General features: G+C 34.0%; 6 protein-coding genes and 4 pseudogenes across 12 annotated transcripts; 6 read left to right on the top strand and 4 right to left on the bottom strand.

Annotated features, from left to right (window-relative positions):
- Positions 1 to 508: 508 nt before the first annotated feature.
- Positions 509 to 1,510, bottom strand: LOC145606936 (cytosolic sulfotransferase 13 pseudogene; annotated as a pseudogene).
- A 5,444-nt stretch (positions 1,511 to 6,954) lies between these two features.
- On the top strand, positions 6,955 to 10,119 carry LOC145606935 (spermidine hydroxycinnamoyl transferase pseudogene; annotated as a pseudogene).
- A 3,192-nt stretch (positions 10,120 to 13,311) lies between these two features.
- LOC145608968 (18 kDa seed maturation protein pseudogene) lies at positions 13,312 to 13,909 on the top strand (annotated as a pseudogene).
- A 1,452-nt stretch (positions 13,910 to 15,361) lies between these two features.
- On the bottom strand, positions 15,362 to 19,678 carry LOC145607715 (zinc finger CCCH domain-containing protein 31-like). Its single transcript, XM_081663309.1, has 3 exons — positions 19,315 to 19,678; positions 18,106 to 18,154; positions 15,362 to 16,363 (listed from the first exon to the last, which is right to left on the bottom strand). Exons 1-3 carry the CDS (start codon positions 19,391 to 19,393, stop codon positions 15,607 to 15,609), a joined length of 885 nt encoding a protein of 294 aa, XP_081519435.1. The 5' UTR covers positions 19,394 to 19,678; the 3' UTR covers positions 15,362 to 15,606.
- A 1,260-nt stretch (positions 19,679 to 20,938) lies between these two features.
- LOC145608956 (non-structural maintenance of chromosomes element 4 homolog A-like) lies at positions 20,939 to 24,789 on the bottom strand. Its single transcript, XM_081664536.1, has 7 exons — positions 24,258 to 24,789; positions 24,084 to 24,164; positions 22,732 to 22,987; positions 22,548 to 22,638; positions 22,183 to 22,393; positions 21,988 to 22,079; positions 20,939 to 21,366 (listed from the first exon to the last, which is right to left on the bottom strand). The coding sequence occupies exons 1-7, from the start codon at positions 24,499 to 24,501 to the stop codon at positions 21,109 to 21,111; spliced, it is 1,233 nt and encodes a 410-aa protein (XP_081520662.1). The 5' UTR covers positions 24,502 to 24,789; the 3' UTR covers positions 20,939 to 21,108.
- Positions 24,790 to 27,265: 2,476 nt separating this feature from the next.
- On the top strand, positions 27,266 to 28,264 carry LOC145606934 (uncharacterized). The gene has a single exon (XM_081662755.1). It carries the CDS (start codon positions 27,266 to 27,268, stop codon positions 28,262 to 28,264), a length of 999 nt encoding a protein of 332 aa, XP_081518881.1.
- A 3,056-nt stretch (positions 28,265 to 31,320) lies between these two features.
- LOC145606933 (uncharacterized) lies at positions 31,321 to 32,262 on the top strand. The gene has a single exon (XM_081662754.1). It carries the CDS (start codon positions 31,321 to 31,323, stop codon positions 32,260 to 32,262), a length of 942 nt encoding a protein of 313 aa, XP_081518880.1.
- An 886-nt stretch (positions 32,263 to 33,148) lies between these two features.
- LOC145609754 (uncharacterized) lies at positions 33,149 to 36,588 on the top strand. Of its 2 annotated transcripts, none has more exons than XM_081665222.1 (3): positions 33,149 to 33,540; positions 33,652 to 34,270; positions 35,440 to 36,588. In XM_081665222.1, the coding sequence occupies exons 1-3, from the start codon at positions 33,176 to 33,178 to the stop codon at positions 36,397 to 36,399; spliced, it is 1,944 nt and encodes a 647-aa protein (XP_081521348.1). In that variant the 5' UTR covers positions 33,149 to 33,175; the 3' UTR covers positions 36,400 to 36,588. The 2 variants fall into 2 exon arrangements, with proteins under 2 accessions (XP_081521348.1, XP_081521347.1); XM_081665221.1 differs by having other exon boundaries at positions 35,407 to 36,588.
- Positions 36,589 to 36,642: 54 nt separating this feature from the next.
- Positions 36,643 to 43,073, bottom strand: LOC145609755 (protein EMSY-LIKE 3-like). 6 transcript variants are annotated; one of them, XM_081665223.1, is made up of 11 exons: positions 42,751 to 43,073; positions 41,761 to 41,960; positions 41,566 to 41,675; positions 40,901 to 41,084; positions 40,636 to 40,773; positions 40,487 to 40,555; positions 38,479 to 38,679; positions 38,317 to 38,385; positions 38,174 to 38,237; positions 37,161 to 37,237; positions 36,643 to 36,914 (listed from the first exon to the last, which is right to left on the bottom strand). In XM_081665223.1, the coding sequence occupies exons 1-10, from the start codon at positions 42,782 to 42,784 to the stop codon at positions 37,206 to 37,208; spliced, it is 1,101 nt and encodes a 366-aa protein (XP_081521349.1). In that variant the 5' UTR covers positions 42,785 to 43,073; the 3' UTR covers positions 36,643 to 36,914; positions 37,161 to 37,205. The 6 variants fall into 6 exon arrangements, with proteins under 6 accessions (XP_081521349.1, XP_081521352.1, XP_081521353.1 ...); XM_081665229.1 differs by having other exon boundaries at positions 36,647 to 36,914; positions 41,761 to 41,926; positions 42,751 to 43,071; XM_081665228.1 differs by having other exon boundaries at positions 36,647 to 36,914; positions 41,761 to 41,970; positions 42,751 to 43,070.
- Positions 43,074 to 50,687: 7,614 nt separating this feature from the next.
- Positions 50,688 to 53,662, top strand: LOC145606932 (cytochrome P450 81C13 pseudogene; annotated as a pseudogene).
- The last annotated feature ends 7,286 nt before the right edge of the window (positions 53,663 to 60,948 follow it).

The raw sequence follows: 60,948 nt of genomic DNA, 5'->3' as shown, positions 1-60,948 counted from the left end.
ATTTTTTTCTTTCTCGTGCTTTTATTAAATATTTCGTCTGTATTCCAAGAGCCTGTTCACATTTATTGAACTGAGCTGAACTGAAATTAAATCGAAGTGAATCGGCCCTAAGTTTCACAACTCCTAATACTCATGGCTGGTGATTCTAGAATGATAGCGAGCGTCGGTTAATTTTTTTATTTTTTCCTAATTTCTTATATGCTACACATGTAGCGCGTGCCTCTTAGCTTGTATAATGAAAATAAAAAGAAGCTTAGATAAATTACTTAACCGTGGTTGAGAGGATATACATCTTTTCTACTCGTTCTCGTTGAACCTTGTGGGATGCTACACCTATCATGGCTTGCTATCAAACCCTTACAACTTTAAAACCACTAAAAAAAGCCTATATATATTAAACCAAACTGGAAATTAAATTGGTTACATGTATAACCTTTATTAGAAAACATTAATAGGGTGTATAACATAGCATCAAGGTCTATGTTGTAGGAAAACAATTAAGACTTAATCACATCACATTAGCTTGATAGTATGAAGATGAAAAACCAGCCTTCTTAAGTTTTTCTTGAATTTCATCAATACGCTTAGCCATTAAAGGAGTCAAGCAATTGGTCCAATCTCCAACCTCCCCTTTTCTAAAGAAAGCCTTGTACTCAAACCAAGGATAAAACATTGTACTCTTATTGACATCCATATCTTTCAAGCTCTTAAGGCTACAAAGCTCTATTATCTCATCTATAACATTATCTTTCTCCTCCTCTTCCGAAAACAGGTAACCTACAAACTCAGCCAACCTTTTCAAATGTTGTTTTGGTTCTTTCTTTAACCCTTCATATTCCAAAAACAACACATTTTGTGGGTTTTTCTTGCTTTCTTTCCAATAACTCAATATGTGATCTTCATAGGGTCCCCATGGGATGACACCTGAACAAAACTTGTGAACATATTGTTCCATCAATTCCATGTTTGGTGTTATTCCCTTACATGCTTCAAATTGTAGGTAAAAATGCCATAGTGAAACAAAGGTGTCAAAAGGGTTTCGACAAATATAAACAATTCGACATTTTGAAGTCTTGATTGAGTCTGGAAGTGACAAACATGGCATGTGGGTGGATAAAATTCGAGGTGCGGGTATTTCACCTAAGGTTGGTAGCTTTTCAATGATCTCCATCTCTAAGTTGATTATGAGGTCATGAGGATTTTTTGTGTTGAAAGGGTGTTGAGAAAGATTAGACAATGTTTGTCTATTTACAATGGTAAATAGGAGAGATTTAAGCCATGTTGTACCGGTTTTTGGTAGGCTAGCTAAAATGATATCAGTGTCACGACCTTGAAAGTGGGTTTTAAATGCGATTACACCCTCAAAAATATGACTTAGGATCCATAAACCTTGATAGAGGTACATAGGCCATACAAACCAAGTTTCTTTTGGGAGGGAGAGTTGTAACTCTTTGATTTGGTCTTCCAATTTTTCTTGGGTATTGGTGTTTGTGGTCTCTGAGGCTGCCATCTAAAGAGATAAAATGGGTATATGATGTTGATAATGGTGAAAGAGTTTCGTTGCATTATATAACCATGATTCCTTTCTCCTAAGGCTAAACAAATTTACAAAGGAAGCTGCAAAATGAGCTTAATTTGTACACAAGTTGAAGCTTTGTATCTAAGTTAAAAAAATGTGCAGATCCTCATCAATATCTAAGTCAACTATTCTACTTTGAAACTTTCGCGTTCTCTTTTAATAGTTTGACTTTTGCATTATTTATACACATCTTTTTCTATCTTTCTTGATTTAGACATAAGAAATTATAGTAACTGAGATTTTGTTTAATTATCACAAAAATGCTATCCAAATGTCTGAGAAAATACAAGTTTATTACCTTAATAAATGAATTTGGCAATATTGTAAGAACCTGTTCCGATTTATTGACAACAATTAAATTGAGCTGAACTAAACTGATTGGGCTGAACTGAACTGAACTGAACAGTATGGAGCTGAAATGAATTGTTTATGAGAGAAGAAAATTAGAAACTGAACTGATTGGAGCTGAATTAAACTGAATTGAAATTAAGGCTATTATGCTGAACAAAGCAGGCCCTAAATATATCAATAACTTTATTATAAGGGTTCATGATTGTTGATAAAATTATGAAAATACCATGTTAATTTATTTACGATTTTGCCACTTAATAAACAATATGATAAAGTGGGGCTCGTTCTAGATTTATGCATTGACAAGTGCGTGATAAATAAAAATTTAGAACAGAGAAAGCAAGATAGAAATAATTTAAAATCTCACATCTTAATATTGATTGTGTCCTGTCAAAAAAAATTGATTGTGTGCCTGTGCCATGTTGTCTTTCATTATGCTTTCAAAATGGTATTATTTTTTTGAGCCACAAAATGGTATTATTATTGTTCATAACATGCAGATGCATGTATTGTGTGAGACAGAGGAAGACCTCCTGGAGTCCTGATGCAGTGGCTTAGGGGTCGCTCGCATCTTAAGGTACACCGGTTCGAGCCTCACTGTGAATAAATTCCCTTCCCTTACTCCCCAATCTCCCAGGCATCGTCAGCTAGGTGTCCTGTGGCCACTTAACTTTACCGTATAAAAAAAATATATTGTGTGTGACGTGTCGCACGACACTAATTTAATTTGATAGGGTGATACACCATACACGTTACCGGTGGCGGATCTGGGGTACACAAAGCCACAAAGGTACAGTTGTACCCCCTTCTAAAAAAATATGTTGCTCAAAGAGACCTATTTTTTGTAATAGAGGGTCTCTTAAGTCTTATCACACCAATTGTAGAAACACAATAATTTGAGAGTTCCAGGTAGAAAAACCCAAAAAAAAAGTATAAATTATGATGAGGATTCAACACCATCTTTTGAAGAGCAATAGCAGATCCTACAACGTCCCTAATGGAACCTTTTTTTTTCTGGAGTAGTTGTTAACATAGACTGTATGCTTACTGCTTATTAGTGAGTTAGTCATTTTTTTGTTTTTTTAACGGGTTCGTTGGTCTAGCTTACGAGTTTGTAATTGTGTGTAAGTAGATGTTTAATTAAAGTCATTGATTGATTTTGATAGAGTATAAAACATATTCCTGGGCCTCAACCATCAGCTTAAGCTTTTGGTTGAGTTGGTCCTCTAACATGGTATCAAGAGAACGTGATACAAAGGTCACGGGTTCGAATCTCATCCACCCCTCCTTCAAAGTGGAATTAATTCGCACCATGTATGAGTAGGTGTGTGTTGCATCCACAACAGATTTATATACTCTATGTCTCAGCTCTATCATATATCAAAGTCAAAAGGAGATATAATAGATCGGATAAGTTAATGGAAGTTACGGAATATGATAAGAATATAAGATAGCACTAAAAAGCTAAAACTAATAGGACGTGGAAAATTATAAACATAGTTTTTTTTTTTTTTTTTTTTTTTTTGACAACAGGGCTACAAAAACACAACAAACAAACCTAGTAAAAAAAAAAAAACTAAAACACAAAATACAGTATAAGTGTTTGATTGCACATAGTTGATTGCACGTATAAGTGTTTGTTAGAAGTCAAAGTCTTTTTTAATTTATCACTTTAAATTTACTTATTGTAAATCTCAAATAATACTAATTATGGATAGTTTTGCAATGCCTACAATAAAATTGTGGTCATTATAACAATGAAATCTATACCGTTGATTGTAATTATATAAATTAATACCGTTGATTAAGTTGACAAAAAAACAACCATAAAAAATAAATTAAAAAATAAAAAACTTTTAACTGTTTTTTCCCAAAAGTAAACTACTCTCTCGTACCGAAACTTCAATTGCTAATTCTCTGCAAATTATGAACAGCCAATCAACCCATTTACACGAAATTCATATTCTGATCATTATCAAATGAAAAAATACATAGACAATGGTAATTTAATATGACCAACAAAGCAACAAGAGTATTCATGTAATGTATAAATAAAAAGTAGGAAAAATAATTATATTTTTTTAACAAACATAGAATGGAATGAAGTTTTCCATTGATTTTCCGTGGATAGTACTACGTATAAATTTTGATCTTGAAGCATAAAAAGGGAAATGCATGGTTTTTATACAATTAAATGTTTAATTATTGGGGAAAAGAAGTCTCTTACTGGTTTAGATTTTAAAAACTAATTTTTATATAAAGTTTTTTTTTTTTTTTTTTTTTTTTTTTTTTAGTGATAATGAATGGATAAGATCGTTTCTTAAAAATAAAGGGCTGAGATTTAATGTCATTATAATGGCCACAATTTTATTGTAGTCATTGAATAGTCTTCCATAATTATTAAAGATGATAATTTGTTGTCATTTGTCAAACACAACCTTCATGTTATTAAACATATAGTTATGTGTCTTTTCTCTTTTAACAAAGAATTTGATCTTCGTCCTAAAAAAGTCAATATATTGGTTATTGTGAAACAAAAATATTAACTAATACAATGTTCTTAATAACTTTCTCCACAATGTAATTATGATCACATGGAGGAAAATGGACAATAATTGAGCGGCCATATTTTTTTATCTACAAACACAACTCCATAAGCAACATTTAAATATTACTTGCACATAAAAAATAAAAAAAATAAAAAAATAAAAACTCATACTTGTATTAAAATTGTCAAAGTGTACTTTCTTTGTCTTTAAAAGTTCTTATTTTGACTTTTTTGTTCAACAAAGATAAACTTTGAAAGAGGGATAACAAGCTAATAAGTATACTTTGAATTAAATAATAAATAAATAAAAACAATAAACGTTAAATTAATACACAAAGTATACTTTGAAAAATAAGGTTTTTTCGATCTCTTTAGAAAAACAAGGTTTTTCAAACTCCTTCGAAAGACAAGTTGTTCTCTGAGCTTAAAATAGTATCATGTTATACAGGCCACGATTGATATTGATTACTCTGATTCAAGATACAAAATTGTCACAAGAATTTTCTTTTATAAAAAATTACGAAGCAACAACGGATCCACTCAAAAAGTTGTATGAGACAGCGAATCAAGAATATGTCGAATTGTGTAATAATACCTATGTTTGGATTCTTAGTCCTTCCCTATTTATTTCTTGCTTGATTTTCTTAAATCTATTACTCTACTATTAATCATTCATTGTAGATGTCATATGGCTTTAATCAATGAAAAATTAGTGTTCTTTAAGACTTCTTTGAAAAAAACATAAATATATGATCAAAAGCATTAGTGGCCAGGCCAAGTTTGCCACTTTTAAGGACACCAGAAAGAAATTAGTTATTTAGAATTGAAATTAATTACTCCTTCCAACTCTGGATATCTTACCCATTTTTTGGCACTACACTTGTCAGTAATAGAAACACTTAACTTTTAGTTTGTTTGTATTGAAGGAAATGGATGAAAAGGAAGGAATTGAATGGAAGGGATAAACTATCTTTAATTTATATGAGTGAAAGTTCGGTTTGCTGTTTGGATTATAGCCAAAACTATATTCAAACCGAATTAATTCGGTTTCGGATTTCTCAAACTAAGTACAAACCGAATTACGATTCGGTCCAATCCAAACCGAATTATTTCAATTTTTCTAATTACATCCAATCCAAATAAAAAATTATTTCCTTTTTTCGCAACATCATTCAAACACTAAACCAAACTTCGCCCAAAAAATTCGTGCAATCATTCAACTTTTTCTTGTTAAATACATTCACTTCTAGTATCCACTGACAACATGTAAGAAATTCAGAAGGAATGGAGAACTAGAGAAGAGTTGGTAGATGTGGGCGTTGGTAAGCAGATCGAAGTGTAAAATGAAGGAGAAAGTGAGAAGATGTGATTTGAGTGATGAGCCGTGACTTTTTGAGAGAGTGAAACTAAAAAAGGAGAATGGAGAATTAGGGTTTTATACTTTGGTTTATATATGAAAGGGGAAAATGGGTTGGGATACTTTGTTAAAGAAAATGATGGGTTTAACGTAATGGGTCGAAATTTTGGTTTGTAATTTGCCTTTTGGTTTTTTAAAACCCCAATTTAAATCCAAACCGCAATTTATTTTTTTTAATTTTTACAAACCGATCAAATCCTAATTACTAATTCGGTTTGGTTTTTCGGTTGGTTTAATTTGGTTTTAATCCGAAACACTTTCACCCCTATTCATTTGTATAGTAAAAGAGGAAAAAAGGGATTTGTAGGGCAAAGAAATGGAGGGATTAAATTTTAAGAAAGTGATCTCTCCAATAATGGAGAGTTTTGAAAGAAATTAAAAACTCATCTTTTAATTTTTTTTCCCTTCCCATCCTTTCTCTCTTATCTTCTCCCTCCCCTTCTTTTCTTTCCCGTTTCTTTTACCAAACACACCATATATTTTTATCATTGAAGCTAGCTTAGGTAGTAAAGAAATTTACATTGTGTTATAATAGCTACAAAAAGGGGGAGAGAGTGGGGGGTACGGTGAGGTAGTTAGTGCCTTAGTGGTAGGCTTATATATGGAAGATAATTATTTGAGGACAGAAAGTAACATTTCTTACATTTAACACACCGTAAATTACAAAACGCCATAAATTTCTACCTAAGCTAGCTACAATAATAAAAATTAAAAGATTATAACAATTGAATATTAATAAAATATTTATTGAGACTGTTCCAACAAGTACTCAAAAGACTATATTTATTATTATGTATAAATCAAATCTCAAACATTAGTCAAATTGAATAAGATAAATAGTGCAAAAAGTCAAAACATTTCCCTTAATTAAGTACAGATTCAATGGAGGGAGTGCTCACAAACCTAAAAAGAAATACAGCATGATATATTGAAAGGTAGTAGCAATTCAAAGAATGGAGCCTTTTATAAATAAGAAATAAACTATGAAACCAATCATGCTAAAAGAAGAGTCAAAAATAAAGATACAACCTTTCCCCTAAAAAACAAAGTCCAATAGCCAAAATGGAACTAAAAATCATCTCTAAACACATAGTTAAACCAGCTGAACCAACGTTCAATGGCCATTTCCCCTTAGCAGAACTTGATCATGTCTCGGTCGTTACACACGCTTACCATATATACTTCTATGATAGACCAATTCAACAACATTGGTGTGATCCATCAACCAACAAAGTCATCAATACTCTTAAAAACTCGTTGAGTCGGGCCTTGGTTGCATTTTATCCTCTAGCTGGCCGATTTAGTTGGATAGGAGGAGGACGAGTAAAGCTCGTGTGTAATGCCATGGGTGCGGAGCTCATTGAAGTAGAGTCTACCATGAAAATCGCCGATTTTGGTGATTTCTACCCATCAAGTGAAAAGTTTTATTATCTATTGCCTGAAATAGATTATTGTGGGAAACCAATTCAAGACCTTCCTTTATTAGTTGTGCAAGTCACTAGATTTGCATGTGGTGGACTTAGTGTTGGGTTCGCTATATCTCATGTAATGGCGGATGGGAGGAGTGCATACCATTTTACTAGGGAATGGGCTAGGCTTGCTCGAGGCGAGCTCCTAGAGGTTGCACCTTTCCTAGATCGACGTATCCTACTAGCCGAAGATGATGTAGATGGATCCATAACAAGGGAAGTTGATGATGGTGGAAGCATGAAATATTTTAGGCAAGTTGGTATAGGCAAAAAGGGTGATAATGTGACTCCAATTTTCAAACTTGTTACAAATGATGAAATTGAACGTCTCAAAAAAGCTGCTAATAATAACAACAACGGAAAATTAAGTCGTCCATATAGTCGATTTGAAGTTATTACGGCTTATGTATGGAGATGTATTTGCAAGGCACGAGAGCTCAAGGATGAGGACACTACCACCTTATTAATTGTTGTTGATGCACGACGTCGTATGGATCCACCATTGCCATTAAGGTACTATATACTTTGTATCATCGTTGACTTTTGAGAGATAGAAACTTCATTATAGTAACATAGGTAGCACGTACATAATATTTTATTGACTTGTATATTATTTTATACTCCCTTGTGCTTTAATAAGTGTTACATTTTGACTGGCTCGTAGTTTTTGAGAATTTATTCGACTTAAATCAAATAAGAGGTGATGAGGTATAGTTGGAGTATTAGAAAAATTGTAAAAGAAAGATAGTGGGGATAATAGCTTATTGAAAAGTAATGAATTTTAGGGAAAAAAATAGTAAAAAAAATAGTAGTGAATTCGGATAGAGACCATGAAAAGAGAAAGATACAAGTCTAATATTAAAATATAGGCATTTTGCCACAAAAAAAAAATAAATAAAAAAAAATTAAAAATAAAAAATAAAAAAAAATAAAAAAAAATTGTAACACTTATTAAAATATGGTCGCATTTGGTAAGTGTAACACTTATATTTAAACACAGAAAGAATGTTATTTTATTGATGTATAAGGGTTTTTTTTTTTTTTTTTGAATGAATATTGATGTATAAGGTAGATGTGATAAAATATAGTGCTCGTAGGATAATTAAATTTAATTTATGTCCATACACACAATTCATGGCCTAAATACAAACTAACTAGCATTGTTTTTCGATAGAGCGAGAGAAATGGAAATAGTGGAGGGATATCTTAAGTGGTTAGAGCTTCTCTTTCGATTTCAAATAATTTTGGGATTGATTCTCATTTTTCGCCCTTTTGGCTTTCTAAAAACAAATACACACACAAAAAGGAGCGGTGAATCATCCTTTTTTGGATATCTAATGCAAGGAGAGAATTAAAATGATCAATCTTACTTCTCCCTTTAATAAATTAGATCCCTCCATTGTTGATGAGAGTGAAGGAATTAAAATGCATAGAAGTTAACCTTTTCCCTCCCCACCTCCTTTTCCTTTTCCTCATTTTTCTTCCTTGTCGTTCCCTTCACTATTGCTATTCAAGCATAGTGTAAATCTTTTTCCTGCAGTTTGGTGCAAATTGCATTATCAACAAGATCGATGTGATCATCAATAATATGGTATGGCCTGATCTAGAAAAGGTGTGGGTTTGAACAAGTCTAATTTTTTTTTTTTTTTTTTTTTTTTTTGGTTCAAAATTTGAGCCCATCCAAAAAAGCTCAAAAGGCCCACTTAAGCCCGATAAACCCAAAATTATTTTGCAAGTTAAGGCCCGCCTGATCTTAATTTATCATTTTGTAGTCGTGACAATCTAAGGATCCCCTTGTTGTTGTAAGGATGATTTCTATCGGATTCGTATTTGAAAAATAGATAACCTTTGTGACCCCTCATAATTTTTCACCAACGTAACATACAATTACATGGCAATTCATCATATCTCCCGGACTTAAAGCTTGTCTTTCGAAGGAGATCAGAAAATCTTGTCTTTCAATGGAGATCGAAAAAACCGTGTCTTTCAAATGAGATAGAAAACCCTTTTTTTCTAATTAAGGAGACCAAAAACTCTTTCTTTCGAGTGAGACAAAGATTGGGACTTTTTACTAGTAAAACTGAATAATAAAACCCCCTTTAAAATTAACAATAGACGCTATGGTGTTTTTAGAGATAGAGGAGAGAGGTTGTTACTAAGGTAAGGAGAACATGATTCAAGGTTTGAATACCTATAGACATTGATTTCTAGAAGAAAAAAAATAGAATAATCCTAGATATTTTATACTACATACTCCATTAATATAGACATTCTTTTGTTTCTAAAATCATACAGCTTTTTTGGCAATGCCACTATCGACGTTTATACATCAAGTTGTGTGGGGAAGCTCATGTCAAAACCTCTAAGCTATGCTTGTAGTAAGATAAGGGAAGCAACAAGCAAGGTGAATAACAAGAGTGTGTTTGAATCAATCGACTACTTAAAAAGCCAAAAAAATTTAATAAACCATCAATATTTTGAAGATCGAGGAAAACAATATGGCCCTCCTAGTGGCAACCAACATAGTGATGTACAAGTTATAAGTTGGTTGCACCTCGGATGTTCCGGAGTTGATTTTGGATGGGGTGTGGAAACCTACATGGGTCCTCCGATGGTCCATGGCAGTGATGGTGTTTTTATGATTACTCCCTATAAGAACGATGGATCTTGGGTGATCGGACTATTCTTGAAGCTTAAATCACGAATACAAAATAAGTCCAATGTGACATTTCAAAAGTGTTATGCTAGACTTTAGGTTTGCATAGCCAAATTTAATGCTCGGAAAATTTTTAGATACTCCCTCTATCCCAAAATGATATTTCCTTATGGCCTATTTTTAGTTCCAAATTGATAGTCTCATTTGCTTTTTTTCAAGTACTATTAATATCAATATTTTATCAAAATTCCCTCCAATTGCAACAGTATTTGTGCTAATTTAACTTTTCTATGTAAATTTTGTTTTTCAATGTAGTTTTATTACTTTCTCTCTCTACTATTTTACATACCCAAAGTAAACTTATTTTTTCGATGTAATTTTACTACTTTTATTTAAGTTGCTTAATTCTCCTGATTTTTGCCCATAAAGGACTATCATTTGGAGACGGAGGGAGTATTATTGTAAGTTTGGTGCATTTTCTTTTCAAGATTTGAACTTTTTTCCAATTAAACCTGATTTGCCTAAATTTAACTTATTTTTTTAAGTGAGCAAAACACACCAATGTCTAAGAATAACTTCTTTTTTTTTTTTTTTTTTTGGTGCAATCTAAGAATAACATTTATGGATTGTTATGTATTGTAGTAAAAACTTGTCACAAATTAAATGATCTTATAAAGATGGAAGGAATGCCTCCAACCACTAAGTTAGATCACAATGCATGGTTTCTGACTTCCTACAAGCGAATGCACGATCCTCATGATACATCCCTTCTATATATATATATATATATATATATATATATATATATATATATATATAAACAGAAAGAACATTGTATAGAATTGTAATGAACATTTAGTTAAAGTAAAAAGAACATGTCATAGAATTGTTAAGAACAGAACATACTGTTAAATAATGTTCTTTATCTCTATGTTTTTTTATCGTCATTATAATGTACTTTTATTTGTGACATAATGTTAATTATTTATTTTAAAATGCTCTTTGAATTTTGCCTTTAGATTATGGTGATTGAATAAAATTAATGTTCATTACATTTTATTATCAGGTTTTTTATTAATATTATGGATGTTGTTTAGTTATATATAAAGAACATAAAACTGAATTTTTTTTACAAAATAGTTATATGTTCTTTACAAAATAATTATATATTAATTACAAAATAATTATATGTGATGTTCTTTATAAAATAGATATATGTTCTTTACAAATTTACTATATATTCTTTTTAGAACAACTATATATTCATTCCGCCTTTTAAAATAAAAAAGAAAAATAAAATCGGATGTACGGGTATCCTGCATCCGCTTGCAGAAATAATTTCATGCATTTGAAGAGATTATAGACCCAAGGATCAACAACTTAAAATATTCATCGATTTGGCACATAAATCGTGTAAAATCCCAATTGGGCCAGCCATGCAATTGAAGGGAAAAATGCCATAAATAGATAGATATGTACGGCTGCAAATTCCAAGATACAAACCTGACATACTTAGCCTGTTAGCCATGATACGGAGTAATATTTTCTGATACAAAAGTAAAGGATCGGTTAATCAGCTGCGTGCGCCACGTCTTGATTAGAATTCTACACGTAATGACAAATGCTTTAAAACTTTAACAACGTATTTTGGCTAAGATTTAAGCAATTTGCTAGAACTTTTACAATTGTGCGATTGTTAAAATTTAAAATTAATAATCTATTTATTGATACATTTTAATAAATACTTACACTAATATATTGAATAAATCATTGTTAAATACTGGTTTGGGCCGCACTCGCAAATTAAGAGATAGAGTCCTCTTCACAAGTCCAAGAAGATTCCATCCCAAAATCATATGACAATAGGAGGAGTAGCCCCTTAGCCTATAAAGTAATTAACTCTCTCTTCTTCAATTAATGTGGGACACTTACATGTAGAGATACTTAGGAGGTCTATTCTTCTATAGGGTCTGGGCCGCACCCGCAAACTAAGAAAAAGAGTTCACTTCACAAGTCCAAGGAGATTCCATCCCAAAACCATATGACAATAGGAGGAGTATCCCCTTAGCCTTATAAAGTGATTAACTCTCTCTTTTTCAATTAATGTGGGACACTTACATGTGGTGATACTTGGGAGGTCTATTCTTCAACACTCCCCCTCACATGTAAGGTCTCTTTTATATATCTTTTTGTCTCATGTGATTTTTTCGGGCTGGAGTGTTTCTTCACTTCCCCTCACATGGACCAACTCTTGACCATGTGAACTTTAGCCATTTAAGGTCCCATATCGTGGGTCTAGCTCTGATACCATGTTAAATATGGGTCTGAGCCGCATCTGCAAACCAAGAGAGAGTCCACTTCACAAGTACAAGAAAGTTCCATCCTAAAATCATATGGTAATAGGAGGAGTAGCCCCTTAGTCTTATAAAGTGATAAACTCTCTCTTCTTCAATTAATGTGGGACACTTAATTACATGTGGTGATACTTTTTTTTTCAAGGTCGATTATTCAACAACCATTAATATTAGTTAAAGTAAATTAAATAAATAATACGGAGTATAAATGGAGCAAATAATAAAATAATAAGGGAGTAATGGCTCGAAACACTAAGTTACCATTATGGGTACTTCATAACATCAAACTATATAAACTAGGTCTATTCTCTTCAAATTATTTTCACTTCAGTTCAGTTTAGTTCTTAATTTTCTTCTCTAACAAAATATTTAGTTTAGCTCAGTTCAATTAATTAGAACAGGCCCTAAGCTACTTTCTTCTATTCTATCAATATAGTTATACTTTTATATATGGCTAACTTTACAGTAATAACATGTCTATTACAAAGACTATTTTATTAATTGGTTGTTAATGTAGTAGTGATTAAAAGGCCAAAACTAATCCCGAATCAGAATCGAAATTGAAATCCGAGCCATGAACGGTAAAAGACAATAAAATCCCAAAATCCTAAGCCAAGTTGCCCACGAAATATACATACGTAGTACATATCCATTAAAGCCCTAAACGAGGAATAGTACTCTAACAAGTGCAAAACAACTTCCTTATCTCAACACGTACTTTAACACGTGGAGCTCTCTAATTCTAGCCTTCATGTAACCCAACACGTGTCCCTTTCACACTTCCTAATAACCCCATTATATAAGGACAACCATTTTCCTTATTTAGTCATAACAATACCAATATCACAACCATAAAAAGAAAGAAAGCTCATAACATAAAACATCTTATAACCCCGCAAACAAAGAGATCAAAGAGTGCAATAATACTCGATTAGTTTGATCCAAATCAAAGATGCAGACAGGAAAGAAAGCAGTGGAGTCCGTGAAAGAGACGACCGCGAACATCGCGGCGTCGGCTAAATCAGGGATGGACAAAACAAAGGCGACGATGCAGGAGAAGGTTGACAAAATGAAGGCCAATGATGAGTACGACAAGGCCTTGGCCACCGAGAGGAAGCAGGAGCGCTTGACCGAGGCCGAGCTTCATAAGCAGCAGGCTATGAGCCATAATGCTGCGGAGAAGAATGCCAAGACGGCTGCTGCTGCAGGAAATACTGGAATTGGAACTGGAACCGGAACCGGTTTGTTTGGTAGTAGTGGTGGTACTAATACTACTACCACCACTACTACTGGGTCTCATACTCACTCCGCCACTGGAACCACTGGTTTACCCACCGGGACTCACCAGATGTCCGCTATGCCCGGACATGGCACTGGTGAGCCTGCCGGTGGGTTTGTTGAGCCAAGGACTCATGCTGTTGGGGCTCACCCTATTGGTAGGGGGGCTAGGACCGCGGCTACGAACCGTCATACTGGTGGAGGGGCTAACACCGGAACCGGATATAATGTTTAATTAATTAGCTATGTAGTTTTTTTTTCCATAGATTGATGTGGTGTGGTGTGACAGTGTGAGTGACATTTTCTTGTATTTTTAAGAAGAGGTGTGTCACGTTTTCATGCTTTTTAACAAATGTTTGTATTTAAGGTATGTATTTTGATGTTTATCTAGCATAATACTTGAGTATTGTGCTTTGTATTGTTGCTTTTTTGTTGAAATAAAATAGAGAAAAGGAAAAAAAAAAAAAAGTTTTCTTTGGCTTGTAATTTAATTGTTCATCACCACATATGTTAGTTTTGTAATTTTGAGGCTTAGATCACTCCACTTTTCTTTTTTTTTTTTTTGGAAACTAGATCACTCCACTTGATCATTATGAATGCTTTAATATGCTACTTTGATTTGCAATTAATAATGTTGCATTGGCTTCATTCTTCATAATTAATTAGCACTTGGCAAGACTCAAGAGTCAAGTTTGTAAAGTACCATACATGTTAATTTTACGAAGTATTTTCTGTTCTAACTTCTTAATCTTTAAGTTTTGACCATTTGGGCTTGGACCTCATTTGGCATGATGAGTGGACTGGTTCGAACCTAAGTGAACTAGGACAAGCCAAACGGCTCATATTGGGCAAAGTATGCCCAAATAATAGGGAACTATGTCGGTACACCCAAACATAAGATGTTCACCTTCAATCTTGTGGCCTAGATGATTTGTAATATTGTTCTATTAGCAACTTGTTTTGATTCACTTCTAAGCAACTTGTTTTGATTCGCATTGTTTTGTTTTGTTACATCTTTAATTGTTTGGTTGTAAAATGTTCTTCCTACACCTACGCTCTTCCATTGTATATCGTATCAATGTAATTCAAGTCGGGTTAGTTTGGATGGAGTAAATAAATAATCAGGTTTGAGTAGAGTATTTTGAATGCAATTTAACCACTGAACAATTGAGTCATGTCTATATCAGGGTTATTTTTCAAACAGCAAGCATATCAGCATAATATTTCAAACGGCATATCAGAAGCAAACGCGCTCTCACTACATTTTGTTAACAAAAACCAGAGCGGTTAAGTGCAGCAAAAACAACACATTGATTAGTCCTAAAAACACAAGCTTATCCAAATCTTCACAACTGCAAAACCTGCTCACATACAAGCCATGAACATGGATTCCACACATTATATTTAAATAAATTAACTTTCATTGCATCCACAACGTGCTGATGAATGCGCAAGTAGAATAAGTACGAACATGAAAATGGAGATTTAGAAGCTAAATATATTCTAAACATACACTAGGCTGATATAAGGATTGACGGTCTATGGTCATGACATATCTATTCCAAAAACAGAGCAAATACAGCCTGTGTCTGATTATACTCTGATGACAGCTCTAACGTGAATTACAACACCATTCAGCAATGTACCTTCTTTTTCTCTTCTCTTGACAGCAATTAGTTGAATGTAATGACCAGCCATTACCTCCCATGTTTAGCAGAATTCTATCTATTAGAGGTGGGAAAAGCAAACAAGTATCATCCAACCACAAAACCTAAGGAAAACAAACAAACTAGTAATGACAAGCAGCGAATAAGCCATCTCTAGAAATCATTGAACCTCATTTTACTAAAAAAAGAGTCTAGATTGGATTAGCCATATTCAAGATTAAGAGCTTCACAAACCCATCATCATGAAGACTGAAAACCCAACAAACAAAATTGGGATTCGCAAAGACTCATACTCCAGACTTTCGTAGCTCGGCAGCCCCGTGAGCAAAGTGGCACTTATCTCCAAAAGTACATGAACCTTTTGTAAAGTTCTCGCAAAGCTTGGTCCTGTAATTAGTTGAGAAAGGTCCATGGGGGGCAGGTCCTCCAGGAGCCTTGTTAAAGGGAGCATTTGCACTGACACTTGCTACAAGATCATGTACCATTTCACTCGCCAACTTGATCTGATCAAAGGTTCCTTCAAGTTCAATGTTCCTCTTGTTTGAATCAGAATCATGATCCCGGATCGAAAGCTTCACGCCTGTTTGACGGCAAATCTGTTTCGAGTTCACACCACTCTTACCAATGATTGCCCCAGCTAAGGAGGCATCAACGCTAATCTTAGCAGTTGCTGATTCGCCAAAGGCACCAAGACCAGCAGGAACAGGTGGCTCATGTCGCCCAGCTAAGCGTCCATGCATTGGATGACCCCCCCTAGCACGAGGATCATCAAAGGATGGTGGAGCAACAGGTTTATTAAGTTCCCACTCACCATGGGCAAAATGACATTTATCGCCATATTTGCACCCTTCAGGAGAGTTGAATTTGTTGCACAGGCGGGTTTTGGCACCAGGAGCAGAACCGTTGTGTGACTGTGGAGGGGGTGGTGGTGGTGGAGCATTTCTTGACATGGGCGGAAGGTTCATCAACTGAGCAACAGCATTGTAGCCACCAGAGACATGGTGTAGAAAGTGGCAATTTTCTCCAAATGGACATCCAGATGTACTGCAACACAGCAAGAATTAAGTAGCTAAATTAAAGTCGCATAAGGAATAAGTTGCAGGACCACATAAAACAATGTAATCCTCGTCTAAAAGCAGTCTCCTGCAAATAGAGTGGGGTCCTTTTCCTACAGCAACGGTGCAAACAATTATTAAGCTAGCATGAAAGTGCAGGAAACCAATACTAACTTATTTATACCAAAGTTTCACATCCTCCACAGAATTAAGTACAAGCACTTTTTCCAGGGGACAAAGATAACAACAAGGTGCTAGAAAATAATATAGCACATCTTGATAGAACAAATAAATAAGTCATTTAGATCATGTTACTAACTGGAGAGGCTATTACAAAAAACTAAAATTGAATTCAATTCACAAAATAGAACTGAAAAGTGAAAATTCATTTCAGAAGACAAAACATCTACTTCAACATGGTTAACCAAAAACATAACTTGAATGAAACACAAACATACTGACAACAGAAAATTGCTTCTAAAGATCAATTGTGATCAGATAAACTGAAGCTGACTAGTAATATTGTCAAGCATACAGGTTACTTTCCCCAATCAAGTCCATCACTACAGACATCAACCAGCTTTGAATCAGTAAAGCTACAAAACAAATTCAATATTCCAAATATGACCTAGAAGATTTCAATTCGAACCTAATTCCTTGAGATAGAAAATTAATTTACCTTCAAGTAACTTCCACTCCATAACAATATGGTCTTCTTACAAGAGAAGCCACATAGTTTATTCATTTTCTTTTCTCTATCATAATACATAATTCTTTTTCAACTAAAAGCATACTTTCAAAAACGAAATCATACATTTTGCTTACTGTCAAAGTGGTAGAAGCAAGAGCAAAGCTAGTATAAAAAAGTATCACAAGCAAAGTATAATTTATATCACATAGCCAAGTGAGAATGACATCAATACATAATCCAAAAAGCTATCCCTGAATGACTGAACCTGAACAAGGATAGGCTACTTCTTGCACCAACTGATTATATCACACTCATTTTTTTATGAAATTACATCCATTTTTATTATCTCTAAAGCCCACAGTTATATGTTCAACTTGAAGACTATGTGATGAGAGCTGTAAACTTGGTGAAATTAAGAGACATGAATATGTACTCAAATTTTCCAATCAAAATCTTCATCATCATGAGCAACAAACATACTCATTAGTCTCAGAACCAGTGCATAAGAATCTGCTTTCCATCAAAATTAGCTAAATTCTCACAAAGAAACACCCAGGCTCATGTTACAGAAATGATAACCGAATAAGCAGAAACAGTAAACTCATAATGCAACTGGAACAAGTATATAAAGGTCTCCGGACAGCAAAATAAAAAATGAAGCTAATCTGGTCAAATATTCTTCTAACAATAAAAGCAAAATTAGTTGGTTAAATACTATAGATTAACAAAAAAAAAGATAGTAAAAACCCCAATCATAGAGGCAGAAAGTTTATGTGCATTGCATCTTAACTTGAAAAATAACAAGAGAAAAGAAATGAAGAAGAATGAAGATGCTACATTAAAGACTACAAGAAATTTAAAAGCATTGACAATAGCAGAGAGATTAATAAAATATGTAGCAATTTACATAACTTGCATGCTTAGTAATTTATTTATTTATGGACCGTAAAATCCGTTTGATTGAACAAGTTATTAACCAAAACATTTTAGAAACGATACGCTATAATGTTGATATTTATTAAATAGATAAAGATATGAACCTGAAGAACTTGGTGCAAGGCTTTGATTTGCTTCCTATACCATCCGTTTCTGTTACAAAACATTAATTATTTTTTGTGAGCTTTCCTTGCCTTCGTTGTGTTAAAAAAGTTGAAAATAATAAAATACTTAATTGAAGTGACTTAACATATCATTAATAGAAAATAATAACACACTACTAAACCAAAGCTTCATCACATGACACAATTTACTGCATACATCATTACAGATATTTCTACATTCATCAGTCTTTTAATAAATTTAACACAAGTTATATGCTCTGGCTAGATATTTAGATAATATGTACTATGGACCTATGACAACCTGACTTTATACTTATAAGTATTAGCCTTTTGAATTTAAAATCCCCTGCAAAGGCTCTAGAGTGTTATCTTTAAAAATTGGATTTGCCTACTTCATTTATCTCGAAACAGACAGGTACGATCTTATAACCCAAGGTAAACGCAGCAGATGCACGCAAAAATAAACTGCAAGCAACCTATCCTTTAAGCTTACACCCAAATCATCAAACATCCCTAATCTATTAAATCAAAACATTTCACACAAGCAGCAACATTAAAAGGAGTTGCAGTGTTGCACACTATCACTTGCATCACACTTCAAAATTCAAACAAATACTATAAGTAATAACACTGTAATCAGCAAATACTACTCCCTCGGTCACATTTTATCACATAAGTCATCCCAAATTAAAAATGTGGTCTACTAAAGTGTGACGGGAGAAGTACTTGATACTTCAAAACTACACAAATGTGGCCTATTAAAGTGGAACGGAGAAAATACGCCTACATCGAAAAAATTCGAAATTGCATCCACATGGCTACTAAATAGTAACCCTTTTCCTAAATTAGGTACAAATCACAATAGTGACATCAGTTGGTTAAAACCCCATTCATAATTCTTTCTATTCAAAGAAAATCAATTGGTACAAAAATCCCAAATCAGAGATTTTTCTAATCTAGTACTTCTAACAGAAATGAAAAAACTAAAAAAAAATCAAAAATTATTAAGGTAAAAAATCTATTCATTTCTAACAATAATAATTCTACCTATTAAATTACAAGCAAAGGATTAACCTCTTACTTCTTGCTTCTAAGTTCAGATCCAAGTCCAGAAACACAGAAAAGCAAAAAAAAGAAGTTTCTAGAAATTAATTAAAACACTTGAGAAGTTTCTAGAAATGAACAAACCTTGCTTATGCTTCTTAAATCCGCCATTAGAATGAACAGCACCAGCATCGTTGTTCCTTCCTCTCTTTCGGCCGTCCATTTGAAGTTGAATTTTTCGAACTTTAACCCAACAAAATTTAAACAAAAATTACAAATTTGAATACCCAATTAGACAAAACCCTAGATAAAATGGAAAGTGATTGAGAAAAATTGAGTGAAAAATGAAAATGAAAACCCTAGCAGAACTAGGGTTTAGAGGTTTGGGGAGGAGAGAGAAAGAAAGGTTGAGGAAGAAACGCCTCGAAGAGAGAGAAACTAGGAGACAGAGTATTGAGCGCTTGAGGTTGATTTTACAAAAAATAATGGATTTTTTTTATTATTTTTTTCTAATTTTTTAAGAGTGTTTTGAAAAAAAAAATGAAAATATTTGAGGCGAGGAGGTGGAGAGAAAATGGAATGGTTTTTTTTTTTTTTCTTGTATTTTTATTTTTGGGTTGTTTGATTTATTAATAAATTTATAAATTAAAATAGAAAAAGGGAATTAAAGTCGGTTTGTTTAAAAAAAAAAAAAATTCAAAGTGAAAGGGAGGTCACGTGCTATCTTGATTGAGCATATCAAGAATCCAATGGCTGGATTGATGATTTGGGCGTGATGTTATTGGGCGGGTTGTACCTACCCAAGCTCGTATAAAGGGTACTACTTGTTCATGTTTTGGTGATTTATTTTGTTGGAGCAAAAAAAAAAAAAAAAAAAAATTGATTTTGATATTTTTGTGAGAAAATTCTAGACAACATTTCAATTACTTTATTGATTCTAATTGATCAATCAAAATGTAAGATCAGTTTTCTGTAAAGATAGAATGCATGAGCTAGTACAATTATGAATTAAAATGTATTAAGTAGATAAAATGTTTGGTTGATCCTAAGAGTTATATACCTGGATGATATAATAGGGGAAAAAAAATAAATGTAGTACGAAGTAATAATGTATGCGGGATACAAAAGTTTAGGGCAATATATAACCTATAAATAAAAGTTAGATTGACTTAATATATCCTCCATAATAGTTTCTAGTTTTAACATTTAAGCTTAACTTAAATCATTTCGTTTGGGCTTAAATAAGACCAGACTAGTTAAGTTGAAATGAGCTCTATGAAGTTTAATTCAGAACTGTTATAAGGTTATGATTAATACATTTAATTTACTCAAACAAAAAATGAATTGAAAACACTGCTCAAAAGCATTAGATTAGTGATCAATGTGAAGTATTATGAACATATTGCTTAATACGGAGTAGCTTATACTTCTTCCATTCCAAATATAGGGAACATGTTTTTACTTTCGATATTATTCACCAACACCACTTTGACTAGCTTTGGTAAATTATACGAGTAAGAAAAATATAATCATGTAAGATCTAGTTATATTTCCTCTCAATGTGTATTTTTATTTATTAAAAAGTATTAACTATATATAATTTTTACTTATTGATAATTAGACTTGCTTATGGCTTAATTTATTCATAGTCAAACTTAATAAAAGAAACATATCAACAAATTTAGAATGTATCAACTTAATATTAGCTGAAGTTAGAGATCGAGAACATGGTACAAATCTCATAAAGGCAAACAAATGAGACTAAATAGAGTCATGTAGGCTGTAAAGAAGACAGCCACTTCAGAAATAATTAGGTTACATTAGTTAAACTTGTCCAAAACCTGAAGCATTAGATGAAACTAAAAATGATTATAGACAATCTAAAATTTAATATATGAAGGTGCCTAAGATCAAGATGCTGTACAATTCATCCAAGCCTCATATTAATCTGCGCTTTCCCTTTCTGATATAATCAGCTCTTAATCTATTTTTGTCACTCTCCGGTGAGTCTTCAACAATCTGTTCTTGTAGAACACGACCACGATTTCTTGATAATTTTCTAATTGGGGTCGTTGTAGCAGCTTTTTCAGGAACTACATTTTCTGATACAGTTGGTAGCTCTGAATCAGCAGATGTGTCTGCTGGAACCCTGTGTGGCATCAGCTCTTCGCCTTCTCCAACAGACTCCATCATCAACTGTAAAATCAAACAAGTGATATGTTATAGCACATCCTTGAATCAGCTAAGTTACTGGTATACAGCAACCATTAATATCGTACTCCGTAACAAGCATGCTGCAATACTACAAAATATGTTTGTTGTTCTTGACAAATTCACCAACTTTAACACCTTATTCAGAATTTCAGAGATACATAGTGATATAGTGAATATTTGTTCATAAAGGTTCATGAATCCTATGAACTTGAATGCTTGTTATCCAGCCAACTATGCCTTGGATTATTCCAACCCAAGCTTCAAAATAATGAGAGAAGCACCAATCTCCTGTGTTGGCAATCACTTTAGCTGGAAAAAGGTCGAGCTACATGCTAAGCCTACTTTTAAAAGATCAAGCAGCACGTCTGTTAAACTAGATGAAACTATCAAACAACAAACTTGGGTGATTGGTGCTACTAGGGCCTAATCGACATAGATTAGGCAAACTGGCTAACATTCAATGGAACTCAGCTTCTGTAAGAAAATAAGCAGAATCACTACTTTCCAGTCCTTGTAATAGGAATTTATACAATGAACTTCACCCGTGATTAAAGATGGGCAATACAATAAAGCAGCTGGATGGAGTTCGAACTGCATATTTACCTTCCAGTCCTTGAAGTCGTATCTAAAGACAAAGTGTCTGTATGCAACTTTGCCTGATGTGATATCTTCAGCAGATGGAGCATTCTTAGGGCCTGCCAAAGGGAAAGAAACAATAATCAGCCGTTGAGGCTATGAGTGCATCATAGAAATAATTTGTGCATAAATATAAATCCGTTGATTAGCAGCGCCTCTTACAAACAAAATGGCCATCCGCATTTGCAGTGATTACAGCTCTTCCATCTTTCACTAAAAATGACAAAGCAAATAAGTTTTCCACAGTTTGTGCAAAAGACGTTCTGTTCAGGATTAAATTCTCAAGGCGAACCCTTCGGAATTTCCCCAAAATGCCAAACATTATTGACATATTCTTGTCTGTATCAGTTTTCTCTTCTACAGTGCTATCAAGCTGCAATTAAACCAAACAGGCATCTAGTGAATAATATGCAAAACGAATTGCAATAATATCTATCAACTAAGAACATACCGATCAACTTGTGTCTCCCTAACAATCAAGAATTAAAAAGGTCAATTAACAAACTAGGCAGCTCTGCAGTCCCTACCTCTTCAGGCCGTGAAGTATCAGTTGGCTTGACATGTTTTTTCCGAACTACAGTCTTCCTTCTCTTTAATTCAGAAGACATAGGCCCTAGCCTGGAAAGTTAACAAAGCCAGATGTGAAATCTAGATAAATAAAATAGTAGAGAAATTTTGGAGCAATGGAAATGTTTGCAGAAAGTAACTTACATGGTACAACATCCAGTGCCTTTTCTGAAAATTTGAGAAACTGCAAGCCCGATGTCTTTCCAAAGTATTGTGTTCCCTGAACCGTCTACACTGCCCGTAGCACCACCACCTTGACGACCAAAATCCCTAAGCAGGCAAGACACAAAATCTGATGGAGTCACACCTTCATTTTTTTGAGCCCTAACAGTTTTCACAAAACTGCTTGTAATGTCATATAAAGCCTCTGCATCAGCCACTTGCTCCCGAGGCTTCCGAACTGAAACCAATACATAGAGAATACAAAATGTAAACCAAGATTAATGCCTTAATTTGTCCAAAAATTTGTCTTTATTAATTATCTTGGTATGAATATTTGAGCATTGAAACCTCATTGCCTCATTGTAGTTGTACTACAATTAAGAATTTGAAGTTATCTGCTGATAAAGCCACTGAGAGAGAGGAGGAGATAGAGCATTCTCTTACAATCAAATCCCCTCCCAATCTATGTTAACCCTTCCAGGACCTCCATGCTTACATTTATCTATGTCCTGAGCTTTTGAAAGTTGATTACTTGATTCTATTATAAATGTCATTCTTAAACTAATATTTAGTTAATCACATCACTTGTTTGTCAGCTTAACTTTCTACTATGTGCTTACCCCTAGCTCAAACAAACGCCTCATAAGTTCCTTGTAAAAGCAAGCACAGCACATAAAAGTGCATAATTTGCCGATCAGAAAACACCCAAAAAATCTCAGTCTAAGAGTTCCACCATGAACTTAATTGCCTCTCTAACACACTATCCCACAACAGATCTACATGCAGCTAATAGAAGAAGTAAATTTGGCATCTTTTAACACCTATTCCACAAGCTTTACCATGCACATAAAGTCAAGCCAATTCTATCAATGCATCAAACATAACGCTAGCAAGATAGTGAGTACTGGTCATACTAGTCACTTAAGGCCCTTGATCAAACCTACAATTTCATAATACTAGAGACTTACGAGTACCCTAACCAGGAAGAACCATACATCAATCAAATTGGCTAAATTGCCAATGTTATTTTTTCCCTCGCGGGGTTTTATCATTGAACCTGACGACACCAGTACTTAATTACATTAAAAACCCTATTTGGCCTATTACCCTTCATTTGTTCATTACAGCAAGCATATCTCATACACTCAACTCAGGTTACAATAACTTAAATGCATGTTCTAAAAATGTCACAACAATCCAGAATAAAGACATTAATCAGCAATGTACTTCACATAATTGAATACCATATAAAAGCCAAAGGCATAATTTTATTTAAACTACATTACAATTGACAAAAACATAAAAGAAAGTTAAAATATGAAATCAATTAACACCTTTCTTATGCAAACTCTCAACTTCATCAATCATAGTCTTGAACCTATCGGAATCCGGCCGCGACAAATCATCAGCTCCACCTACCAATTCAATTCACCTTAATTAGCTCAATAATCACAACACAAACACCAATTAAACACCAAAATTCACAGAAAAAAAAATGAGAGAAAAACCAGATAGTAAATTCTTGACGGCGAGATATCTGGACCGAAGATTTCTCCTAACAACAACTTCATCTTCTTCCTCCATTTCTTCTTCCACACCTCCACGCTGAGACGGCCGCTGCGATGGCGGCCGTGGCTTTCGCTCCGCGGCGGCGTCACCGGCGCCAGTTTTCCGACTCCTCAATTCTCGACCAACAACAGTAGCAGCAGCATTCTTACTAGTACTTCCTTTCTCTTTCTTTACATTCACCATTGATGCTAAAACAGTGAAACCCTAGAATTCAGAATTTGAAAATCAGGTACTTTTCCCCAAAATTGATTGAAATTGAAGAAGGTGGAACCCTAAAATGGAGAAAATCTGGAAAATTGGGGGAATTAATTGAAGAAGATGAATTGAAGAAAAGGGAAGGAGTATGAAAATGAAATAAATTACAAGTGTAGAAATAATGAAATTGAGGAATAATTTAATGAGAAGAGAGCGGGGTTTGGGGTTCGAAATTTCGAAGAGTTGAGGTTTTTCCCGCACTCAGACTCTCTCTGCCTAATACCTTGTGAAAATTGTAAAAAATTGTGAAAAATTTGTTTACTCGTGGTTTTTGATGAAGGGGGTAGGTTTAGGGCATTCTGTAAAAATTTGTCTTTTGCCTTGTTCGGTAAGGGTTTAAGGGGAAATTGATTTTGGCATACCCATATGTGAGAAGAGTATAAAAAATTGTGCTCTCACATAGGGGTGTGCCAAAATCATTTCCCTTCTTAAAACTATAAGCCAATAAGGAGTTAATCCTGTTTTAGTAATTTTTTGTTTATTCCCCTTGAAATTAAAATTTAATAACATATTTTAAGTATAAGCCTAGTAAGAAGGTTATTTAACTTAAAAATTACAAGTCAATAATGTTTATAAGAATTACAAGTCTACACTACGTACAATTAACTATTTAAGTATTTAACAAATTACAAAAGTTTCTCCAAGTTATGAATAAAATATGGGTTTTAGGGCCGGATCGGATTATTCTGGATTTGGACTATATCGAAAAACTCGGAATCTAAAATTTTCTTGGATTGAACACCTGAATGGAGTCAATCGATCCATGTCCGATTCAGGTTTACAAAATAGTCTAGGAAAGGATTTTTTTTGGTTGATTTCGAATCGGGTTGGTCTGGTAGGTTTAATTACTTGTGGATGCTCTTATGCCACATAAAATTTTAAGCTCATCTCTTTTGTAGCTAGTTTGTGCCGTTAATCACTAGTTAATTTGCTTGACCAAACTAATTTCATTTTTTAGCTCAAATGGTCAAGATAACAGTTAGGGAATTTTTTAAATTGCAAGCTACAAGCAAGTTTCTAGCTATAATAATTGGAGATGCTCTTATTAGTATTTCCTCCATTTTTTTTTATTAAGTGCTCCATTTTGACTTTTATATTATTCATATACACCACTTTAACCAATGTTTATGCTTTATACATAAGATCAAATATTGTCATTTGTTATAATGTATAAATTCTAAATATAAAATTTTGTAATTCATACATATCGTTAACTAAAGATATTATTGGTCAAGTAATGCTCTCTCAAATGTGCAAGTTAAAACGGAGCACTTATTTAAAAAATGTAAGAGTACATTTTAATGTATCAAATCATATCTCATTTGATGATTATTTGTAGGATTTTTTTTGAACCACTACCATTTATGTTGCATCTTTTGTAAACAACTACTATCAATTAACGTTTTTTTTTTAATTATTTTTTTTTTAAAAAAAAAAACAACTATCATTATTTGAAAATTTGTTTGAGTACCACTAGCATTTAACGGTAACTATTTTTTTTTTAAAAAAAAAAAGTCTTATGGGACCCACTTGAATTAAATTCTAATCACCCATCACTCCCCTACTAGTCCACCACCACCACCACCGACCCCCCCCCCCCCACAAAAGCCACCAACTCAACTACCCACCATGAAACCCCCCCCCCTTTCCTCTTCACCTTGACGTTCTCCCATAATCTCTCCTCCACGCCTTTCGCTGTCAAATTCCACCCCACCGCATCACCTCTTATTTCACCTCCATCTGTCCGAACCTCAACACCCACTTACATCCACATAATCAGATGGGGGAGTGGCAGGTGGCTAGTTCGATTCAAGTCGGGGGACTAGTGGTGAGTGGATGGTTCGATTTGGAGCCTCACAAGACAGTTTTTTTAACTGTTGCCGTTAAATGATATTGGCACTCAAACAAATTTTTTAATAATAGTAATTGTTTTCAAAAAGTGCAAAGTAAATGGTAGATGTTCACAATTTTTTTTTACATCTAACAATTAACGTACAACTTAGATTAGAACTTAGTCAACTTTAAAATCTAAACAGACCAGAATCACCAGACCACATAAAAAAAAAATTAAATTGAATTATGTACTCCCTCCGTCCCAAAAAGAATGATCCATTTGGCCAAAACTTTGTCCCAAAAAGAATGACCCATTTGCATTAAAACAGTCACTAATTTGCTACAATATTTGTGCAAAATTAGCTTCCCCATATAAAAATTTGATTTTCCATGTTATTTTATTACTTTCTCTTTCTATTTTTTTTACAAACCCCATGTAAATTTATCTTTTCAATATACTTTTACTTATTTTTACTTAACTTCCTTAATACCCGCATAATCAACCCAGATGGATCGTTCTTTTTGAGACGGAGGGAGTAAATGAATATAGCATCTCACTTATGACAAAAATTTCAAACACAAACCTAAAAATCATGGATCCACTCCTGATTTACTCATATTTAAAATTTGAATTACAAACAGACACTCCCCAGTCCCAGTCATCTCACCATCGCAAACCAAATCCAAACAATTTTTAAAACCCCGGAAACTCCGCTAACCTTACAAAAAAAACATTAACGCATCAATAATTCCCTAATTCATTTCAAAAATCTCTCTTTATTATAAATAAATCAAAAATCCCTTGAAAAACCCACCTTCATCTCAATTTCTCTCTCACAAAAAACCCAGAAAAACAAAAATGAAGGCTTCACTGAAATTCAGAGAAGAGCAAAAACCCCTTTTCAAAGCAAAAATTCCCCTCAACATTTTAGGATTACCCTTTCAATCATCTCTTTCAGCTGGTGATTCAAAGGAGCTTTCATTAGGTTTAGGAACCTTCTTCGATTCCGGCCCATCGTTTCGCCTCTCTTATCGTCCAAACGATGCGTTTAACCCTTTCTCTCTTCTCGTTAAAACTGGAATTGGGCATTTTGGGTCTCCAATTGAAGCTCCCATGACTATGACTGCCGAATTCAATTTCGTCGCTACTTCATCGGCGTCAAACCCTAGATTTTTCCTCCATTTTAAGCCTCATTTCGGCGATTTCTCGATCAAAAAATCGCATTCATCTTCTTCGTTGTCGTTATCTCCGTTCAATTCGATCAACAGAAACGACGCCGTTTTTGAGGCGGAGGATAATTCATTGGAGATGGTTGAGAAGCCGATTGTAGATGCGGAAACAGGGGATTATTTCTCGGTGAAAAATCCGAGTAAAATTACCACATTACCCTTGAAATCATCGGTTGAAAGAGCCGTTGATGGGATGGAGTTAGGGGCAAAAACGGTACTTCCAATCAGAAACGGCGCCGTATTGAAGCTCCGGTGGGGGGTAAAGATACCCGAAGGATTCAAATCGCTGATGAAGAATCCAACGGCTAAGATATCGCCACGTGGGATCCCGCAATTGGTGCTGAATAAGATTGGGATTGAACACGTGGCAAAGGAGGATAAGAAGGTGGGCCCCAATGAAGTGATGGGCCTGGGCCCGTATGGTGGTGTTGCTAGTGGTGCTGAGCTGGCAGAGACTTGCTTTACTGTGAAACGGCAGCTTGAAACGCTGCGTTCTGAGAATGCGGTGTTAGGGAAGGCGTTGGATGATTTGAGGGTTGAGTTTGGGAATAAAGGGTTTAAGGTTAAGGAAGGAGGAGAGAGAAAATTAAGTGAGATTAAGGAAGGTGATGTTAGCGTTGGTAATTAGTTTATGTTTTTGTTAATTAGGATTATTTGGGATATTAATCATAATATAGTATTTGGTTTTAAATGGAATGTATAGTTTTAGGTTGGTTCAATGTTTTTTGGTTGAAGTGTAGCATGTTTTAATAATATTTTATGCTCTCACTTTCTATTTATATTTAATATCAATCAATAACTATATACTAAAAGACACACCAGCAATGACACGTGTCATGTTCTGGTGTGTCCTTAGTTTTTTTTTTTTTTTTTTTTTTTTTGAAAAATTATTATGGAAAAAAAATCTTATACATTACATAAAAAAAAAGATATGGAGTAGAAAATTTATACATATATAACAGATTATAAAAGATTTGATGTATACAGTAAGATTTTTTATTCTATACGGTAGAAAATTGATTGATGATTATATTTTTTATTAATTTTATTTAATTACATATTAGAAGCTCAGTAGTTCGAATATCAAATATTAAAAATTATTTAAAATAAAATATTTGATTTACCCTTCCACAAAAAATTAAAAATATAACTACTATAAATTTAAGCATTAAAAAAAAGTGACATTCTTCACATAATTTGAGACATACATGGTGTAATGTCCAACGTTTGTTATCCAAATGATACCAATACAATTTGTTAGTGAAATCGAGTATATAAAAAAAAAAATATGCACATTAACAAATGTGTAGTTTTAAATGCCCCAATCATCGTTCACCTTTTATAATTTATATATACCCGGGTTCACATAGAGGTAGGTGTACAGGTGTACCCAAGGTAGTTTTTTTTTTTTTTTTTTGCTTATTTAATATATTTTTTTCTTCTCATTTAAGAGTTAAAAATGAGAAAAAAAAAAAAAATATTGCCTAACGTACTCTTTCATAAATCATAATATTATAGACAAATTTATATTGTATAATTAAACATACTGTTAATACGAAACAATTACTAAAAGTTACCGTCACGGGACCTAATCTAGTAAACATAGTATTATTCACTTATTCCCATTAATTTTGTTTGTTCAGTATTACTTGTATACTATTACAACTTTAGTACTTTACAAGTACTTCTGTAATACTACGTACTATGGTTCTTAATCTCATGACTCAATTTTTGTTAAAAATACTTTAGCATATTTTAGCATACCTGTTACATATACTTATGGTTGGTACTTTACAAGTTTACAGTGAAGTCTTCTTCCTTTTTTTTTTTTGGGGACAATGAAGTCTTCTTCCTCATCTGGTAGCAGTTTCAGAAAACTTCTTCTTGTAAGAAGAGGTACCTAATGATTTTTTTAGCTCGAAAATCGAGAAAAAAATTTAAATAGATGTAAAGTAGATCTCACTAACGGCAACATGTAACGGAGGGTTACAGTGTAGTCAATAAATGGACCTTGAAGTTACATCGTGAAAATTTTAAAAGGAGGAGGTACAGAGTGGAAAAGTGAATACCTGAGAGTTACTGCGTAGAATTTCCAAAAAAATACTCCGTATTAATAGGAGCAAATGAGCAATGGGGCTACTTGTAAGTAGGGATGGCAACGGGTCGGACTCGGAGCGGATTATGCTAAATCCGACTCCGATCCGACAAGAAGTCGGATGTTAAATCTGACATCCGACTCCGACTCCGACTTCAATATCCGACCTCCGACTCCGATCCGACCCGACTCCGAGTTTCTTTTACATTATTTAATATACTTTGAGATGTTGGGCTATTTGGGCCTTGACAACCCACACCCAATGCCACCATGACCCACACAAAAATCCACTATCTATTGGAGTCGGAGTCGGATAATCCGTCAAAGTCGGACATTTGTCGGAGTCGGATTTTTTTCTCGGATTTTTTTTAGGATCCGACTCCGACCCTCCTCCGACTCGGAGTCGGATTATTTTAACGGAGTCGAACTCGGATTACTTTTTTCTCGGACTCGGAGCGGATATTTTACCTCGGATCGGGGCAGAGTAGGGTCGGATTCGGATTGGATTGCCATCCCTACTTGTAAGACTAGGCAATAGCAATAAGAGGTTTGTGGGAACAATTTAGAGGTTTGTTCACAAACCTCGTTGTTGGGTTGAGGTTTGTTGTGAAAAGCTAGACAAAACCGGTTTGTATTTGCTTAGTTGGCAAAATTTGAAGGTTTTTTTTTTTTATTTAATTTTTTTTTTAAAGTAAAAAAAATTGTAGGGATGAATTTAATGAGTTGTATTGATAGTGGGTCCTCTACATAAACCTGTAAATAGGTTTATCTATTGTTGATGAAAGATTTGTTAAGGAAGAAGTTTGTGTAATGATGACGTGTCAAGTGTTTGTTCATATGCTGATATGCGTTTCCTTTTTCAGTTGGACCAAAATACACACATTGACAACCATCTGCCCCAAGCCCCCAATTGCGATGTACTGATGTACTCCATATAATGTACGAAATACAACTTACGAAGTAGAATACTCGATTAATATGTATGCATTGGTTTTTAAATCCACTCGGGTCAACAACCTTCAAAGTTCAAACCTAACCACTATTGGAGACAGAAACTAGCCCAATTCAACCTCACAATCCACCACCACTACCACTGCCAGTGCCACAGCAGCTACCGTACCACCGCCGAATCAGATTTAAGATTTTATTTTTAACACTGCTCGTACCAAACAACTCAATCTTGATATTGATCCCGCCATAATTCAAATATAGTTTACCTCGCTATTCAGCAATACAATCCAATAGTAAACTCCTTAAATTATTAATTATAAATGTCAAACTTCCATGGATCCACATTTCATTAACCAATAATCAAATTATGAATTCTTCACCAAAAAAAAAAAAAAAAAAAAAAAAAAAAAAAAAAATCAAATTATGAATTATAATACTGTCACTCCTATCTCACAATCATAAACAAAACCCACACAAATTTTTAATACCCGGAGTCTCCACTTAACAAATTTAATTAATTTCAAAAGTCTTTGATTACAACTAATCTCACTTACAATTATTATTATTATTATGCTAACTATAAATCAAAGATTAGTGTGAAACCTATCAATCGAAATAAAACAAACACTAACAACAAAATGAAGGCTTCACTAAGATTCAGAGAAGAGCAAAACCCACTCTTCAAAGCTAAAATACCACTCAATTTCTTAGGCTTACCCTTCCAATCTTCACTTACAGCTGGAAATTCCAAGGAAATTTCATTAGGCCTAGGAGTCGTCTTCGACTCTGGCCCATCGTTTCGCCTTTCGTATCGTCCAAACGATGCGTTAAACCCCTTCTCTCTCCTCGTTAAAGCTCGATTTGGGCATTTTGGGATTGACGCCCCCATTACTATGACAGCTGAATTCAAAATCGCCTCATTGACGTCAAACCCCAGAATCTTCCTCCATTTTAATCCTCATTTTGGCGATTTTTCGATTAAGAAATCTCAGTGTTCTTTGTTTTCTCCATTCAATATATTTAAGCGCAACGACGTCGTTTTCAAGACGGATTATAAGTCAATGGAGATGATTGATTCGGATAACGGGGTTTATGGAAATGAGGAGAGTAAAATTACTAAATTACCCTTGAAGTCGAAGGTGGAGGGTGCTGTTAATGGGATGGAGTTAGGGGCAAAGACGGAATTTCAAATCAGAAACGGCGTTGTATTGAACCTTCAGTGGGGGGTTAGGATATCCGAAGGTGTTCAAGCTTTGGTGAAAACGGCTAAGATGTCGCAACGTGGGATCCCGATCGTGCTTAATAAGATCGGGATTGAACATGTGAAAAATGAGGATAAGAAGATGGGACAATATGGGAGTGGGGTTAGTAATGTTACCCTGGTGGAGATGTGTTTAACTTTGAAGCGGCAGCTAGAAATGTTGCGATATGATAATGCGCGGCTTGAGAAGGTGTTAAATGATTTGAAAGGTGGGGTTTGGATTGGTAATAAAGGGATTAAGGTCATAGAAGGAGTAGATAGAAAATCAGATGAGATAAAGAAAGGGGATTTGCTACCCTTGGTGAAATTTGAGGAGTAATTTAGGACTAATTGTGATAATATTATTTAGATGGTGTCATATTGGGTTATCGGTTGGATCTAGTCATCTAGGTCAGGTAAATTAACTATCGGTCATTTTGAATCTGAAAAAAGCTTATTTATTATGTCTACGAAGATCAAGTTCTAAATCGAACTATAGGTTAAATTATTTTGTGTTGGATTAGTACATCCACTTTGACTTTAAATTTCTTGTTTTTGTACTTAATTTTTTTTTTTTCTTTCTATATAATAGAAGGTTTAACATGTCATTTTCCATTTATTTAATTTAAGGTAGTACTACTCCTTGCAATATTTTCTTTTTTATTACTTTTAAGTACTCTCTTTGTCTTTAAAAAATTGCTCCAAACCCCAATTTTACTTTAGCAAAACACAATGTACAAAGGTGAATGGCTATGCGTACCGCATTTTACTGTGTTCAATTACTATATACTCCAATTATTATGTACTCTCCCAGTGCTTTTCATTTTTACCCAATTTTCCTTTTCAAGTCTGAACCATTACAATAATGTCGTCACTTTTTTCACTAATCAACTCTTTAACCAAAATTTTTTTAGAAAATAATCTCATCTTTATGGGGCCAAAAAAAGGGATCGAGGAAGTAATAGAAATTAAAAATACCGCAATACTAGTACATTGATTTTTAATTAGGCCCATAACATGTAATAGTCCATTAGTCCATATTATACTCTCCTCCTTCAGTACTTTTTTTAAACAAAAAGACATAAAACTATAAAAGTCATAAAACACATTTCCCATTATCCAAGCCGCTAAGCCGAGCCACATAAAGCCCAACCCAAATCCAAACCCAAAAAAAACAAAAAAACCCAGTAAAATATCAAACACCACCACCAACAAAACATATGACAACAAACCAGAGGAGAGAGAAACCATCCATGGCTGAACCTTCAACCTCTCACATCCAAACCACCACCACCACCACCACAACCGCCGCAACAACCACCGTTACACCGCCGTCATCTTGGGGTACTCAGGAAGAACTCTTACTTGCCTGCGCCGTTCAACGTCACGGCATCGACGCTTGGGACTCCGTTTCTAGAGAACTCCACAATCGCACCTCTTTCTCTCACTTCACTCCTCTCGTATGCCAGCAGAAATACCGCGACCTTAAACGCCGATTCACCTCCGACGTCGCCGAAGAAGTTGCCGGCGATGATGCAGGTTTGTGGCTTGAGGAGTTGCGCCGCCTTCGTGTTGCCGAACTCCGCCGTGACCTTCAGCGTTACGATCTTTCCATTGTGTAATAATCTATTATTCTCGATCTATAATTATGTTTTATTTGATTAATTCTTTGATTAATTGATTGAATTTCTAAATTTAGGAATTGTTTTTTGAATTTTTGTTCATGCAGTTCGTTGCAATTGAAGGTGAAGAAATTAAAGGAGGAAAGAGAGAGTAACGTGAAGGAGGAAATCAAGGAGGAGAGAGAAAAGATTTCCGATCCAAAGAAAACCGAGGAGAGAGAAACGGAAATTCACGAGGTTAAAATCGAACCCGAACCGGGTGGAACCGAGCCGGACCGGGTGGATGAACCGGTTGGCGGCGGTGAGGAGGATGACTCGTGTAACGGGAGTTCGAACTCGAAAGACGAGCGAAGAAGTGAGAAGGAGAAGAGAGAGCGGGTTGATTCGGGCGAATTGGTGGAGTCGGTAGCGGAGTCGAAGGATGACGGTGGAGGAGGAGGAGGGGTGAAGGAGAGTAGTGACTTACAAAGTACGGCAAGTTTGTGGAGGAGTGAAAAAAATGATGATGATGATAATAATGTTAATGATAATGGTAAAAGTGGTGATGAGAATAAGAGGAGGGAGAAGAAGATTGGGGTGTTTTCCGGGACTAGTAGCGGCGAGGAGAATCAATCTCCGGCGGTTAAAGCGAGTTGTGAGGGAAAATCGTGTGCGTTGGTTGAGTTTCTTGATGTTGTTCGAGCTCGTAAGCTTGGGTCGTTTTTTGAGCGTCGGCTTGAGAGTCAGGTAAAATTATGGATTAATTATGATGTTATGTTTAAAGTATGCTGCTAAGTATGTTGATTAATTTTAAATATTGACCTATCAAATTATTATAGTATCGATGATTAGTTTATACAGGTAATGAATATGTGTGCTGTTGTACTTGTACCTGTGTGGTAATAATGTAATACGAGTACTAGTTTACTGGTTTTTTTTTTTTTTCTTTCATTACCATTACTTGTCTATTTGACCTATGTAAAAAAAAATTGAGTTTGAGTGTGTCCAAAAACAAAAAACAAAAAAGAGTTTGAGAAAGTTGTCTTACTGAGTATTATACGAGTAGATGTTACCTTCGAGTGCAAAAGTCAAAAGTATTGCAATTATTACGAAGCGGAGGGAGTACTTTTTTTTAAAGAACCGGAGTACTCCATATTCATATTTTGTTTGGTATTTCATTTTAATTATTGATATCTATAACCTACCACCATACATGTCATAAGGTAAGGGATTATAAGAAACAAAATTTTTAGGTTAGGGATTATAGGAAACAAAACTTTTAAGTGTACCACTTTAAAAATGAGTATCAAAAGTTGATCTTCAAAAAATGTTGATGTGAGTGCTTTGTTGGCTATTAATTATTACTGTATATTTCAATAAGTTATTGTGGGGTGTCCTCTCAATTGAGATTTGAGATGGATTTTCGTCTATTTCATGTCCTTTATATATCTCTAAATGGAGGGTGAGTGAGGAGATAGCTCAGAGTCGTTATCCTTGATTGGGATGCTTCTTTCATAGTGAATGGTTATGTTTTGTTTTTTTCTTCTAAATTTATTAATTGGAGAACATTTTAAATAAATTAATAAATAAATAAAATTACATATCAAATAAGTGTTACGCAACTGCAAAAGAAGGAATTTCGATTTTGCTCAAAAAAATAAAATTAAAAATAGAAATAATGATAGGAGATTAGGAGCTAACCATTGGGGTACAACTTAACTAAAAATGAAATTAGCTTAAAACTCATGTGGCAAGGTAAGCCAATCTGATATTTAATTTGCCATTGGACTTAAGTGACCTTTGCAAACCAATTTTTGCATAAATATCTGTGTCCTGTGCTGTGCATTTATCGTTAAGAATGTAAGTGTTCATTGTTATTGCAGGAAACTCCCAAATATACAAACCTAATAAAACAGCACATAGATCTGGAAACAATCCAGAGAAGACTGGAAGAAGGCCAGTACTCAGATTGTCAAACCAAATTCTACCGTGACCTAATGCTCCTCATCAACAATGCCATTGTCTTCTTCGCAAAAAGATCTTCAGAACACAAAGCAGCACTCGAGCTTCGACAACTACTCAACAAACAATTTCAATCGCAGTTATCATCTCCACATGATCACAAGTCTCGCCCTTCAAAACCTGTCCAACCAGCACCCCTACCAAAGCCAACAAAACCTGAGGCCAATCAAGCTGATCTCAAGCAGCCTAATTTAAGTGTAAATGGTCTGGTGATTGCTTGTAGAAAACGAAGTTCCATAGCAGGAAAATCATCAAGAGGAGTAAGTGAGAAAAGGGAGCCAGCACCGGTTACACCACCTGATGAAAAAGCTTCTATTGGGGAGATGGTGAAGCAGCAAAGGGAGAAGGCATCATCAACATCATTCAATGCTGTGACTAAGAAGCGAACCAGAGATCAGAGTTTTGGGTCAAGAAGCTCATCAAGCAAGAACAACAGCAATCCGAACCCAAACACTCCTATATCAAGCAAGGGAGAAAGTTCCGAGGTTAAGGCTGATAAAAAGAAGCCAAGTCCTGGAAATTCCTCAAATAAGGTAAAGCAGGTTTCAGGATCAGCCTCAGGCAAAACTTTATTTTTGCAGTCGTTGAAGAACTCAGATAAAAGAAAGACTGGTAATGGCGGCAGTAGTAGTAATGTTAAGAGTGAGAGGAGAAAAGATGAGGGTCCACAGAATGGGTCAGGAAGTAAACTTAGTAGGGAAAAGACGGGAAAGGAGGAAAAAGAAACTCCAGGGAATAGGAGCAGCAGTCGACCACCTAAGAGAGCAGCAGCAATCGCAGCTATGGGTAAGAGAGGCCGAGATGGTGGCAGTGTAGATGCAGAGTCACACTCAAAGAAACGCCAGAGAAAGTAGGGAGGGAATATGTGTATAGTTATGGTGGGAATTGGGATCTTTACGATTTTATTTTGTACTAATGTTTAGGCAAGTAGATTATTATTTGTTGTATTAGACATTGGTGCAATGCTAAATGCATCTAACAGATGTGTATAATTGCCCTCTCATTGTTCTTGAAATGCTTATTCTAGAAATCAAGAAAAATTACATTGTTATTACTGCAAAACTAGCTTACTATTTATAAATACAAATCAAAATATTATTAATTTTCACATGGAACCTACTTGTACAATTACTGATCACTACTTGGTCAGTTTAAAAAAAGAATTTCTTAGTTCATCTGTTCTAAAACAATTACAAAGAACCAACAGCAAGTCAATTGTGGAACGTGCCTCTGATTCACAGATAAAGCCGATTGTGCGCGCAACTTGCATTCTACCTTAAGCAACTGCTAATATGTAGGATTTTGCTAATTGCCAACTCCATATGCACTCAAATATCTGATTCGCTATGCTAGTATTGTTGATCTCCATCTGGTTGAAGTCAATGCATATCAGTCAGTTCTGTTTAACAATCACGGACACACAAATCAACCTAAAAATGAAGACAAAAGAAATTGCTAAAACAAGCCAAAAGAAATTGCATATAACACAGAAATGAAACAAAGATTTGATAAGTACATAATTACAGCTTTGATAAGTAGTGTTAAAACTTAAAACCCTTCTGCCCATTTTGCACAGTTATAAACTCATAACTCTAGATGAATATAGGTGTCATACATGGCTGCAAGTTCCGTGCATGTTCGTAAACCGGTTTTAGATTCTTCATTCCAATTGTTCCCAACTGCATGCTTGACCTAGAGGTAAGGGATGACCCTTTTAACCTTGACTTCACAGTTCACACACAAAAACAAAAACAATTTTTTTCCTTAAGTGCTCTGCTATTGGGTTCGTCCAAAAGCAGATAAGAAGGAAACCCTTCCCATAGTTTCGAACATCATACTTTGACACAAACTAAAATGTCTCTAATTTCACATATGAATACTTTAAAAAATATTTCTACTGTTAGTTTTTAAGTTGTTAACCAATGAATCTTATCCTTCACAACTTGAGGGATTACATCAAAACTAGCAAGTCCAAATCACAATTCCCCTTGTTATCATATTCTCATTAAAATTTGAAATTATTTTCTAAAAAATGAACCTTCTTTTTGGGAGGAAATACAGCAAGCTCGAAATCTCAAACTGTTAAAGACATTTATAGTAGTGGAATCCAGAACTTGCAAGAAACTGATCAAACTACCTCCATAATTCTAGTCCAATCAGCAATAACGCCGATAACATCACACTGGATAACCCACAAGAAAATTAATAATTTAGCATGTTAGGTAAGCTTATCATTGTCTGACTACCCTGGCTGTGTAACAGTTGCTCATCTTCCACACCAAAAAAAGGTGATATCCACCACAAAAGGATGGACTGCCACCCTCCGGCATTTTTTTTTTTTTTTTGTGGGAAGGGAGGTAAGTGTTAATAATTCTAATGCTTTTAACTATTGCTAAGGGAATGTATGTACTGGTAAGCAAGGTAATCCACTTTGTTCATTTCGTTTCAATTTTTCAGAAGAGATTTAAGGAGAGAGGGGGAGGGGGGAGGGGGGGGGGGGGGGGTGTAGGGGGAACGCTTAATGGGGGGGGGGGGTGTAGGGGGAACGCTTAATCAGTACTTCAAATTATGTCCTGGTTATTGATGTTATACAGACTTTTCATCACACAATATATACGAGTCTATTACCACTGTCACCATCTGATACATATGTAAGCCTTGAGATTGCATTGACAAGTGCTTGCTCGTGTTCCTGCAATGTGTACATTCTTATCAGTGTCTAGCAGTTGCATGGTACACTAGAATACTTGCACAAGCAAAGAGGAATATACCTTCAGCATTTTCTTTGCTTTCTCAATTTCAAGACGGTCAGGATTACTTGCAGCAACTACCTTTTCAACCTGGTATGAAAACAAATAATAGCACATAAACCAGGCTTGCAACATAAACATATAATACTGCCTACAAACAGCCCGTTTTATACTGTTCAATACCTCCTTAATCAATGTGTCAGTATGGAGAATCTCAATGTCATCTGTCATATTTCCAGTGCCATTTTGAATCTCACTCCTATTCTGCTTTCTTCCAGCACCTGTAACTGCACCAATGTTGTTCATTGATCTCATTTCTCCAGGGTCCCCTCTGTGAGATAGTCCAGGATCTTCATTCACCCATTGGATATCCTCAAAAGGTATCTATGAAAATTTGAATAGACAAGGTAATTCTAATAGAATAGGTAGAAAAATAAGCAAAAGGCATAGAAAGCAGCTGACTACACAGGCATTTCCCTCTGATCAATAGCAAACGAGCATATAACTTCATAAAATGTATCTTGTTTTGATTAATATGCACCAGTTAAAAAAAAAAAAAGAAAAAAAAAAGGTATGATTCCTACCATTGGCAAAGTCATTTACATGAACTTAAAATTAATATTGTTTGAAAATCAGATATACACCCATGCGCATGAGAGCAAAATAGTTCATTGACCACTATAATATTCTCTCAAAGTTTCAACAATCATCATAGCATGCTTGTAATAATATTCAACATCTTGCATCCTCAGTACATGATTATTCTTGATTTTAAGTTCTCACACTGCTATAAATGCACAGGTTACCCACACCCAGTCACTCACCCTGACTACAGCTTGGCAAGGGGGTAGGGGGAGGGAGGAGGCCTGAGGCAACGAAAATCAAACAGCAAAAGCCACCATCTTGAGTCAGGTAATTAAAGCTACTAACCTAACAAGCAAAAATTGGTGATCAGCATTATAGACACTCCAAGCATCACAGTGCATATGAAGTTCAATATACCCATCAGTAGTTAGCTTACAGGTGCGTACTCAAAAACTGCTTAGTACTTAATAGTTCAACATAACCTACTTTGTCTTCATTGTAGTCATCAGTTCCTCTTTTTACATGGTCATTCTCCAAATATTGACAGTTAATCACTATAAATGGGTATAATTGACTGGACAAAGGTGATCGAAAGTTGGTAATCATGGACTTTTCTAGATTAAAAGTTCCAGCACACTACAACCTTTATCTAATTCGGTAATTCCTACTACACACCTGTTCAGCTCAGAAAGTTGCAAAAACAAAGATATAAAATTGACCAATCACCATGGGCTAGAGACCATGAGCACAATACATATAGCTATGTTCTTGAAATTCTGAGTAAACAAAAATCATTTGTTCAAATACACCTATTCAGATAGGAACTTTATGATCACGATTGCAATGCAGATGAGCGCATACACCAGCATTCTGCTCATGCTGCTAAAATACATCTGTGTCATTTCAAGTAGGCGGTATGATAAAGATTTTCAGTAGACCAAACCAAAATCGGCCAGTTCATTAATGGTTGTTTCAAAGCCTGCAATCTCGTCCAAATCAAATGTTACAACCCTGAATTGCCCCATGTGTTTCATTCAAAAGTTACTTTTCAAGATATAGTGAAAAATTCCTCATTCCTCCTCATTAATGGTTCTAAGCCTCTAATAGTCCAATATAACTACACTAATAGCGAATTTAATAATACATCCTTGAAAAACATTGAAAGCAAATTCGTATCATGATAATTGGCAACACGGTACGCGATCAATGCACCAGTTCCGCTCTAGCAACACCGTGACCATTCCCGCAATCGCGACCAAAAATGTATTTTTGAACCATAGTTCAGCATTACTAATCAATATCACGAGGTACAAGCACCACTGCCCTAAAGTTAAAATCTCATCATGTCAAGGGGTCCTACTTCCTGATTGGAGGGGAGAACTTTTGAAAACCTCTATTATGGTAGAAAAACTAGCAATCAGGAGACACATGTCACATAACTCTGAACCTAAATTCACACAAGGCATTAAGGCAACATGTCTTCTAAAAACAACTCATTGATGTCATTGCAGAAACCTAGTAGCACACCACAATCAAATGCAGAATATATTTGCACTGGATATCCTGTTGAATTAAATTAACATTCATACGTACTATTCAAACTCACCTCCTTGAGATTAACCCACTCAAAAGATTCATCTTGTGTTTGAGTACCATACACTAACTCATGTCGGCCCTGATAATTATCCATAGAATAATTAGAATGGTTCTTAATTTTAAGAAAACTGAATATATATTTGAAATGACATGACATACATCAGATGCATTGTATCGAGTAATCATGGCCTCATAAAAATGGTTGTCATCTGGCCACCTGGTCAACACTTTCCTTCCCACTAACTCTTCACCTTTTCCAGGCATAGAAGTTTCATGAGCAGAGTTACTGTATGGGAACTGTATGGACATAAATGAGAATACACCAGATATGACCTCAGATATATCAAACAGGTTAAGAAACTACGGTAATGGAAGTTGTCAACAAACATCAGATGACATACTTCTACAAGTAAGATCTACAAACCTGTTTGAGTTTTCTGCCTCGCGGTCCAACAGATCCAGCTGGAGGTGGTGCTACATGGCCAGCATGGGTGGAAACAGATTGTGTTGTTCGCTGCTTCTTGCGGGAAACAGGAGTTGGGCTGGACACATCATTTATAGGATGCGATGTACTCAGAGTCTGATGCCCTCCAGCCTGCCTCCATTCCCTTAATAAACAGCAAAAATAACATATTGCATCACAACAAAGAAACAGAAGCATTAAATATCTTCAACATACAAGAGGGCTGGTCCTTGCAAAAAAAAAAAAAAAAGAGGGGGCAGGGAGGGGGGGGGGGGGGGGGGGGAGTCTTCCTAAGAAAAGAAAGCTAGGATTTTTGCTGCAATCTACTTACATATCAGCTAGAAAACAATGCTTTTCAATTGAAAAACAAACTTTTCAACTTAGGCATATTATTTCACGCAGTGTTTAGAATCTTTGGACAAGACATAGGATGGAGAGCCATAACCCATTAGCAAAAAATTTTCCAGGACAAAAAAGTTTAATTTGAAGTTAGATTCTAAATAGAAGCATTATACCCTACAGATTCACAGGTTAAAAAGTAACTGAATAAATCTAGTCATAAACATATCTCAGTAATAAAGCAATAATTACGTAGTATAAAACAGAAAACGTAAAAAAACCAAAACCTTATTCTGCGAATGATATCATCATTATTGACCCTCACGAGAAGATCTCTGTGTTCGTCATCTGAAACTCTCAACTCTTTCCGGAGTTCCGTCATCAAACTTTCTTTTTCCTGAAAAACAGGAAGTTTAAAGTGATTCGGAATCTGACAACATTGGTATCTGACACCCCACTGACTTCAAAAATAAATAAATTACCCAAGTAATTGCATCAGATTGTGCTTTGAAGGCTCTAAGAACTCCACAATAGGCTTCCTTTTCAAGGTGATGTATTTGGTGCTCCATATCTCCCTGCACTCTGCGATAGGGTCCTGAACCTAGCATTGAATTTCCGTTTTCTGAGATGTGGGGTGCTCTCTGAACTCTATATTGATGTGGAGGAAGATCTTCATCAGTATCTACGGTATTCTTCAATCAGAAAACATGATTATTTTTTTAACAACCATGTGTCCTTATAAATTTATTTTTAAGCGTGCGTATTACAGAGATAAAATAAAGCTGATACAGCAATCAAAACTTGTAAATTAAAGGCAACCACTTATATCTCATGCCATATGTCCCTTATAATTTATAAATACTGGTCATAGTTCACTTTCCACTGTAGTAAAATAACACTTCCTACAAGACATCCCAAACCCCAAATCATAATCTCAAGCAGATGTCTGGCATGTCCCGAACCCCGCTATAATGTAACGAAGACATAAAACCACTCATTTTGGGCAACAATTTTGACAACATGAAGCAAAAGCAGTTCATGTCACCAGAAATTTAACTCCCAATAAACAAAGCTTAGTTTCAAAATCAAACTTCCCGCCTACCTACTGCAATTACTAAATTAATGAACTATTTATTGCAATCAATCAAATTATTTTACTAAAGTTCATAAACCACTAATAGAGAATCACCAGGAAAGGGGGCAAATGATAAGCAATTCCAAAAATATCAATCAATTCAAATGTAGCAAACACTACCCTGATAATTAGATGTACAATCAAAGCAACAAAGTTTGAAACTGTATAAATTTCAACATAATTCTACACACAGCAACAATAAAACCATCAATTCATGAAAATTCAAGAACCCTAAACCCTAAAATTCGAACAGAAATTGAATTAAGTCAATATTACATCACAAATTCACAATAAAACAATGCAATTTCTAAAAACAAAACAAAATAAACAAACATACCACTGATATCAGAAGGACAAGGCTCGTAATCCATAGCTAGAATGACCAAATTCTTCAATCTTCACTTCAAATCAAAAATTCTAAACCCCTATAAACCCTAAAAACCAAAATTGGGGAAAAAAAAACTGACACTTCTGAAGAAGAAAATCCGGCGCAATAGAAAACCAACAAAAAATTTTAATTTTTTTTTGTTATATTTTTTTATGAATTGGAATTTCAGGATGAAGTAATTAGAGTTCAAAGAAGCGTGGTTTATATAGAGAGGAGAGAGAAAAAAAGAGGATTAGGAAGTTTTTTTGCGTTTTTTGGGTTTAATCGATGATCTTAATAAAGTTTTGAGTTACGGGGTTTCTTATTATCGGGCCCAAAATTCAAGAATAGTTATACTGTTTGATGGCCCAAATATATACTCCATCTGTTTTTAAATATTTGCTCCATTTCTGAGATAGTAATAAAATATGGAGGTAGTGGGGTTAGTGGAAAAATAAAAAACTAATAAAATATAAATTAATAAAATATGATATTTGCGGGGTCCACTATGTGAGAGAAATGAATTAAATATTATAAAAGCTTTTCATATAAGGTAATGGAGCAAGTATTTAAAAACGGCCAAAAAAGAAAAGTGTAGCAAGTATTTAAAAACGGAGGGAGTATATATTTTTATTTTTACAAGAGGAACTAACAACGAAAAAACATAACAACAAATTAATAGGACCAAAAAAGAAACTCACGACGACGAGTTTTTATCGTTAACCAGTGAGCCGGAGCAACCCACTATCGCGGAATCTTCTGAAGTTCGTAAGCTAAAATTCCTTAATAACAGTCCGAATATCTTGGAGCAGCCATAAGCTAGAACTATCTCGTTCCTTTCCCTCCCGAAGGAGAGAAAATAAGGTCAAGCAATCAGTGTAAATCAACAAGCGACTAGAGCCACGACGAGACGCTGCTCGAAGAGCCTAGAGGCACGCTAGTAACTCAAAATGGAGAGCTGGACTAGAAAGGAAGGCCTTAGAGCCCCCACCCATAAGCTGATCAGAATCTGGTCTCCGAAAAATCTAACCCGCCTCAGCTGTACAATCCTAAACTTTACACGTGCCATCAAACACAAGGCAGGCATCATAAGGAGAAGAAAGGGAACCACGAAGACAACAGTAACCGATATCTCTCCCATCCTAGGGAAGGGATGCCTGACAGAAAGGGTCCGAAACACTTGAGCCGAAGAACTCCTAGAAATCCACTCTTGCATTAAGAACTCCTAGAAATCCACTCTTGCATTATGTGCAGGATTAAAGTTTGAGACAAAACAACCTGCCGAAAGACTTTATGAATATGAGCTAGCCAAACAGCCCAGCCGAAAGACACTAGAGAAATCAAGCCCTCCCAATTTCTGCACTGTCGTAAGCCCAAAACCAAATCTGCAAAGGATCCTAGAAAAGGCTTGTCATGCTAAACTGAAAAAGAAGGTTTGTGTGGAGTAGAGGCCCAAACACATGCTAACTAATGTCCAGTCACGAAACACATGAGCTGACATCTTTGGAGCCCCATGACAAAAAACACACGTTGAATTCACCGGGATTCCTCTGGTCTGTAAAACTCACAAAAAAGGCAGGGCATTATTGAGAAGCTTCCGGATTAAACATTGTAGTTTCGGGAGAAGGGACAAACCCCAAAAAATATTCCACCAAGAGGCTGGGAAAGGGGTTGCTACAGCAGAACCAACAGACTGATGAAGCAACATAGCATAGGCGGACTTCGTAGTAAGATGGTCTAAAATATTATGATATGGTTTGATCGTGGACTTGTAGCCTTGTAGGTATGGGTGAGTAAAGTATTAGGGTACCCTAATTCGGAATCGGGACCTGTTAGGAATCGCAATTAACCTGTACAAGAGGTTCCAGTTATGGGTACCAAAATGGAGAACCTGTTGTAACAGGTTCTGGTTCAAGTTCTCAATTTTTTAGAGTCGGAACCTGATAAAAGTACCACTTAATTTCAAATTTTATATCAACTCTATGCTATTTTTTTATTAGTAAATATCAAAATTACAATTATAAATATATATATTAAATTTTTTCAACAATTACTATTAGTTTGTTTTATTTGCGAGTATAAACATTATAAATTAGTAACCATCTTTTTTTTTATACGAAAATCTACAAAAATAAATATTAAATATATTACAAGACAGGGTATACTTATTCAACGTGTTCCAATTCCGGTTCCCAATTTGAAGAACCTGTTGTAACAGGTTCTAGTTCCGTTCCAGAATTTTTAGTAGGGTACCCTCTTATGTTCACTCCTACTTGTAGGTGACATACATCGAGTGTATATAGGCCTACCATACACAATGACATGATGTAAGACCTTTCAATTAGGTCGGTTGGGTCGGGTTGCTCCGGGTCATGAGTCATTTCAAGTTGAGTTATGTGTTAAGAATCACTCAATCCTAAGTGTTAGAGTCAATCCAACTCGTTAAGAATAATTTTTTTATCTAATTTTTTTAGCTAATTTTAGAAATATTTAATATTTTAAGCTTTCTTAGCTATTTATTTTTCAATTTTTTAATCAAATATTCTTACCAATATTGTTTTTTAGCCATTAATTTTCTATACATAAATACATAATCGTCACTAAAGCACATCAATTGCTAACTAAAAAAAATGGTAATAAAATTAAAAATAAGAATTTTTGAAAATACAAAATTAAAGGAAGAAGCCAACATTACTATATATGTGGAGTATAGTATCTCTCAACATTATTCTTAATATCATTTAATTATCTCTTCTAATCATATATTTGACAATGTTAACATTTAGGTGTATATAATCACTTTTATTATGTACTACATCTGTTAATTTTAGTTGCAACTTTGGAATATTTTATATCTGAAAAATAATACCCCAAAGTTGCAAAATAAAGTTAATGAAGGTAGTAATAATATTATCATATAAGAAGTATTATGTAAAGCTTATTAACACAATATAACTTCTACTTACAAAATAAAGATATAGTGTAAATAACGATAGCTATAGGAAATTCAAATAACAATTAATAGTGGTCTGTAATGGCTGTGCAACCACTGGCATGACGATGATGTTGATTATATGGATACAATCGGTGTGGGTCGATAGTTGCTATGGGAGATGGTTGGTGTGGATTGTTGGATTTGAGATAGAGTTACATGACATAGATAGATGAGTAAGATAAATGAGTGTAAGAATGTAGGGTGGTGAACAAATAATCAAATTCAATTATAAAAACATAGGTTTTTATTTGAGAAAAAAGAAAAATTGTCCAGAATAGTACATTGACCATTGGTCAATTTCCTTAAAATAGAACGACCTTGTGATCATCCCAAAAAAATATAACCTTTGGGAGGCATCTGCGCAAAATAAAATGTGACTGGTTGGTAACCTATTGAATGGGTTATACTAGACACTGCACGTGTCACGTTGTGATTGATAACATGTTTTTAAAGTATAATTTTAACAATTAAAATCTTTAAAAGTAATTTTTTAATTTTAAAAAAATAAATATCCCTTCCCTTTCCCCTGCTCTATCCATAATTTGCGGCAGAGCACCACCAAATCGAACCCACCAACCACCTCAAATCACTATTTTCATCCTTCATCACCACAAAAATGACATCCATCCTTCCTCCACCACAATCTGCATCCCCAAACACTTCATCCTCTACCTCCATCGCAACCACCTTCAACCTCACCTCTAAGTAACCTCTCTCCTTTATAATTCTTGTTATGGATGTTGTTAAACCGTTTCTCTTTCCTCCCCCCACCCGAAATACCACCACGACAATTCCCTCGCAACAATTGACTATCAACACCCCTCTTATGATGGCGATTTTAGGTGGTTTTTAGGTTAGTTAGAGTGTATTTCGAGTTGTAGAGGTTTGCTTTCTAGTGGTCGTTGGGTTCAATGTCCAGAAAAGGGGATGTGGTTTTATAGACAGTAGTTAGAAATGAGGTGGCTAGTTGTTGGTAGGTGGTTTGGAAGTTGGTGCATGGGGGAAGAACTAAAGGGGAAGGGGTGACAAATTGACAACTAACGGGAAAGGGGAGGAGACAGTGGGAAATTTTGAATAATTAAATTAAAGCCATTATTATAAAAAGGATATTTTAAAAATTAAAATAAAAAATACTAACTAATCGCAATGTGCTGCGTGTCATGGTTAGCCTGTTAAAGTGGACACATTTCTTTATCCTATTTTGAGTAGATGCCTCTTAAAGGTTTATTTTTGGAGACTAGCTAAGAGTTGTATTATTCTTGACAAATTTTCCTTTTTTTTTTCTTTTTTTTTTAAAAAAAATAAAATATAACAACAGGTTATATGTTTGGGTTAGGTTTGCAAATATACGAGGTAAATGTGTTCGGGTTAAATCGAATTTTCTGGTTAATTTATGTTTTTCAAAACTTATAAATATGAGCCAGGTACAAGAAAAATGACTGATCTACATAATATGCATTTATTTTAAACCCACAAAACGAGCCGGGTAAAATTTGTTATAAATTCAAATTTATTAAACAAGGCTAGAAATGTCTAGCAAAATAGCAGAGGTAATACTCAAATCCTCATAGTCTTTACTACCATGGGCAAATCTGTGGGCAAACACATTCCCACTTCTACTAACTTGCGAGAAAACAATTCAAGCCAGCTTAAGAATGTCCCTAGCTATAAGGCCAAAGTAAGCTAAACACTTCCGGTTTCCCAATGGCAGACCTTCAGTGGGCCTACTAGGGCTTGGCCCCTGGTACAACCCAAAAAAAAAACAGTTTAAGTCCAACTCAGAAATAATTCCCAAAGCATGGAGTATTGCCTATTGTTTTTCTCTGTTGCACTTTCCAATGTTGCATGCCAACATTTTTTTCTTAATCGAAAAAAAGTATTGCGAATCCCACAGACCCACGTATCACATTCTCAATTTCTTACTGTTTCGTCAGAGATCAAACACCCATAATAATTGTAATACCCCTCATGATTGATTTAAAGGAGTTTGATATACTGCTCATTAGATGCATCTTCCTTTTAGGGAGCTCATAAGCTAAGAATACTCCATAGTTAAGCGTGCTTGGCTGGGAGTAGTCTTGGGATGGGTGACCTGACAAAATGCGCCGGAAGGACTCGTGTTGGTTTGTGGGGACAGTTGTTGGCCCTCGATGCGCATTTCGTGACAATAGGCCCCTCCTTAATTTGTTTGGGGTCGGGGTGTTACAATAATGTCCAAAAAAATAGGCATAATACATATTGTAAATCAATAGTTGAATTGCATTTTCATATAGTTTAAATTTGCTTTTTAAATTTTACAACATACTCTCAATATATCTATCATTAATTAGTATTCACCAATATGTTGCTTTTAATAATGTTTATTATTTAGTTAAAGCAGAACTTTTTTGACAAAACTTTTTAATCACAATTTTTGATAACAGTGTAATGATACTACATCACCTCTCCATATATACAATTTTAAAAGATAAAAAAAAAACATTTGATATATTTCGTACTCCATAATAAATTTTAGATCAAGAATTTATGTCATAAGTTAAATACGTTTGGCCCCTAAAAGAAAATTACTCAAAATATGCCATTGCTGTTTCCCATTCTTCAAGTAGGTGAATGTTTGGTATTTCCAAAAGTTGAGGGTTCCTTCTTTAATACCTCCTCGTTCTATTAATATTGCAACAATGGACTTTTTGCACTATTCACCACTCTTGTTTGATTATATAATATGATTTATACGTAAAGTAAAATATAGTCATGTGGGATCTTGTTGGATTTGTCTCATAAAATACTTTCAAAACATCAACTTTTCATTATTTTTACTCTTACACAATTATAAATATTTAGCATATAAAATATGCTTTGGGATACGTAATTTCTTCCTTGTTGCAATATTAATAGAACGGAGGAAATATATTGTAGCAAAGGTATTATTTGTCAACTAAGTGAAATCGTGTCTATTTCTATTTAGGAGGTAAACTGTTGCACATGTAACTTGGAATATTATTTAGTATCTATTTTAGGAAACAAAATAATATAGAAGATGTTTTCCTTCGTGAGTTATGCATTAAGAAAAAAATCTTCAACCCAAAATATGACATTCTAGGTCACAAAAGGGTTTATCCCCCAAGTAGTATATAGATAAAACACATCTATATTATATTAAAACTCAAAGGACAACATGTTACCGCCATGTGCCACAGTTCCTTCCATATGACTTGGCGCCACATGAGCACAATGTGTCACATGATGTGTCATCATGCATTAATTTAAAACCTTCTTCATATATATAAGTAACTTTTGTACTTAATATTCCCATAGAATGTAATATCTAAATAATTGCACATTAAGACATTGATCACACACTAATTGTTGTTAATTTCTTGGATGCTAATTTTCTAGATTCAATACAAAGTACTCTGTAATAATTACGTAATTTATTACTATTAATTTTTTTTACAAAAAGTTATTATTTAATTATGTAAAATAAAATGAATAAACTAGCACTCATTAATCTTAAATTTATTATTATTTTTTATTCACTTACAAATATAGTTGAACACTAACCTTTCAAATTCAGTTTTTTTTTTTAAATTTTTTTAATTTTTATTATTTTTTTATATTTAAAAAAAAAAATCAAACTTACAACTTTATAGTGATTCGGGGCATCGCGTAGGCCAATAACTAGTTTCTAAGTCAAAATGCGACACATTGCCATCCTAGTGTAGGTGTCGTTCGATGAAGTGCGCCTATCTTAGAATTTGTGAATAATGCTTGACAATCATAGAAAGTGGAAAATGACTGTTATACAATAAGGAAATATAAATAGGGAGTCGCTAACAAATTTTAGAGGAACACATTTGCAAAAATAATAGGCGAGACAATTCTTAATCACATAATGACATGTGTCATTTGATGTTCTGCTTTAGTATAAATTTATTAATTATTAATTTATTAATTATAAGAAAAAATGAACAAAATGCGAACACCAATAACAACTTTTTCTTTATATTGATTATTATTTTTTATTATAGAAAATACTTGAAATTTTTTCCTGTTACAACCAGTAAGTACCTATTTAACGGGCTACAACCATCAAAGTTAATTTTGGCAAATTACAACAAAAAATTCACCAAACGTTTAAAATTACAACCAATTAAAATCCGATTTTCAGCCACTTTCATGAGAATATATCGTCATTAATCATTTTTTGTTATAAAAAATAACCCCCGGCCCAACCAATAGTCAATACTACTTTAGAATCATTTATTGATATAATGACGTCATATTCCGGTGAAAGTGGCCGAATTTCGAATTTTGGTTGTAGTTTAAAGTGTTAGGTGACTTTTTTTGTTGTCATTTGCAAAAATAAACTTTAATGGTTGTAACTTGCAAAATGTGTACTTTTACCGATTGTTATTGAAAAATTTTCCAAAATATTTCCATTCAAAAATAATTAAATGTTTATCAATTAAAGAAATTTAAGATTGTCAATTTTGTGTTTTCTTAACAAATATTTTCTACATAAACAATATAATCAAATTAGGATATAATCTCATCTTACCCTTTTAAAGTTTAAATAATATCTTCCTTATATGTTAAGATTTTTTTTGAAGACTAAATGTTAAGAATCTTTAATTTCATAATAAATATTATTTTATTTTTATTCCCTTATGTTTAAATATCTTTATTTTATATTAAAATCTTTAATTTCCTAATAAATATTGTTTTATTTTAACTTCCTTACCTGCTACAAGCCCACATGTCTCACATGCATTGTCATTATCTTTGACCACCACATATGACCATTGAATTTTTTTATTTGACCTTTGACCTTTTTGACTATATATACTATCTTCCACTTTAAAATGTAACAATATTCTTATCACAAGCACCTACATTCATATAACAAAAACCCATGGAAATGGAGAAAATGTACTTGTTTATATCTCTTTTTGCAATCATAACCTTCCTTTATAAAATCCTTTCACCATCTAAAGCAAAGAACAAGAACCTCCCACCTAGTCCACCATCAATTCCTATATGGGGCCACCTACACCTACTCAAGCCCCCATTTCCCAAAACACTACAAACCCTTTCCGAGCGCTATGGCCCAATTTTCTCCCTTCGTTTAGGATGCCAGCCCCTTTTGGTTGTCTCTTCTCCATTGGCCGTCGAAGAATGTCTTAACCAAAACGACAATGTATTTGCTTACCGACCTAAGTCCATGGTTGGTGAGATTTTAGGATACGACTACTCGATCCTCATATGGTCCACGTATGGAGACCTTTGGAGGAATCTCCGACGTGTTGGGGTCTTAACTATGTTTTCCTTTCGTAAGCTTAATGAAGGAAGCCCCACCCGGAAGGCTCAGATCCATAACATGATCTTAGAGCTTCAGACCGAGTCCGAGGGTGCGTCTAGAAAAGTGAACTTAGATAATGTTTTGAAAAAGGTGGCGCATAACTTTGTGATGAGGACAATAAATGAGAAGCCATGGGAGAACATGGATTTGACACCCTCTAGTCCCATGACAATGTGTGACTTCTTTCCCATCTTGAAGTGGGTACGTTTTGGAGGGATTGAGAAAAAATTGAAAAATCTTTGGAAGAAGAGAGATGAATATTTACAAAATTTGCTTGATGAGTGTAGAGAAAGTATTAAAAGAAGATCATCTTATGATGAGGAAGTTGTGACAAAAAGTTTGATTGAAGAATTACTAGACTTGCAGGAAGTTGAACCTGATTGCTACACTGATGAATTCATCAAAAGTTTCATTTTGGTAAGATTACTCTCTTTGCCTCTAGAATCACAACGTTTTAATTTCTTAAAAAAAAATTAATTGTGACAATTTGACCTTAGTACATGTTAGTTCAATGCGTAAATTTATTTACTACTAAAATGAGTAATGTCACTAATTATTTATTAGTTTAAATCACAAATTAATAAAATTATAAAATATATTAGTTTAAATCACAAATTTATAATTTTATTTTGGAAAAAAGCTATTACAAATTTTAGGAATTTTATGTGGTAAATGATGTGGATAATAGAGATGACAATGGATTAGATTTGGATAAGGTGAAGCTTCACCCACATTCATCGATTATTCTAATTGGTTCATCCATATCCATCCGCACCCATTTTACCCATCATCCATATCCATCCATCTGCCATCCACGGATGAAACGAGTGGATCGGGTGCCTAATGGATGAATATTTAAAGTGAATAAATTCACATATACTCTATTTATGGTTATTTATACAATAGTTTTTAACTCTACTGTATTAATAAAAAGGATACAATATATTGTTTGAAAAAATTAATTTGCAACAAAAAAAAGTAATTTTCTTGAATATCTTTCTATTAAAATTCTTAGATAAAATATTTAATATATATGTTAAAACGGTAGGTGGATGGTTAACGGGTAGAATAGAGTACCATCCACATCCGATCCGTTCCATCACCAGGTTCATCCATCACCCGCTTCTCATCCATTTAATTTTTTTTAAAGCGGCGAATCAAGTAAGCGAATATCCATTTACGATTGACATCCTTAGCGGAAAATAGAAATAATGAAGTGGCAAAAATAGAAAATGGAAATAAATAGAATGATAATATTATTCTTTTAGGTAACTACAAATTCCTTAACATACTAGAATTTTTGTAGGATAAAAAAAGATTTTATATATCCTAATATGCCATAATTTTTATGGAAAATGTAATAAATGCGGTATTTATTTATAAGGACAAGAATTGGCTATTGTTGTTTGTTTATAGTATCCCCTTGTCAATATTGCTTAAATTATGGTTCATCAGTCATCATCATCACAAGTAGGGATGACTAATGGTTCATAATAAGAAACTGACATGCATTAATATAGCATTAAGAATGTGAGGGGGAGTGTAATATTTGTTGAAGTATAGACTTCTCAAACAACAAATGTAAGTGTCCCACATACACAACTTAGATGATCCCGTCAAAAAAATAAAAAAAAAAACCTTAGGAGGTACTTATTTTGATGTCACATGGTTTTGTAATGAAACCTTTTTGGACCGGCAAAGTGAACTTTATTCTTTTGACGATGTAAATTTGTATCTTTTATACATGTAACGTTAATATTAATAAATGTGGTAATGTCATACTAGGAAATAATAAAAAGTAAGAATTAATAGAGTTTCCTTTTATTATAATAAATGGAGGGAGTGTTACACACACACACATACACACACATATATATATTAATAAGTGTGATTATATATATCAGATGCAACTGTTAGCGGGAACTGATACTACAATTTCCACAGTGGAGTGGGCAATGTCAAACCTCATAAATAACCCCAAAATAATCGCAAAAGCAAGAGAGGAAATTGATCTAATCGTTGGCAAAGGAAGACTAGTAGACGAATCCGATGTACCAAAATTGAGTTACATACGTTGGATAGTCAATGAGACTTTAAGACTTTTCACGCCAGCACCATTGCTATTCCCACATTGCTCATCCAAAGATTGCACTATTGGGGGGTTCCATGTAAAAAAAGGCACTATGCTCTATGTCAATGCTTGGGCAATACAAAGGGACCCTAGCCTATGGGATGAGCCGAACATGTTTAAGCCGGAGAGGTTTGCAAATGAGACTGAAGGCTACAAGTTTTTTCCGTTTGGAATTGGGAGGAGGTCTTGCCCCGGAAGCGCCTTTGCCACTAGGAACATCACTTTGCTTTTGGCTACACTTATACAATGTTTTGATTGGGGAACACCCGAGGATGGGGTAGTAGACTTCACAATGAAAAATGGTGCCAATATTTGTCAGGAGGAAAAGTCTTTAGAGGTAATTTGCCACCTTAGGTCTTCAATGGCGGATGTCGTTGCTCAACTCAAAGTTAATTAACTATGTTTATTATTAGTTGGCCTGTAATACTGAGGGGTATGTAGTATTAAAATTTGGATGTATGATCCATTTATATGTTATCTTTTACTTCATATGACTTTATTTATAAGTTCTTGTGTACCCTTAATTAAATAACGAGCTAAGACTTTTAATATAGTTAACTTGTTTCATTTAGTTTTATGTATTTATTATTTATTAATTAAATCATCATATAAAACTAAGATACGAGTTAATAAGGTTTTGTTCTTTTCATCTTAGAAAAATAAGTTTCCGGTTAATTATTTTAAATTGGGAAAAGAATACTATTTGTAATACTTTTTTTTATCGTGCGTCATAGCTAATAAGATGATAAATCTGGAGAATTAAATTGTGGCTCAATGATCATTATTGACTAATAACTATTTCAACCCAAGCTTAGGCATGGAATCATGCACTAGTCACGCTTTTTATTTGTAGAGAAATTATAGTAACAAACTATAGTTGTTAACATAATTTTAGTATCCCTAATATTAGTGCTTAATTTGTGGTTCATCATAATAACAAATAGAGCGATCCAATGGATCAATACGAGAAATAGACATAACTTAATGAGACATGCATTAATGCGTTGATATTGTGATGAAAATCAACTACTCTTTATACAATCTAACTATATATATGTCTCTTGAAAACATATATATTTCTGAAAATCAATCGCTATGTTTTTTATATTTTGTAAAACTACATCAGATCAATTATATCTTTTTATCTGTTATATTTAAATTAAATTTTTTCAATATAATGTAACATTATTTATACACTAATGTTGATTTCATATATAAACATACTAGTACAGGTGTCGTTTGAAGTGTATCTATCTTAACATGTGTAACTATGCATGGCAATCATAGGAAGTAGAAATTAACTAATATACGATAGGGGCAAAGGAATTAGGGAGCTGCTAACACATTTGTAAGGATCTTGTAAATCGTTCAAGGATTATTTAAGGCGGCCACGAAAAGGGTAGGGACAAACTAAAGCTAACAAATATTCAATTCATGAAGGTTACACTCCATTTATTATTCATGACTAGCTACTAACTCTATAATAGTCCAGAACCACGACTGGATATTTTGGATGAAGCTACGAAAAATTGGTTAAGGTTTACAGATTTGGGGCTAGGAAAAGGGTTTAGGTTATTAAAATGGTTGAAATGGCTTAGTAAATGATAGTGGATTAGAGCTAAAGGTTTATTCAAGTAAATATTCAATCCATTACACGAAGTAGATCAAATTTAGTAGTGAAACTTGTTTCATCATTGGGTTTTATTTGGGGAGGCATTTTATTAGGTCTAATATATGCACCAATAAAAATTGAATTGGAGTAAACAAATTAAACGTAAATGTGATATATATCATCGATGGCTTGTACACTCGGGTGCATCATGTGCATGACACAACTGGATCAAAGCAGAAATAACACAACTTATAATTAAGAAGAACATACATCACAATAAGAACACAACATTAAATTATAAAAAACGCGATAATTTAAAGAGCTAAAAGTCTTAAATAATCACTTATTGACATTTACCTCACATTTAATATAGTCAAATCATTTATAAATATTCAGTTTTCCAAAATTTCTCCCAAAAGTATTTCAAGTTTTCATTTTTGAATATCAAAAATTTCTAAATTTAAAATGGTAGTTTCTACAATATGTTATTTTGCTTGTTTTATTTTAAAATCCTCTAAAATAATCGATCATATTTTTCGTCAAGTTTATTTATTTTTTGCAAACTAGCTATTGGGGGCAGGCACCCGCACCCAAGAGTTCGTGCGGCAACTCACATTCTTCCAATTCCCACCAGTTGTAAAATCCAATTCAATCAAATTCAACTCCATTCAATCATGTTCAACTTAATCCACTCAAATTCAACTGAATCAAATTCAAATTCCACATTAATCAAAATAAAACCATTTTTTAAAATAGAGATAATTACTACTTGATAGAGACGAGGACGACGACGGAAGAGATAAGAATAAATTCTCCGGCGATGGCAAGCGTCTTCTAGTGGCGCGATTCGGTGGTGGTGGCTGGGTTTGCTGGTTTTTGGGTTCGGTGGTGGCTGCAGTGGTGGGTTATTAGTGAATGGTGGTTGGCGACTTGCGGCTGGTGGGTGCGGTGCGTTATTGGTGGGTGAAAAGGAGGAACAAATTGAAGGAGGAGTGAGTAGACTTGCCGATTTGTTTTAATTTCACGTGAAAGAGGAAGTGGGGAAAGAGGAGAGAGAATGATATAAAAATAATATATAAGCTTAGTTTGGATTGTTGTCTTATACATTTTGGTTGTTGGCTTATACATGTTAGGTTGTTAGCTAACACATTATTCATATCAGCCATTCTAATGAATATATCAGCCAATTGATGTCTGATATCAGACAACAGCAGGAACATATCAGACATTAATAAAAAAAAATGTATCAGCCAACAAAAAGAATATTTTAACCAACAAAAGATAGATTTCAGCCAACAAAATGTACTTATCAGCCAACAGAATGTACTTATTAGCCAACCATATGAACATATCAGCAAACAAATGAAGCGTATAAGCTAATGTAGGGAATATTTCAAGCATTCCAATCTTGAACCCAACTGTGATCATGCATTTAAACATTGTGGCATCCAAAGTGAAGGAAGCTAGAGTAAAAGAGCTGCCAACAAGTTTTAGGAACTTGTAAACCGTTCACAGGGTGAAGGTTACACCCCTTCATGATCCTAGAAATCGCTAACTCTATAGTGGTCAGGAACCATGACTGGATATTCGGGGATGAAGGTACGAATCCAACCTAAAAGAGATTGAACCCGCCCTAAAAATAGGCCTCTACTTTATTCATCTCATATTCATGTGCGCATTCTGATCAACATTCAATCATTAGGTTATTTCTAAACCTGTTTAATCTATGTTGGTTGAATATTAATGCACAAATAAATCTATTATTGGCGATCACTTAAATTAAAATCATATTAGCCTAAACTAAATTGTTAATTATTTTATTAGGCGTGATTTCAAATACAAATTCCCTTTAAACCTGCATAAAAGGCGTGATCAAGCAATAACTATAACATAATAATTAATATTATATAGACACGACAAATCATTATCATAATAATCTCATCATTAAAGCATAATAATATTAGCAAGATCCTAGGCATGATACTAACATGAGTAATAACAAACCCTAGCATGTCACTAAACATTAAAGATCAAAGCTTTATCCCTAACATGATACTAACATGATAGAAGAAATAAAAAGTAACCTAAACATGATACTATAAAGCAATAAAAGACATCCTAACATGATATTAGGAATTAATGAAATCTAAGCATGCTTTATAAAGAATAGGAAGTAATCCAATTACTTACTTTGATGCCTCATATCTCTTTCTAATAACAAAATACACACGTTAGTAAACTTCAAGAAAATATTAAATCAAATAAATACATTAAATAATTGAAATAGGGATTTGGGATCAAACCCTCAAAAATTAGCAACCTTTCACGTCAAGGGCGAAGACAAATTTGAACTTGGCTAGGTGTGTCTAGAATTTGTGAATGGCGAAATTGTGTTTATAAAAAGGTAAGGCTAGAAAGCATGATGAGGGAGAAAGAATAAGCTATTGCTTAAGAGAGAGAAGAGAAACTTAAGAGAGAGATGAGAGTTGTTGGTGAAATGAAATCGGATAATAACGACCCTAATTATAGAGAAAATTGTCCCAAAATGATAGAAAAGAGTCAGAATTCGAATCGGAATAAAATTGGATCCATCGCGGCGTGATGAGATAGTATTTTGCAGGTTTTATTTTTATCATATCTTTTGATCCAGAACTTGAAATAAGTCATATAATATGTATTTAGAAATATCTTAAATCCTACTTTCTAACCCAATTAAAATCAGATTAAAATATTTTGTAGAAAAAAAGATATATCTGAAATAGTGGAAGGGTGTCAGTTTTGGATAGAGTTTTGTATTTCTTGTATATCTTTTTCGTTATAACTCGGAATTAATATTATAATATATCATTGGAAAGATAATTTCAAGATCTATCCAACCACATAAGATTTGGATAAAGATTATGAGAAAAGAAATTAATAACTGAACATATTCCATTTCGCACAGAACAAAGACTCTAAAAAAGAGGAGTTTTATTCAATTTCGAATTCATTGATCTTATCTTATCAAAATAGGATAATTAAGATTTTCTTAGAAACTTATAGAAGATTCTAATTAATCCTAATTGGTTTAGGAATGGGATTAAACCTTTGGACCCTCTACATGATCATTGGGTCATAGGTAAAATCCGGTTTGGGCCCACTTTAGTATTTTGGCCATAACTTCCTCATTATTATCGGAATTGGGCTTATAATATATCGTTGGAAAGATCTTTTCAATCCCTATCCAACTACACCATTATTGGACCCATATCATGGACCAAACTAAACTGGACTGAACGTTTTTCATAAACAGGGTATGAAATGAAAATTTTTCGAAAACAGAAAGGAGTATTTTTATTAAAAACAGAGAAATTCACGAGACTCTTTCACATTTCACCTCGTTCGATAATCAATGATGTGAAAGATATTCATCACTGGGTTTGGTTTTTGGGGAAACACAATAAGGTGTCTACAGCCAACAAGAAGATGAAATCAACAAACAAAAGAAACAAGTAAGCCAACAAAATAAACTTATCAGCTAACAAAATGAAACATATAGGCTAATAATAAAAATATACATATCAGCCAACAAAATAAATATATAAGCCACCTAAAGAAACATATAAGACAAATGATGTCTGATATCAGCCAATAAAGGACAAAAAATATATCAGCCAACAAAAAGAATATATTAGCCAACAAAAAAACCATATTATCCAACAAATAAAGCATATCAGCCAACACATGAAACATATCAGCCAATGAGTAAACTATATCAGTCAAGCCTCCCGCACCAAATAGTTCAGGCGCCCATACGCACACAGTACTTTCTCTTTATGTTAATATCTTGCTGTGATATTCATATTAATGATGGTCCCGCATATTTCTTGAGATATTCTTTGTATGACTATATGATGTTATGTATCAAAACAATGATGTACTTTATATTTGTTTGTAATTTACAATTAATTATTAACAATATGTACTTTTCATATGTCCAAGTCATTAACAAGTGTAGTATTTTATATCTTTTAATAAACTATTTTAAACGCAGGTCCGGCCCAAACCATGTGCAGCACTGAGCAGCTACAATGTGTAACTGTAATTTTGGAAAAGCTACAAATTTGCTTATCTTGCTCAACATTAATTCCAAACAATTAATTTTCCAATCAATCTTGCATTTTCTCATAAATAAGCGTCCTATATTTATAATTTTTAATTAAAACTAGTTGACTCTTCATATCTTCCTTAAAAAATTCAAGACTCCTCTTTAAATTCAAAAAGCCAGCGATTCGATTTGTTAATTAGCTTCATATGGCTAAATTTCTCTAAATAAATTCATCCAATTTCAAGCTTATTTCATCAATTCTAACGGAGTACATCTTAATATCATCATAATCTATATTTGGGGTATTTTTTCAGCTAATGGACGATTTCGACAACGCTAGCTTATTCTGCAGTTCGTCACAAACTCGACAATAGCCACGAACTTTCAGGTTTGATTTACATAATTTATCTCATATGAATGCTAAGTAGTAACTGTAAATAATTTGTTTAAAAAACATGATAACTGTAATCTACATATATTAATGCATACTCCCTCTGATTTTTTATTTGCATCAGTTTAACTGGCACATTTACTGAGACGCAACTTTAACTATTAAAATCTTAAATTTGTTCATTAGTAAAATTTATAACAAAATTATGTTATGAAACTAGACATTATGATGAATCCAATAATATATTATATAATAACATTTATTTATTTTATACAGTTTAAAAAATTAAATCAATCATGATATGTGAAAAGTGCAAAAACCAAAGTGATGCATTTAAAAAAACGAAGAAATATAATGTTACTTTATTGTTTCAAAAAAAAAAAGGAATATAATGTTACTTTACCAGTTTAAATTTCAACTTTGGAGATGATTATTTCTTATTTTGAGGGCCTCATTTTATTGTTTGCACAGGGCCTCCAAATTTATTGGGCAGACTTGGTAAACGTTAATGCTCTTTGATTGAAAATATAATGTACGTTTATCATCATATAATTTTTATTGCTTTTATGAAATGTTCTTTAAGTTTTGTCTTTAGATCATGCTAGGTAAATATAAATAATGTTCGTTACTACACTTATGTAATCATGTTCTTCATTGATATAATTTTAGCTTATTAATTGAGGAGTTTTTACAAGAATATAGTCATCAACCTTCATGATCTTGATGCTAGAAAAAAAATACACAATTAGATAATAATCCCTCCATCCCTTATTGATAGTCCCTTAAGGCCAATTTTAAGTCGCAAAATGATAGTCTCATTTGCTTTTTTCAAGTACCATTAATATTAAATTTTCAGCGCGTCTTGTGTGCGGCTAGTCACACCATGTGACTACTTGTAAAAGAACAAAGTAACCCCAATAACACTGACCTGGTAACCCTTATAATACTCACCAAGTAACCCCTAAGTAACCCATATATCACTAACGAAGTAACCCCTGAAAAACTGAATGAGTAATCCCTAATACACTAATGAAGTAACCCTCGTTTTGAATGGCCACATCGTGTGGCCAACCACATATAAGACTTTGTGTTAAATTTTTACTAAGTCCCTCCAATTTTCAACAATATTTGTGCAAATCTAACTTTCCCATGTAAATTTTGTTTTTCCTTGTACTTTTATTACTTTCTCTACTCTTTACGTTTTAAGATACTCAATGTAAATTTACCTTTTCAATGTACGTTTCCTACTACTCCCTCCGTCCCTTTTTTACATTCCTGATTTCCTTTTTGGGTTTTCCAACATTACATTTCTCCTTTCCTTTTTTAGTAAGTATTTTTTTTTTTCCAAATATCTCAAATTATCCCTCTTTTTGTTCTGTAATTAATGTCTCACTCTTATTTTCTCACTCTTACTTTCCTATTCTCACTCTTATTTTCTTACTCCTCCTTAGAATCCTTGCACCTAAATTTAGATGAATATGATTGGTTTTTAATTTTCCATTAGGAGTATGTTATTGGTCTCTTTTTTTTTTCAAAGGGGATTGATGACATGACATCATTAAATATAAATCTATCTTTGTTTTACTCAAAGAC

The sequence above is a fragment of the Chenopodium album genome, chromosome 23, assembly GCF_948465745.1.
Source record: "Chenopodium album chromosome 23, dcCheAlbu1.1, whole genome shotgun sequence".
NCBI classification, from domain to species: Eukaryota; Viridiplantae; Streptophyta; class Magnoliopsida; order Caryophyllales; family Amaranthaceae; genus Chenopodium; species Chenopodium album.
The sequence above is the reverse complement of the archived record's forward strand: the minus strand, read 5'-3'. Positions and strand labels throughout refer to the sequence as shown.

Bases quoted from the DNA above. Each gene is read 5' to 3' on its own strand.
- LOC145607715 (XM_081663309.1), bottom strand. From the start codon at position 19,393: ATGGACGGCCGAAAGAGAGGAAGGAACAACGATGCTGGTGCTGTTCAT. The intron at 18,155-19,314 runs GTTTGTTCATTT...GTTTTGTAACAG, and splicing joins ATTTAAGAAGCATAAGCAAG to AAACGGATGGTATAGGAAGC. The intron at 16,364-18,105 runs GTTCATATCTTT...GCTGTGTTGCAG, and splicing joins CCTTGCACCAAGTTCTTCAG to TACATCTGGATGTCCATTTG.
- LOC145606933 (XM_081662754.1), top strand. From the start codon at position 31,321: ATGAAGGCTTCACTAAGATTCAGAGAAGAGCAAAACCCACTCTTCAAA.
- LOC145609755 (XM_081665223.1), bottom strand. From the start codon at position 42,784: ATGGATTACGAGCCTTGTCCTTCTGATATCAGTG. The intron at 41,961-42,750 runs GTATGTTTGTTT...AGAATACCGTAG, and splicing joins TTGTCCTTCTGATATCAGTG to ATACTGATGAAGATCTTCCT. The intron at 38,680-40,486 runs GTGAGTTTGAAT...AAATTTTCATAG, and splicing joins AGTGGGTTAATCTCAAGGAG to ATACCTTTTGAGGATATCCA.
- LOC145609754 (XM_081665221.1), top strand. From the start codon at position 33,176: ATGGCTGAACCTTCAACCTCTCACATCCAAACCACCACCACCACCACC. The intron at 33,541-33,651 runs GTAATAATCTAT...TTGTTCATGCAG, and splicing joins CGTTACGATCTTTCCATTGT to TTCGTTGCAATTGAAGGTGA. The intron at 34,271-35,406 runs GTAAAATTATGG...TTGTTATTGCAG, and splicing joins AGCGTCGGCTTGAGAGTCAG to GAAACTCCCAAATATACAAA.
- LOC145606934 (XM_081662755.1), top strand. From the start codon at position 27,266: ATGAAGGCTTCACTGAAATTCAGAGAAGAGCAAAAACCCCTTTTCAAA.
- LOC145608956 (XM_081664536.1), bottom strand. From the start codon at position 24,501: ATGGTGAATGTAAAGAAAGAGAAAGGAAGTACTAGTAAGAATGCTGCT. The intron at 24,165-24,257 runs GTTTTTCTCTCA...TTGAATTGGTAG, and splicing joins CGTCAAGAATTTACTATCTG to GTGGAGCTGATGATTTGTCG. The intron at 22,080-22,182 runs GTAAGAGGCGCT...TCCCTTTGGCAG, and splicing joins TGCGGATGGCCATTTTGTTT to GCCCTAAGAATGCTCCATCT.